This window comes from Dermacentor silvarum, chromosome 5, assembly GCF_013339745.2.
Source record: "Dermacentor silvarum isolate Dsil-2018 chromosome 5, BIME_Dsil_1.4, whole genome shotgun sequence".
NCBI lineage: Eukaryota > Metazoa > Arthropoda > Arachnida > Ixodida > Ixodidae > Dermacentor > Dermacentor silvarum.
The window spans coordinates 93335907-93407995 of record NC_051158.1 but is presented as its reverse complement, the minus strand read 5'-3'; the positions used below and the strand labels follow the sequence as shown (position 1 = coordinate 93407995).

The 72089-nt window shown below is 46.3% G+C and overlaps 2 long non-coding RNA genes across 2 annotated transcripts in view; both read left to right on the top strand.

The window, feature by feature from the left end:
* LOC119453616 (uncharacterized) overlaps positions 1–2229 on the top strand; it is an 8437-nt gene extending 6208 nt beyond the window's left edge. Inside the window, exon 3 of the long non-coding RNA XR_005192351.2 lies at positions 2043–2229. This is a non-coding gene — a long non-coding RNA (uncharacterized LOC119453616). The remainder of the gene's footprint in view (positions 1–2042) is intronic.
* An 11160-nt stretch (positions 2230–13389) lies between these two features.
* On the top strand, positions 13390–37865 carry LOC119453615 (uncharacterized). The gene is made up of 4 exons (XR_005192350.2): positions 13390–13464; positions 14553–14678; positions 18541–18577; positions 37659–37865. It is a non-coding gene; the product is annotated as an uncharacterized LOC119453615 (long non-coding RNA).
* The last annotated feature ends 34224 nt before the right edge of the window (positions 37866–72089 follow it).

Sequence of the window (72089 nt, the reverse complement as noted above, 5' to 3'; positions counted from 1 at the left end):
TTGTCATTCCCAATAGATGCCTTGCACTGACGTCATCGTAGCCGCCATGCTGGTGTACCGGCACGGTGATAAGCTAGGTCCGTGACGTCACATGAAAGCTATCAAGCGGATTACTTGCACTTACCTTAGTCATAGCCGCCATGCTGGTGCACCGGCACAGTGATAAGCTGGGTCTGTGACGTCACGTGAAAGCTATCAATAGCGACGTTCGAAAGTCAGATACAGGGGACCTAAGGCCGTACATTTGCAGCCGATAACTTCGACGCGATAAGAAGAAAAAGTAGCGGCAGGCGCTGAGCGCCCTCCACTGTTGGAAAATGAAAAGTGGTTGAAGGCGGCGGCTCGTACTCTCGGGACACCATTTACTATTTTGTTTGCTCATTTGTTTTGTTTATATCAAGTACGATGTATTGTATGAGCGATATGTTATATTGTACTCTAAGTTCATACCCCAATTGCACGCGTGCCTACGGGTGAAAATAAATTTTCCTGTCGGCAACTTGCCCGGATATTCTCGTTTGAGTGCTCGGATAACGGCTCCGGCTTTTGGCTCAAGGTCACTTGTATGTCGCCGACAGCGGGAGCTAAAAGAATTTCATGCTTAAAAACTAATCTCACCAGAACCGGAAACTAGCGTGTTAAGATAGTTATTGGCAGTTTCTCTGACGTGCTCGTGTCATGGCAGACACACATAAAAACTACATTAGGCAGAATATCTCGGATCTGCCGCGTCTTTCGTAAGCTATGTATCGACTTACCCAAAACCGTTAAATTCATTATTTGCAACACGTTTCTTTTTTCTCGCATAAATTGTTTATTCTGGTATGCATCAATTATATCATATATATATATATATGTACACCCCATACAGCAGAAGAAACGGCTGTTCATCTAACTGTATTCTCTTCTGTTCTCTCTTCTATTCTAGCTGTTCGAACAATATTCGAACAGTATTCTAACTGTTCTCTCTTCTGTCCCCTCCGGTGGCCTTGCGCTGTTAACCTACCTTGAATCAGTTTAGAAGTTAGACACTCTGACTGACTATGAAAAATTCATTATGCTTTCGTTCATTAGAAGCACATCTTATTTTCTTTCTGAAGAAAAGCTAAGCCCTACTTTAAATATGCACGAATTTATATATGGTCCTAAAATACGTACGACATACAGTCACATTGCCCGAATTTCGTACATAAAATTCGTACAATATGATTGTTTTCTCGTACGTGCTTTATGCGGGTATAAACTATAAGATTACAATCAAGACCAGCGATGGTCCAACAGAAGTCAAACTACGCAGTAGAGGTAGATGGCAGCGCATACCTTGTAACACCTCACCACTGTGGGTTGCAACACACATATTGCGCGTTGCAAGAATTCTTTTTTTTGCGACAGCAAATATATGGGCACTCCAGGTGCATTTACGTCGTCGGCGTCGCCGTGAGGTTCCGTATAAAGTCCAAGCGCGATGAAATCGTCGCCGCGCACCGTATGCTGAATGTGCGGGTGAAAGTGTGCGAGGGCGAGCCGGCGATCGTGGCTCTATCTCTCGCACTCAAGGGAGGAAAGCTTGAAGGAAGCGCGCCGTCTTCCGTCGTGGGCAAGGCTCCGGGGGAAGGGTAGGGAGGGGGGGGGGGGCGTTCTACTCCGGGCACAGCCGGCCGTGCGCCTCCGGGTATTTCGAAGGCCATCTGAGACGGGGGCACAGCCGGCCGTGCGCTGTGTTTTCGCGGCTTAGTTCGGGCTGATGCGAAGCGCAGCACGAAGGTCAATTCGCTCGCTGCTGCAGCCGCGCTTCCTCACTACAGCGTTTTGACAACAAGCTTCCGCGGTCATCGAGGGAGATCTGTTCATGTTTGCTTGTGCACGCGTGACACCATGTTTGTTAATTCAGTCATTATGCCGATGTTTACACGTTTTTACGGCTGATAAAACTACTATCCTTGCTTCGTATAGCTGCTCACTAATTTACTATCGCAATCGATGCTTCGCCTCGGGCGAAACTGCGGCTCTTTTACATTTCATTCTTTTCGTCCTTCTTGCAGTGTCGCTTTGCCTCGGATGGAAAAGTGTGGGGCTGCCCCAAAAGCTGCAAATGTGTCCGAGAGAGCAAAGGCATTGGCGAAAGCGGCATGGGCACGTGTCAGCGCGGCTAACCGCCAGGTGCTGCCAGCCACTACATTTATCGCCACCCTCTAACAACGAATAAAAGTGAATAAAAGAATGAATGAATGAATGTGTAATTTTTTATGAAGAAGGGATCTCACTGTGGCCTATGTTGAAGGGGGCATGTGTAAGACGATTTTGTATTCATTTCATGAGCGCTGCCATCTTGGGCTGTTACACAAACAATTTCTTAGATTTATTAGAAGTTAATTCACGTAACATGGTCATGAAACATTGAACGCATTTATACAACTGTTTTCATGCTTGCGAATCGACTGTAGTACAGTGAACTTCGTTGTTAAAGACAGAAAGCAGAGGCGTTATCAGCACAATATGGCGGCACCTAAACGCTTCCGTAAAATAGTCTATAGAGAAAAGGCGCAGAGGTGCCCCCACCGCTGCCGCTGATGACGAGACGCTTTGAAGAGCGTAAACGCCCCCGGACGTGACTAAAAGCTCCAAAACACCTCTGAAGACAAGGATCCGGCCAGGCATGCCAGGGCGAATTCTCACAAGGGCATAAGGACAGCCCCGGCCACCACCACGGCGGAAATGTCCACTGCTGCAGAGTTCTTCCAGTACCACGATGGCGGTTATGGGTGTATCTGCCAGAGAATATGACGTATAGTGGGTGGGTGTCTGCCTTTGAATGTCGAACAACCCGTCTGGCCCAGTACCGAGTCCTCACAAACCCTAAACCCCCCTCCCCCCCCCCCCTACTGAAAAAACCCCGTATTCTCCATAACTCCTATATCCAATAACATCATGTGACATATAGGAAAATTGATTTTTGTACAGGATCCTGTACGTTTCATATCGGATTACTGGATATATGAGCTATGGGGCATATGGATTTTTCAGTAGGGCAAGCCTTCTCAGCGCCCTTCCTGCAGAGGTATTTAAAGCGAAAGATTTACTAAGGACGTCGAGCCGAGTTTCGCCGTCACCAGCAATTTGACCTTCATTTGACCGCAGCTGTGCCGTAGCCTTGGCAACGCACCACGTGACTCGCCGCGCTCGCCTACAACTACAAAAGTCGCAGTTTCGCCCAAAAGGCGAAGCAAGGATTGCGATAGCAAAATAGTGGATAGGTATACTAAGTAAGGATAGCGGTTTTATCGGCCGTATAAACTTGTAAACATAAGCACGCTAATTGAATTAACAAACATGGTGTCACGCGCGCACATGTAAACATGAGCGCATCTCACTCGACGACCGTGGAAACTCGCTGTGAAAACGCTGGAGTGAGTCAGCACAGCAGCAGCAGCGAGCGAATTGAGCTTCGTGCCGGCGCTTGCATCAACGCGATCTTAGCCGCGAAAACTCAGGGAGGGCGGACTCTGCCCCGCCGCAGATGGCTTTCAAGTACTTTCAAGATGCAGCCGCGCGGGCGGGCGCTCGCGGCGCAGAACGCCCCCCCCCCTCCCCCCGAGCCTTCCATACCGGTGGGACCGCGCGGCCGCAGTGAAGTTTGGCCCCTCCACCTCCCTACAATCCCTCTGGAGCGTTGTGCATGACTGGAAAACTGAGCTCTTCCTTCCCGCTTCCTGCCCTTGTGCGCACAAGGCGCGATTGCTGGCTCACCGTCGCATGCTTTCATTCGCACATACAGCGTACGGCGCGCAGCGACGATTTTATCGCCCATGGACTTTATATGGAGCCTCACGGCGACGGCGACGGCGACGATGACGCCGACTGCAGAAATTCGCCTAGTGTCCATATAATTGCTATCGCAATAAAATCCGGGAGATCGCACACCCTGTGGGAATCGATGTTATGCGAAGCAGTGTGCCAAGTTGCACGTGGCGGCTCTTTCATGACCTACCATCACACGCATCTCATGACATTCACGTTATGAGTCCTCAGGAGTCCCTTTGGCTACACCTAAGAGACCTTGAGGCGAAAGCCTTGGTCATGCTTATGACTATGACTTCGACCAATCAACCTTTAGCCTTTCCCTTCACTTCGCACCACATCCGAACCCCTTCCATTGGTGTTTAGTGTTATTCTTTTTTCGCTGAGTCATTTTTATTTTTGCTGAGTCATGCTCATGACTGACTTCTACCATCATCCTTTAGTGTTTCCTTCACTTACTAGCCACGTCAGAACCCATTTCAGTGGTTTGTGAGTGTTAATCTTCTTTCGCTGTGTCTTGCTGATGACTATGACTTCTACCATCATGCTTTAGTGTTTCCTTCACATAGTGCCCATGTCAGAACCCATTCTAGTGGTTTTTTATTGTTAATATTTTTTCACTGAGTCAAGTCTTTGTCATGTTCGCTGTGTCATGCTGATGACTATGACTTCTACCATCATGCTTTAGTGTTTCCTTCACTTAGTGCCTTCACTTAGCAATCGCGCCTTCACTTAGTGCTTTAGTGTTTCCTTCACTTAGTGCCCGAACGCGACATTCTCCATAGTGTGTTAAACAAATTAGACAGGAGACCGTTTTTAGAGAAAAAGATTCTTGGACCGTGGCCCCACGCGTCGCAGGCTCACAAAGCGACGCGGGCATTGTTAAAATTCATGAAGTCGACTGGCCTCAGTGACCGACTGTGAAGTGTTGAACAATCGCACGTGTTCATACTGCGAGTACTTTCTTCCCTCTCTCTCCTTTCTTTTCATCCCTTTAATCCCCTTCCCCCGTGTAGGGTAGCAAACCGGACGTGCGTCTGGTTGACCTCCCTGCCTTTCCTTTCTTCTTTTTCCTCCTCCTCCTCCTCCTCACTTAGTGCCCACGTCCGAACCCATTAAAGTGGTTTTTGATTGTTCAGCTGTTTTCGCGGGGTAACTGTCATGACCTACATGAAGCCCGTTTCACATGGTGCGATTTTGTCTGCGAATTCGCACGTGCGAATTCGCAGCTGCGTAAAATAAGCCGCTGGACCCTTCGTGCGTGCGTTTTTTCGATGTTCGGCGTGCTGAACTTCTCTGCGAAAAACGCAGATGCGGTGGTAGCCACTGTAGCGGTGGAAACAGACGACCAATAGGAGACGGCTCGCTCATATGTCATCGCCAGTCAGAATGCTTAACGAGTATGCGAAAAACGCAGCTGCCGTAGATCCATGTGAAACGGGATTGCGAATTTCGCATCTGCGGAAATCGCAGCTGCGAAAAACGCACTGCAAATTCGCACCATGTGAAACGGGCTTGACACGCATTTTATGACATTCATCTCAAAACCTATCATTTATGTGCATCATAGACTCTTGTCATACTGTGCCAATTTTGGTACATACCAAGTTAACGAAACGACCATGAGAGCACAAAGACGTAGGCGGCTAGGTAGATATATATATATATATATATATATATATATATATATATATATATATAGATAGATAGATAGATAGATAAATAATGTCAAAGTGGCAAATATCCTGAATCAAATGCCTTTTCATAATCTATGAAAGTCATATAGAGAGGTTTATTGTACTCCGCAGATTTCTCGATTACCTGATTGATGACATGGATATGATCCATCGTAGAATATCCCTTCCTGAAGCCAGCCTGTTCTCTTGGTTGACTGAAGTGAAGTGTTGCCCTGATTTTATTGGAAATTATCTTGGTGAATAAGAAATACTAGATACTTAATGTTTCGTTAAATATACCCCTTTAGAACAAAGAACAAGTCTCGAGGGTCTCCATTGAAGCCTGTTAGGGGGCATAGATTTAATATATAAACTCTGGGGTATTACATGACAGGACCACAATCTGATCATGAGGCGCGCCTTAATGAGGAGCTCCCGAATAATTTTGGTCAGATGTGGTAATTTTGGTCAGATGGGGGAAGTGTGCCAGCGCTTTTCACTTCGCCTCTATCAAACGCACGACCTCAATCTCAGTAGCCTAGTCCCTTCAGTTACGGCGTACACATTTGTGTACGCGACTTACTTTTGCCCTTTTTGTGCAGTGGTGGCTAGTAATAGCCCATGGGGGACGTCAGGCTAAATAAACATTCTCAATACCGAAAGTACCCGCCTATTAGTTTCAGTGTACTGTATGGCTACAGACGACCGCTTTGGTGAAGGCAATAGCGTGTTTGACGAGACGTTTCACGTAGGGCGTTTCGGTACCAATTTCGAAAGATTTTTTTCATTTCTTATAATTCTTGCAGCCAATAATTGTTTATGTAATTCTAGTGGATAAACGTGGTGCGACGGATTGTACAATGAATATCTATTGAATTACTTAGTAATTATTATGACTCACTATAAAGTGCACTAAGTTTCATTCGACCACATTGACTTGCTTTCAATGGGGTCTCCAGCGGCTTGGCGTGCAATTATGGAAATTTCACGCATTTATCGACACTCGATCATAATTTGTGCCTGAAGGGGCTAGGCACTGGGCTACTGCGGGGAGTTGTGGCGCAGAGTGACACCTGTGTACTTCGGAAAGGTTATGTGGCGTGTGGTTTATAGCATGGCTGGTAGACAGGATAGGCAACGACTTATAAAAGCAGTTGTGAAGATCTTTTCTGCCTTTTCTATATTGATTGTAATGATAAAATCACTATTATTTCAGTGGAATTCCGTTGGATTGACTCCAACTGCCTTTCGTCGAGAAAAAGAAAAGGCCATGCCTGCGTCATATGCAGAGATATGCAAATCATAAAAAATATAATTGCGTTTGCTGCTGCTCTGTTCATGCTCAAAATTTCGCAGAAAGATAATCTTTTGCAACGGTTTCTTGCCTGGTCTTCGCAAGCAAAAATGCAAATTTGCCTTCGTCTGCGCCGTCTAAGCCTCCTGTAATGCCACATCTCTCCCCCCGCGAGCAGTGGAAGCCATTGTCGAAGGTGAAGGTTTGCCGAACAGTGTACGACTGAAGCGGCCACTTAACATCATAGCCACCATGTTTAGGACACTGATTACGATGAGTGGCCTATAGAGGAAGGCAATTAGGCGTCTTTTCTTTTTATTTAGAACAAGGTAGCTAACTGTGCCAAGTGTTATATTGAACGATCCGCAACATAAAACACAATCTTCCTCTGAAAGGTCAGCAAGAACAGAGCAGCTGTAAACGCTAAATATTTTTTTTCGTGGGTTGCTGGCCAAACTCCCGTCTCTGTTTGCACCAAAGGGGGTGTAGTCGCTCTTCACGGAAAAAAAAGAGAAATACGAAACAATGAATTAGGCTGCAGTCCTAAGCACTTCTTATATACGGACAAAATAAACATGAAAACGCAAGAACGAGAAAATCGCCGGAAGTAGTGCTCCAGCTAATACCGGATCATGTAAGTCCTTGTCAGGAATACTGAAACGAGACAGACCGGCACGGTCAGGAAAAGAAACGTCATAGCCTTGGACGCTAACACCATCGCGCCGCGTCAAGTAGAGCTCTGGACTTTTAACAAATGCCAGAGAATAATTTTATAGTTGTCTGACAACCGGCGGCACGTCAACCTTGAACGCCCCTCCGCACGTCACGGTACAATGGTTTCCAAAACACGCAGAACAGCGCCTGGACAAAGTAGTTATTGTTACAAATAGTGATTGTTAGAAAAACAACATGACTTACTAAAACAGGGAGGAGCTGACGATACAAAATGACATCATCGTTTCCTCTTCTAACGCCGTTGTGCAAGCGACACAGCAACTTGTCCAAAGCAAAGTCATATTTTAAGCACATTGACAAACACACACACACAAAAAAACAACAACTCTCTTTTATTCTGAGCGCGTGTTTTAAAGTTACCTTATATTTATTTGTCAGTGAATAACGAAAGAGCATTACGAGCTATGGAATGTAAATGAAATCTTTATCAAATCGAAGTTACAATAGTAAAGTATTTACTCGACTTTGCGTCAACGGGCTGTTTTGCACAAGACCCACAAAGAAATGACTTCAGAATGGGATGGCACACAGCCAAAGAACACGACCCTCTTTTTTCTGAAGTCATTCCTGCATTATTTTCGTGCATAACAACGCACTTACTCGAAGTGATGTACAAACAACTAGCCAAAATTGATTAATTGATTGAATTTTATTAATATTTATTGCATTACAGAAGAGGCATGAACTAAAGGCATTGATGCCTGATTGAGGTTTCTGCCCCATATTAAAGGTATGGCATGGTTTAACCGAGTAAATGAGCTCTTGGAAAAACGTTATCAGAGCATGACAATGTTGTTTTAACATAACTCTCCTAGTCTGGCATTCGCCTTGCATCGATGTTAAGATGAAAAAAAAAAAAAGGGAGCGGCCCGCTGCGCGCTGAGTCGCGTACCTCAGGACTTTCATTAAAGTTTTACATCCATCCATCCATGTGCATATTCTACAAACATACACAAAATTCATACCAATATCCACACATTTGTGCATCTCAAGTGGTGTTAATGCCAGCAGTTTGCTCAACAGAAAAATACGATTACATTAAAATCATATTGTATCATAAATAAATAGTTACATCACAAATTATGAGTTTGCAGATTTGAAGCTATAAGTAGAACAAAAACGCCAACAAACAAGTTTTAATGCAAAGCATGTATATTCTCTAAATAATAACTTTTATTTGTTCTTGTTCGATAAAATATTCTTCGTGCTATCGAGGAAGCGTAGCTTTACTGTTTACTCGAGTTTATCTTCATTAAACCGCGGCGGCTCAATAGCTGTTCTGCTACTCAGCACAAGGTAGCAGGTTCGTCTCCCAAAGGCACCGGATATGTTCCGATGGGTGCTGAATGCTAAAAGGAGTCGTCTATTAAGATTTAACTGAAGCTTAAGGAATAATAAGTACGCTGCAGGGACATCCCAATTGCAAACATTTGTATGGGTTAAAAAAAAGTTCAGCCGCAGGAAGCAGTACCGTTGAATAAGTGATGGTGACAAGGCTTGTAGAACATGCTGGCAGGTCATAACGACGGCAGACGAAAATCAGCAGCTCAAGCCCTGCACAAAACCCACGGGTCCAACTCTGAAGCAGCATCCATCGACGCTGCTCAATATTACTTGCCAAATAACACGTCCGCAATCAGCGTAATTACCTTTGCCAAGATAAATAACGGCAACAACCAATCTGCGCCCCGAGCAACACCAATAAGGGCGGCCGGTTCTGTCCGTTCCCTCAACTCGGTAGAGGCAGAAGAGGCGGCCATTTCCCTCGCTGCAGCGGCCGGATTTACCACCATAATCAGCGACTCAAAGACCGCCATATACAACTTTGCACGTGGAATCGTGGCCCCAGCCACGCTACGAGTACTGCATCCCCTACTCTCCCCTAAACACCAAGATAGTGAAGAAGAACCCACCCCAATTGAATTGATTTGGGTCCCGGCTCACGCAGGGAACCCGGGGAATGGGGCTGCCGGCCCATCAATGTGCTCGAGGATTCGTCAACCGAGCGGTGGGTCCCGTCTCTGACCCGGGGGACCTGGTCAGCGAGCCACTGACCCCATACCACGACATTGCACAACGCTACCGCTTCGCAAGACGGACAAAACCCCTACCTCATCCCAAACTCACCAAGGGGCAAGGAGTCGCCTGGCGCCGACTCCAAACGCACTCCTTTCCCAACCCACAAATATACACACACTGTTACCCTGACTTGATAGACCTATACACTGCTCATTATGCAGGTCTCTTTAGCCCCTTTAGACCATATTATCTGGGAGTGCAGGGAAGACCCCCCTCCCCGGCCCCCAGATCTCCTGGCCGCTCCCTCGGCTGAAGCGTGGGAAGCAATACTCAGGGACCCGAGCCTGGAGGTTGAACTTCGGGCCACCGAAAGAGCGGAGGACGTAGCTGTAAGACATCGCCTGGTAGCCACCCCTCACTAAGCCAAATTGACGAATTACACTTGTTTCCTCCTCCATGTAGGACGTGTTCCCGCATCTTCGTTTCATTTTGTTTTCTCAGTAATTATATACTCAAAACAAAAAGATTAAAAAAATAGTCAGCGTCGGTTTCAGCTGCTGTTTGCAGCTCGCCGCCTCTGGAGGCGCCGGCTTTTCCTTTCCAAAGTTCTTCCCGGTTTTTTTTTGGGGCGGTGCCGAGTAATTCTACAAAGCTACGATCACAATAGAGTCATAAAAGCCCCAGTGTCTAACTCAGCTCCGGTAGAACATGTGTTTCGACGACGGGCAGCACACACGTCTCGTCAAGTCACGCACCGACTTCTTTGGGTCCTGAAGCTTTATAGTTTCACGCGTCTGAGAGTGGCGCTGAGACAGTGCGAGCACACAGTCCCTAGGGCAGACACAATAAGAATAGTCCATGAACTGGGGTCTACACCGTGAGCAGCTTTTCAATGTTACTGCATTTGGTGTGCAATGTTTTCATTTATTTCCCAAACCTTGCAGAAAGAAATCCTCGGAAAGCCTCCTTTGTGCACTGCCGAGACACCGTAGCTGAATCTGTATGCCTTATTGTCTTTCCAATTGTGTAGAAACCCTAACCAGGTAAAAAAATAATTCAAACGAAGCGTTTGCTAAGCGCTGATATTTTGTTTGTCCAGTGTGGTCTTGTTCTATGGTATACATAACGGAAGGAGAAATCTAAACGTTGTTCTCTTGCCACCATTGTTTCGCAGTGTGTTCGGAAAAATGATAAACGAGAGTAACTGGATAAAATCATCATTATTAAAGCAGTTCCAGACAAGTTGCCAATACATTTCTGGCTCCACAGATGCCACAAGTATGCGTAAACTAAATGATAGTTTGATTCAAATATTTTGGTTTCCTATTGATACCAAAAGTAACTTCAAGCAGTTTTCTAGCTGCCCATCCACCGGCCTATGTTTTTTCATTCGGGCGCCAATAGGATGTTGTCAAGTTGGCAGTATTTTACATTTATTGGCAAGCTGGCAAGCATTGTTCTTATTAATACTATGTGCATTTCATCTGCGAGCACTGAGCAGAACAGAAGATATCGTGTACTTCAATTATTTACCTAATGTTTAGTGGGATTTATGATAACTCCATATTCTTCATTACAAAAAACAATCTTTTTTTGGCCCTAACTGTCAACCTCTATTAACTATACCTGAGTGAGCGACGCTGAGCTGATGGACAGAAAACACAGCGCTTCAAGACGGGACTTAAGGGAAGAACCACTCGCACAAACTGCGCTCCCGCGTGTGACCCTTGTGTCCACGCTCACTTGTGGCCCGTCTTGAAGCGCTGTTCTTTCTGTGATAATGAGCCAACTAGCCCGTCAGTCAATCCTTGCGAGCTGATGGAGCTGACTGTACTTGAGCGCTTCAGTCGTAGCACATTCTTCTCTCTCTTTACCCCCCTCTCCTTACCTCTCCAGACTGTCCAACGAAATAGACAGGGCGAGATCACTGCCATCCCGGGCACTGGCTTCTGCAGTCGCTCCCGAGAGTGCCTTACTATAGGTTTTCTAGCTGGGTTGGCGAAACGTTGCCACGTATATGACAGACGCAAACAGACGCACATAGAGAAGGGACAGATACCACGAGTGTCGCTACCAACCGTAGCGGCGATCATGTTGCCTGTCCTTTCTATATGTCTCTTTGCACGTATCCGTGTGACCCCGATCCGTTAGCCCCTTTGCTACGCACGCAAAGTGTACACCCGTGAGCAAAAGTACACGGACCAGGGATTGCGCGAAAAAGCTTATTTTTTCAACTGCCTGCGAATGAAACTTGAAATTAAGCACTGCAGTCCAAACTTGGCATTGCAAACTTTCTAATGTACTCGTCAATTTTAGTTTATGCGTGTTAATTACGAAGAAATTCAGTTTTCGGAGACCCTGTGGTCCGTATACTTTTGCTTAGGGATGAACATATGCGCAAGGTGCATGCGTCTGTTGTTCTGCATCAGCTTGTCGCAAGAGCTGGTTTCCGTCTTCATGCCCATCGCAAACATGCATGGAAGAAAACTTCCATGGTCTTCTACCACAAAAAATAAATGAATGAAAAAGATCCCACGCACTGGGGGAATCGATGTTCTGCTCAGCATTTTGCTTGCAGAACATTGCAGAACATCAATGCTTGCCAGCATTGTTTGGGATTAGGCAAAGTGTTAAAAGGGCAACCTACGGGTTTGTGTAAGAAGAACAGCAATGTGTCTGACGCTAGAGTGTGTGTGACGACAGCGACGGTGACGACGATCGTGTGACACTGACGGCATGCGTTCTACTCCGACCGTTCGACGCTTGCTGACGAGATGCTTATTTTTGGGTTCTACATAGGTGTAGAACCCAAAAGCCTGGTTGGAAGCCAACAAAACAACGTTTTCTCCGTTGGCATGTATTTAGATTGGATATTTCCAGGTAAAGTTTCTTCTTAAGTCTCTATTGCTGGTGTAGTCTTGAAGCGCAATAAAGATCATGAATATGGGGCAATACCAACGCTTCTGCAGAGGTCGGCTGCTTAAAATAGGCGCGGAGGTACCCCCTTTTTTTCATTTTTTGCTAATATCTGTTTTGTGTAGCACAACCTAGCTGACTTGCAACACATGCTCTGGCGTTGCCCCGCGTTACGCGACGGCGACGGCGTCACGTCGTCCGAATGGGAGGCTGCCCTAAGCAGCCCCGATCTTGAAGCCCAGCTATGGGCTGTCCATCGGGCTCGCGACGCAGCAGAGAGGCTCGGCTTTTCTGTACCGACGTGGGAGCGGCCCGCTACGTGCTGACGCGCGTTCCGAGGGACAATAATAAAGTTTTACCATACCATACCATACAAGAGAAAATGCAGGCGAACAAGCTGGCTGTACGTACATTGACATATATCACATATGCATTGGTGAGGCGTCATGCGGCACAGATTTTTTTTTTTTTTTTGACGTGCCATGCCTTTCAGTTAGGTCAGCATAGGGGGTTGCTCACTAAAATCGCATATAACGAAAACAAGTAAGACTATTATCGCTTATATATTGGCCACCATATTACTCACGCGTCTCATTTTGTCATCGTTCTCCAGCATTACTCGATTATGCGTGAGTCGCGTGCACAAATGACCCCATTGCCGCGTCACGCATAACGCAATCGGAGCTAAATTTAGCCTCTTGCTTGGTGTTAATAGATGCATTCCTCGGCAGTATGCTTTCTCATCTGAGCGGTAGTGGTCGCATTTCAGAGAGCTCACTCAGTCATAGTAGGTATAATCCATCAAACAATCCTGTGCTCAACACGAGTTTGCAAGTGTGCAATTTGTTGCAGAAATGAGGTGGATGCTTGGATATGGCTTCCTAAGCACCATATCATAACCCCATTTCAAAGTGGGAGCTCCCAAAGTCCACAAGTGGCTTCAAGAGACTCGATCAGCAAGACAGAGGTATGACGATTCAAGCCCACCGCGTTTGACCCCGGTGGGCTCACCACGAATTCAAGCACGTAAGCACCTTTCCAAGATTAGACCGTAGGGCCCCCCCATTGTAAGATTTGAAATGCGTGAATAAGTGTCACTGGTGCATTTGGTTACGTCATTTCCGTACCCTAGTGCCCATGAACCCTGATCACAAGATGGTTCACGTAACCCACTGCGGATGTCCCCGGTACAGCCTACGCAATATTTATTTTTTATCATTTTTTTGCAATAACCATGCAAAGTTTAAATTTCGGAGGACTGCCATAAGGCGCTTGACTGGTTCTAGGACACGTTGTACATGATAGCACGAACACAGTTTCTTCTTTTGAAGGGCACAAGAATGCAAAAATATGAAAAAAGAAAAACGAGGTAACTGAAACAACAACAACGACAAAGAGATGTGTCAGGATAGGCCCAACATACATGTGGTGTAATAATGTGGCAGTTCTCACTAAAAGCCAGAGAAAGATAGAGCTTTTTAAGCACATATCATTTCAACATGTCTTCTGAAAGAATATTATACACACAATAAAACACTGTCTCAAAATGAAGTGTCACTTGTACATGCATACAGACGATTTCGTGCAAATAACATACGCCTGGAGCTTCAACCTGGTACCTTGTACTCAGCAATACAACGCAATATCTAACGGGATCACCGTGTTGGTTGTGTGAATAAGAGTCGAGTGAATACTTGCTTATGACTCCGATTTGAGCAAGGATGTCTTATACATACCGTGTGTAGCTCGTATGTGCACTTTATTTCAAGGACAAGTCTATTTAAGGTAACTCCGGAAAGCATTCTACAAATGACAAAGAGACTTTAGCGTCAACAAGCTAAAATGTCGGTATTCTATGGGAGAGACCCTGTGTGTGTGTCGAAAAGCTTCCTCAGAAGCGGAAACGCTCATGCCAATAGGTATCTTCAGCTTTTCCGTGCTGTCGTATATCCTCTTTTTTTCTTGTTGTTGTTGTTTTCGTTATTGTTGTCGTAGTTGTCGACCGCTATTCAAAACAATACCAACTTCGGTCAGGCGCTCTCTTACGTTTTGTTGGAACCATTGTGCCGTCAGACGTGGAAGTGGCGTTCAAGGTGGACGTGCCGCTGTTGCAGGAAAACTTTAAAGCTGCCCTGTGGCCTCAGTTTAAACGCCCGGAGCTGCACTTCGCACTACGTGACGACGATGTCGGCGTCGAAGGCTCTGACGATTGTTTTGCTGACGATGACTATCTTCCTCATGTAAGTAGCCCTGAAGATCATTTCTCAATACAGGATGGTTGCAAATCGGTAATAACTTTCTCTCGATCGTGATCCTTGCGATTGGCCGACGCCTTCGCTAATACCATATCCAGCGTCGGGATTGGCTGAAAATCTCATCTGAAAAATAATTATAGCTTAAGAGCTTTTTGCGAGCTTGGGCTATAATGCGTTGCTGGCGCATGCCTACAGTATGCTTTGTTCGTTCAGGCGTGTCCATTCTTATTTAGCCACTGCGTACGAGAAAGCAACCAGTGTAGGTATTGGCGCAAGTCATCATCTGAATGATTCGTATATTTTCGAAGGGTGGTTACGGGGAATTTGGTGCCTTCATGAAGCTGATAGTACGACTAGAAGCTCCTGAAAACGCTTTAAGCGCTTTCCTGGTGTCCTAGGAGAACAAGATGATGTGCTAAGTTCACATTTGAAGATCACATGGGAAAAATTTTCTCGCGGTAAATGGGCAAAACTTTAATTTTGCGATATAGTGGCTGAAAAGAAATTGCTAAACACTCGTTTCCTACCTGTTTAGACATATTATAGATGAAACGCGTAGCAACTTACCCCAGCGCCTGCAAAACCAAAATTTCGCAGCAATTATATTGCTATAAATAGTGGGTAGGATTTTATGGGTATTGTAAACCTAAACGTTATTATCTGTAGGTTAATGATTACCAAATATTTCGTCCCTTTTAAAGGCGTTATACGAAGCGCAGCCCGGTAGCCCAAGAGAATTCTAACTAAACATGGCAGCCCTACTCAAATTGCATGGGAATTATGGGTGATGTATGAACGACGTTCGAGCTATCTAGGCTAATAGGAGTCTTCGTAGAAAAATTGCTAATGCAAGCGTTCGTTATAACTGTGCAGCTGTTATAAGCAATATTTCTGAGGATCCCGAGAGAAGCAAATTTGCAGTTGTCAAAAATAGAGAACATGTTAGAGGCAACGTGCGACGCAAGTATGAAGTTTATACTTCAAACTTGTTATTACGGACTTTTTTACAGAATTACCGAATGCTTATTTTAACCTATATTCAGGCGTTATACTGAGAGCGGAGAAGCGGGCGCTAAGTTATATCACAACCGTCACGGTAGCCTAATGGCTATGGCTTTGCACTGCTGAGCTCGAGGTCGCGGGCTTGAACCCTTCGTGACGGTTGCATTTCGATAAGGTGGAACTGCAAATACGCTCGTATACTTAGAATTATATGCATAGTAAGAAAACCGAAAGGACCAAATTAAACCGCAGTTGCCAACTACGAAATGCCTCATAATCAGACCGTGCTCGTGCCATTTTTTTTTTAAATTTAAAAATAAGTTTACATTTTGTGAAAAAGGTGAGGACATACATGATGTGGAGGCAAAGTTTAAGTGCATCGGCTAATTAGAGTACTTGAAGTGCATTACCTGTTCAAGTACTTAAGAACGTTCTAAGTGTACTTTACGAAGCACCTCGCGTGTTGTCCTGCTGTCCTGCGAGAACTATAACTAGCCCCAATTTCAGATCTGCAGAAGAAAAACATTATACGTGAAAATTAGGTAGGATAATTACGCCTTTTGCAGCTGTGTTCAATCTCTCGAAGGCATTATGAAAGCGTCATACACGCATGTTTTCGCTGTGTGAAATGGGACACTGATTTTATAGCAGGATTAACTGTCGGGCTAATTGGTTAACGATTAGATCAAAACAGCGCTACCTGACAGGACGAAACAAGAAGGGTCAACGCACACGGCACTCACCAACCACTGCCGTGTATCTATTGACACGTCTTGCCATTTAAACACCTATAAGAATCAAGACCAACAATGTATATAAGAGGGAAACAAAATTAAAAAAAAAAAGCGCACGCGGCATTTTCATCACGCATTCATTTGATATACGCGCATCTCGCAGACACGGCAACCAACTGAATTCATTTATACCTGAAATTAAGGGAGGTTCTGCTGACTCAATTACTTTTTTGAGCAATCAATTTGAATTTGAACAATCAATCAATTTTTCTTTTAGTTATTCCTTGGGGCCAATACAGCACATTACACTGGAAAAACACAGGGTTTGATTTGTACTGTGGACAATCTGATTGCCACTGTCTTGTGCCGTTGATTTCTTTTCTGCAGCTTTTTAGTGTATGCAGCCATAGCGAAAGATGTACATGGATTGTACAGCCGCGTATCCCCACTTGTTCGTTTAGCTTATTTTAATGCCTCAGAAAATGTCACTGATTCCTGCTTGTAATGGGCCATGTTGCTTTGCCGTGTTCAAATGTTGCAGTCACTCGCATCGTTGTATTTTAGGTTGTGCTCTTTCAGCACAAACAACGCCATCTTGCTCATGAAGCCTGCGAAATGGTGCAGATGCCCTCTCCTGATAATTCACCCCCGTGGGCGGTTCGCCTTTGGAACCCTAGTTTCCGCCGCCCAAAAGAACGAATAACGAAGAAGATCAGATAACATCACTTATATTTGATTTTTCAAGATCTACTTACATTAAGATAGACCAATCGGTATATATAAGCTAGTTTGTTCCTGCGCGTGAGCTTCCGGCATCCAGGAACAGTAACAGCAGCAGCAGCCAGTGTCGGCAAAGTATATAGGAGGGATTGACAAGAAAGCTCCGCTTCAATATAACGAAAAAGGGTTATTTCATTTTAAACAAGCTAGGTGACCAATATGCTGACGCTGGTCAGTGCTACAGGGTCAGTTTAGAAACCCCCAAGAGGCTGCACACTGGATGCGTCTCTTGAGGCGCAGCCTATGAATCTATCCGTCAAGATCTTTGCCGTCGACGCCGCATTTGCTCACGACAAATCGACAGCGGGTCGTCGCAAACCAAGTGCCGTCCTGTTTTTTGAAACCATAATTCGAATCTATAGAACATATACGATTGATTGCCTCGAGGGCTTTACGAGTTCGGAATATATAAGAGCGCTCTGACGCGTTGGCTCATTTGTGAGCGCCGGTAGGCATTTTTACTGCCTAGGGATCTGTTGAAGTCCTTGAAGTAGCACGTGTCGATACGAGGCAGAAGCTTAAAAAAAAAAAGCCTCCGCAATAGCAATTTTCAAACAGCAGCTACAAAACAGCAGTAACGTAGCTACAAGATCGTGTGCACCGACAGCTCCGACAAGTACGCAGGCCGAGCGGGGTTTGCTACCACAGCTCTAGTTTCACGATGAGACGACCATGACCTGCTGGTCAGCACCAAGCGAGTATACAGATACAGAGAAAAGATACGCTGTATACGCCTGCAATAAACAAGCTGAATACCACGTATATCTGGCAGATTTAGTGCCTGATACTCTTCCTGGTGGAATATGTGCAAAGAGATATCTGATCATAAATTTCTCGATCGGGTCGTAATATCTCAAACAAAATTTATCAGAATAGTGCAGTGGTAGCAGTAAACAGCGCATGAATAGAAATATTTTTTTTCGACTTTTAAAAATATTGAAATGTTCTTATCGTAATTTCGAAACCATATGCTGACTCAGTCATGTACAACGTTGAAATGCCTTTATTAGAGCAAGAAGGTCTCTATTATTCCAATTCATTAAAAAAACGCAGCTGAATACCGTTGAATTCTGCTGGAACACATGGTTCAGGGAGTCATTCTTCCCACGCAAAGGATATCTTTCCGTTTCATCATTTGATTGATAATGGCAAATGTATCACTTTACATGCACCATTTGGTTGATAGTCGTACGTGTTTCACTTGTAAGAGGTAATGATTGCAAGTGATATAGCAATCACTGTGGAATAGAGCGTATATATGGGACAAGTGTTAACTGGCCAGATTAGCGCACTGTCGGCAGAGTCTTAACACATCTGTTCTTTATTTTCAGAATTGAAATATCCGCCATGTCATCTTGCGGCAGCCCGGTAAGATATTCTATACTCATGTTCTCTACATTGTTGAGCCCCTTCCTGCCACTGCACGGCGCTGTCGCGGAAAATCTCTCGTTATTATCATAACATGCATATCGACAGAAAGGCACTCTGATGCTTCCTGTACCACTACGGCCGGGGGAATTTTCAGCAGCTGATATGGGCAAGCGGAGAACCACAGCACAAAAAGCAATTCTTACCCCCATATTCGGAAACGCGCCTAAACTGGAATACCACGCTTTATTGGGACAAAATAACGCCTGACGTGAACGCGTTCATCGAAGGAGACGCAATGAGCGTCTTCGGCAGGTTCACGTCCAGAGTCATTCCGGGGATAATCGCTCTCTTGGGGGTGGCGATGGATACCGACCCCGTTGTACGTATAGTCCCGACATGGCATTGCCTTCGACGTCGGCCTCAAGGAAGCGGAATAGCCGAGATGATGACACCACCAGTGACAACACTAAACTGTATACGGCGACGGCGAGTAGCGATGACTGCTAGGACGGCTTCGTCACTATGGCAAAGCGCAAGGCGAAGAGAAGGATCCTCGGTAGGTCTTCGCCGGAAAGTACGTCAACCGTGAAGCGCTCCGGTGGTCCGCGCGCCACACTATACTGTTTGTTCCCGTTGATTCTTCGGCCAGCCTGAGGAGCATGCATAGGCAAGTCATCTCGGCGCTTCTTGAAGCTCTCGTGCCGAATCAGATAAACGACATTTGACTTAATCCCCGTAAGAACGTCCTGGCCATAGACGTTGAGCAACCGGCCGCTTTGCATACATTGCGAACTGTCACGGAGCTTGGTGACATCAGAGTCTGTGCTTACATCCCGCAGGACAGAGGCACGACAACAGGCGTCATATATGATGTTGATATCTCTATACCGAATGGTGACCTTCCTGTCCTCGTCAAGCCAGCTGTTGGCACTACGGACATACTGCAAGTTAGCCGAATGGGCAACTCCCGTTGCGTCAAGGTGATCTTCAAAGGCGACTGTCTTCCTTCACCTTTGAAGGTTGGTATTTTTTGTCATGTCGTTCGAGCATATATTCCGAGGCATCTTCAATGCCACAAGTGCAAGAATGGGCCACTTGAGTGGCGTGTGTAACAACAAGCCAACTGGCCCGCGTCGCGCCGAACCCCACACAGCAGAGTCTTGCAAAGCGACTACCCGGTTATGCAGAAACTGCAGTGAAGATCATGATGCCTCATCAAACAACTGCCCACTAATCAAGAAAGAGATGAGAATCTTGAGACAAATGGTGAAGCACGGCTCGTGACGAAAGGAAGCGATAACGACTGTTAAAAGACAACGTTCCCGTCGACGGCGTGCTTACAAAAAAAAAAGAAAGTACTATTTTGCCCCCAGAGCGCTCTTTGACGCCGCCGCCACCGCTGCCAAGCACCCTACACCTACATGGTCAGAAGAATACCGAGGTTCAGAAAAAAATGTGGTTGATCCCTCTTATATAGGAATCGGTATAGAACACGAAAGTGAAACGTGTCTTCACAGAAGTAGTGTAATGTTTATTGCACATTGATATATAATGTCTATTGGTGTTTTGTGGCTAAAGCGCCCTTAGGCGTTGATGCACCCACGCTGACGCCTGGTGGCACGTCTCCTCCATCACGACTACCAACGTCGATGACCATGAGCAACCGTCGTGCATATGGAAGCTGCACTACGCTGCACACGCTAGCACAACGCGAAAGACGAAGCACGTAATTGACACACTAATACAACGCGCAAGACAAAGCACGTAACTGAATCGTCACCGAGTCAAATCAGCGCGTACAGCGCGTCGTAATTGCAGCCTCCGCGATCAACTTCAGAAACATTTTCAGAGCTAATTGCGGAGGCCACGCTCCGCTGTGCTGAGTACGGTGAACGCCACCTAGGTGGCGTTGGTAGTGCTTCTTGATGCCAGCGTCCCTTCGAATGCTGGCATCGAGGCGTCGTAGTGCTGAGACCACCGAAGCGTTCACTGTCGGTGCGCGTTAGTGTCATAATGCCGTACTTCTCTTTTCTGCTCGTAGGCGGCGGCACCGCCCCGAGCAAGAGCGCGGGTACACGGAGGAGTGTTAGATATATAAGGCGCGTCTGTGTAGCTCTCTGCAAATGCGTTTGTGGCGCAATGGGTTAAACGCTCGGCGATCTATCGTCGCGGACCGAGAGGTCGTGGGTTCGATTTCCAAATTTTGCATGTTTGTGGAACTTTTTCTTCTGGTTTCTTTCTTTGTATTATGTTCGTGTACATTGTAAGAACGTCATTCCGTATTTCCGTATGACGTATTTCCGTGACGGAAATACATCAAGGAAGTCTTGGTGGACCCCGGCATAAAACACTTTCGTGTTAAAATCTGACGCTGCTTGGCCTGCTCTACCCCAGGCACACTTCTCCGAGGAGCGACAGCATCGACTACCACCGAGCGCTAATTCCGCAACAGATAATTAAGCTGCCCAAAATGTCGCGATCATTGCTGTACTAAGGTCACTGGTGAGGGTTATCCGCTCACTCCTGAATAATATTGTTACGGGGAGTATTTAATTAACAGTAAACGGCTAGCGCTTGTCTAGTCAAGACTGCACAGAGCGCACAGGTTCCAGCAGGTTTCAGTCCGACAAGAGAGTCTCTGACCCAGCCCCACTACGTCTTTGTCTTTGCCATTGCTCGTGACATTATCCCCGGCCGATGAAGCACCGTCCCGGTGCTTGTTGGGGTTAAAATGGATTATCACAGTTGTAAAGTTTGAGGCGGGAAACATGTACGATGTCACTTCGTGGTGCGGCAGTCGATTAGGTGGATGCCATGGGAGATATCTCATAGGTGACAGGAGTCACCTGGTGCAGAACGCGGTAGGGCCCGACGTACCGCGACATTAACTTTTCATAGAGGCCGACATGACGAGATGGGAGCCAAAGAAGGACGAGAGAGCCCGGTGGAAAATCAGTATCCCGGTGTCGACGATCGTAGATGGCCTTTTGTGCGGTCTGCGATAATGAGAGCCGAGCGCGGGCTACTGTGCGCGCGACGAGCGCACGCGTGATGGCATCTTGCGCATAGGAAGTCGTGGACGTGAAGGCCGGATCAGAAGGGATCAAGGTGTTAAAAGGTAGTAAGGAATGGCGCCCAAAGAGAAGATAGAAGGGTGAGTAGCCGGCAGTTTCATGAAGCGATGAGTCGTATGCAAATGTGACGAACGGGAGCGCAACGTGCCAATCGTAGTGGTCATCGGAAACGTACATGGAAAGCATGTCGGTCAGTGTACGGTTTAGGCGTTCGGTGAGTCCATTGGTTTGAGAGTGAAATGAGGTCGTGAAGTTGTGATGAGTAGCACATGATCGAAGTAGATCGTCAACCACACGAGACATTAAGCAGCGACCGCGATCTGTGAGTAGGTGACGTGGAGCACCATGTTGGAGGATGACGTCGTACAATATGCAAACACCATCCGCTAAATACGCACTGCAAGTCCTGTACTCCCTTGAATCAGTATTTGCGGGTCTACAGTAACAAGATGGCTTGCCATTCACAACCACTGCGACCTTTCCGGGAAGAAGTCAAGTGCGCTTCCATACTTCAATGGAATGCCAGAGGTCAGCAGTCAAGGATGTCAGAATTTAGGCACTATGTTTTTGAGAACAAGTTCCCGATTATCATCATTTGTGAACCTCATTATCAAATACTATTCGACTGTCGGGTTCCGAATCCTTTGTTCCTCAATCATGCATTGAACTAAGTGGTGTATATCCAAGAGGAGCTCACGTATGTTCACCAAGCAGTGCAGCCTCACGACGAGAGAGAGAGAGAGAGACAGAAGAAAGGGGAAAGGCAGGGAGGTTAACCAGATGGGAAGATTCGGTTTGCTACCCTGCGCTGGGGAGAGAGGGTAGGGGGAGGTAAAGTTACAGGAAAGTAGAGATAGACAAAGAAAGGAGCACAGATACACAATCACAATCGGTCACAGGTGGCACAGCACAGTTGCACTTGCATCACTATAAACACATCTGTCCAGGCTACAGCCGCTTCTTCCGTGACAGGGGCTTGCCGTCCAACGTATACTCCCTGCTGCAAACTTTCCTGGAAGACCGCTCGTTCGCGAGTGAGGTAGAAGCAAGCCCGTCGCTCGGAAGACCCCAAGGTTCGCCGCTGTCGCCGCTTTTGTGGAATGTCGTCATACACGACTTGCTATGCCTCGCCATGCCACCCGGCGTGACAATCCAAGCATACGCGGACGACACTTTCATCCTCATCGCCGCGAAATCCAGGGACGAGCTGGGCGCAGTGGGCCCAGCTGACGACGGGAATCAACACGTGTGCCTCCGTGGTAAAAAGAAGAACGTTTCATTTACACTGATAGGCGCCTACATATCCCCATAACGTCGACTTGATCGACAGAGACTAAACGACATGCTCACAAACACTCCAGGCCCTGGATAATCATCGGTGATTTTAGCGCCCACTATCCACTCTGGGGAAGCTTCAGGACAAATCAACGAGGCACGAGTCTAGTGGATCTCGCTGCCGAGCACGGACTGGGAGTTTTGAACGATGGCAGCCCGACCTATCTCCGAGGAGTGACTTACAGCAGCTGTTTGGAATTGACATTAGTGTCGCATAGATCAATTAGTTCTAAAGTTCAATTGTGCACAGACATTGAAACTCACGGCAGTGATCGTATGCCTATGTACATTACTGTCAGAGGTTCTCTTTCGCCTGTGCGCTCAAGACAGATTGACTGGCAAGCGCACCGACTTTGGATCGAGGACAAGTGCAGACATGAACATCCCGAGCCCCTTGAAGACATTATCATACAAGCGCTGCAGCTTTCTACGTGGACGTATACAACATCGACAAGACGAACAGCTTTCATGATCATACAAGCGCTGCAGCTTTCGACATGGACGTATACAACATCGACAAGACGTCCATTTATCACCAAGAACTGGAGAGGCTTCGTGCGATCCGCCGGTCGGCCGAGAGATTATGCAGGCGTACTAAGTCCATTTATGACGCATTCAGAAGAAAGTTCAGCGTAAGATGAACAAACTTCAGGACACACGGCGGAAGAGCTTCTGTGATTCCCTGTACCCTCGCAAGCCGTTAACCCCCGTGTAGAGAACTATTATCAGCCTTCGATCCCTTCCACAACAACATTTTCCCTTCACAGCACTCTACATCAAAGTCGACAAGAGCTTGAAGTCGCTGGTGATTTTTGTGCAAAGGTTACTGGTGGCGTCGTTCTACTGATGGACATCTCGCTACATGACGTCCCTGTCGCGAGAGATCAGACTATGGAAGTGCCCTTTACTATATATGGTAGAAATGCAAGCGATTCTGTCTACGTGCAGGCGGTCGTCATCACCCGGTCCCGATGGGGTGACCTACGCTGCCTTAAGTCACCTAGGTTTAACAGCGCAGTGCTGTCTGCTTGATATCTTCAATAAATCTTGTCCTGACGGCATAGTCCCCGCCGAGTGGAAGTGTAGCCGACTGGTGCCTCTACTGAAGCCTGGAAAGCCTCCACTGGACCTTACATCGTACCGACCGGTGTACTTGCGAGTTGCATCGGCAAGGTCATGGAAAGGATGTTGCTGACACGTATGGAATGGTACCTTGAATACTGTAACATCTACCCTATGCTATGGCTGATTTTCGACGTGGACGGTCTTAACTGACACCGTCATTGATCTTGTGACCTCCGTGCAGCAACAAAAAGCTATAAAGCGCCTCTATGTGGCACTCTTCTTAGACGTAAAAGGTGCCTACGCAACGTAAACAACGAAATCATTCTCCAAGCTCTTCAGGCTGCTGAGCTTGGAGGCCACGTCATTAGACGGATTAGGAGCTATCTCAAAACTAGATCGGTGTTTGTTCTTACAGAAGATCGCCCGACAAATAGATATATTTCCAGCCGTGGTGTCCCACAAGGCGGAGTGTTGAGTCTGACTCTTTTTAACCTCGTTCTAGTGGGGCTCACCGAAATGCTACCACCGACAGCAGATGTCTCGCTCTACGCCGATGATATTTGCATCCGGGCGTCCGGCGTGACACGGTCAAAAGTTCGCGCCAGTATAAAGAAAGCGGCAACCCTCACAGCGGCATATCTTCGCCGACAAGGTATGACATTATCTACGGAAAAAAATGTGGTTGATCCCTCTTATATAGGAATCGGTATAGAACACGAAAGTGAAACGTGTCTTCACAGAAGTAATGTAATGTTTATTGCACATTGATATATAATGTCTATTGGTGTTTTGTGGCTAAAGCGCCCTTAGGCGTTGATGCACCCACGCTGACGCCTGGTGGCACGTCTCCTCCATCACGACTACCAACATCGATGACCATGAGCAACCGTCGTGCATATGGAAGCTGCACTACGCTGCACACGCTAGCACAACGCGAAAGACGAAGCACGTAACTGACACACTAATACAACGCGCAAGACAAAGCACGTAACTGAATCGTCACCGAGTCAAATCAGCGCGTACAGCGCGTCGTAATTGCAGCCTCCGCGATCAACTTCAGAAACATTTTCAGAGCTAATTGCGGAGGCCACGCTCCGCTGTGCTGAGTACGGTGAACGCCACCTAGGTGGCGTTGGTAGTGCTTCTTGATGCCAGCGTCCCTTCGAATGCTGGCATCGAGGCGTCGTAGTGCTGAGACCACCGAAGCGTTCACTGTCGGTGCGCGTTAGTGTCATAATGCCGTACTTCTCTTTTCTGCTCGTAGGCGGCGGCACCGCCCCGAGCAAGAGCGCGGGTACACGGAGGAGCGTTAGATATATAAGGCGCGTCTGTGTAGCTCTCTGCAAATGCGTTTGTGGCGCAATGGGTTAAACGCTCGGCGATCTATCGTCGCGGACCGAGAGGTCGTGGGTTCGATTTCCAAATTTTGCATGTATGTGGAACTTTTTCTTCTGGTTTCTTTCTTTGTATTATGTTCGTGTACATTGTAAGAACGTCATTCCGTATTTCGCAACTTGTCGGAACGTATATTTCCGTATGACATATTTCCGTGACGGAAATACGTCATACGTCATCACTGACGTCAGGAAATACGTCATCACTGACGTATTTCCGTGACGGAAATACGTCAGTGAAGTATTGGTGGACCCCGGCATAAAACACTTTCGTGTTAAAATGTTCACTAGTGGCACTTACACCAAAACCGATGTCTTTCTACCCGGTGTGCATCGAGGGCCAGTCAACTGCATATATGAAAACTCACAGGGTCTTAGGCGTTATTGTGGATCGTAACCTCACCTGAAGTCCCCATATCTCCTACATGAAGGAAAAAATTCATTTGTATTGAGAATATGTTTAAGTTCATAGCTGGAAAATCATGGGGACCATCCGTGCGCTCTATGTTGCAGCTATACACGGCACTCTTTCTCGGATTTCTTCGATACAGTCTTCCAGTCTTGTCCAACACATGCAAGACTAATCTCCTTGCACTACAGAGCGTACAAGCCCAAGCACTTCGGACAGCTGCGGCGATTGTCATTGTATAGGAACATCCGATCACCACCCATATCGTCGTTGAGTCGCTAAAAGCGCCACACTCGACACCTTTCACGGCTACGATCCCATCAGTTAGCCGGTTTTCCAGCGCGACGACCGCATGCTACATTCTGTAATATTGTGACGAGGCAACATGAGTCGGTACCATCTGGCTTCAAGCTGGCAAAACGCCCAACATCGGCATTGTGGTGTCTCCGGCAAATTGACGTGTGCCTCTCAGTTCCTGGGATTGCTAAAGAAGTTGTCGCAGTTTCACCTGAAAGGCGAAGCATCAATTGCGATAGCAAATTTGTAGAGAGCTATACGGAGTAATGATATTAGCTTTATCAGCTGTATAAACTTGGACATGCAGCAGCACCGGCAACACGCAGAACTGTTGTCCACGCCGTCGGCGTTTTGCCCGCGTTCGCTCAAAATGCGTGCGGCGTTTGTGACTGTTGCCGGAGCCTCTGATAAAAATAGGCACTTGGTGCCGCAGATAAACGTCGCCTCCCTTCCCCCCTCCCCCCCTCCCCCACGGCCTCTCGCGCGTCGGAAGAAGGCGCGTTTGCTCTACATATATGGTGATTGTAAAGGAGGAAAGAGACGCCTACTTCTGCAGCCCTTAAGCGAGCACGCCGCAGAACGCGCGTTTGTTCTCCGCCGTGCGTTCACTCCCCGTGAAAGCGCGCGCCCCTCGCGCCCTCTCACTCGCACATACAGCGTTCGGCGCGCGGCGACGATTTCATCTCCATTGACGTCATATGGAACCTCACGGCGACGGCGACGGCGACGCCGACGGCAGAAATCTGCTGTTGAGTGTCCATATAATTGCTATCGCAATAAAAGTCATACTTGTCACCGTTAGCCCTGAAGCAGTTGTCTCTGCTTCTCCTACACGAGTCTTATTTTGACCGAATACATATTATTGCGATAGCAATTATATGGGCACCCCAAAGCAGATTTCTGCCGTCGGCGTCGCCGTCGTCGTTGCCGTCGCCGTCGCCGTGAGGTTCCGTATGACGTCAATGGAGATGAAATCGTCGCCGCGCGCCGCCGAACGCTGTATGTGCGAGTGAAAGGGCGCGAGGGGCGCGAGCTTTCACGGGGAGTGAACGCACGCCGGAGAACAAACGCGCGTTCTGCGCCGTGCACCTTAAGGGCTGCAGAAGTAGGCGTATCTTTCCTCCTTTACAATCACCATATATGTAGAGCAAACGCGCCTTCTTCCGACGCGCGAAAGGCCGTGGGGGGAGGGAAGGGAGGTGACGTTTAGCTGCGGCACCAAGTGCCTATTTATATTAGAGGCTCCGGCAACAGTCACTAACGCCGCGCGCATTTTGTGCGAACGCGGGCAAAACGCCGACGGCATCGACAACAGTTCTGAGTGTTGCCGGTGTTGCTGCATGTCCAAGTTTATACAGCTGATAAAGCTACTGTCATTACTCCGTATAGCTCTCTACAAATTTGCTATCGCAATTGATGCTTCGCCTTTCAGGTGAAACTGCGACAACTTTTTACACAGACGGTTCCACCAATTTCACCAGCTCTACCGCAGCAGTGGTTGTTCCATCGGATGCCGTCTCTTTGCAATTTAAATACTCTAACAACACCACGTCGACAGCAACAGAACTTGCAGCTCTTCAAGGTACACTCAATTACGTGCTCCAGCAGCCACCAAATTGTTGGGCCATTTTCTGCGATTCGAAAGCAGCGCTACAAGCTGTGCAGTTTTCCCCACGTCATGGGTTACACGAGCAGCTAGTGTACGAAATAAGTCAAGCTCATCACCTCGCACTCGAGAAAGGACACGACATTGTATTTCAGTGGTTGCTGAGCCACTGCGGAATTGTCGGCAACGACAGCGCAGATAAAGCTGCTCGCTCGGCTCATCAAAGACTTCAACGGCTGCCTATACCGCTCTCAAGAACGGATGCTGCGCAGCAACTTCGATTCCTTGCTCGCCCCATCACACTTGTACGATGGAATTCACCGGGTTTCATCAACTCACGCTTGCACTCTCTCGACCCTAACTTGCGACTTCGCCTGCCACCTGGACTCTCCCGTCGCGGAACAACTTTACTGTGTCGCGTGTGGTTGGGCGTCGCATTTACCAATTCCTATTCATTGCTAATAGGAATGGGTAACAGTGCGGCGTGCAAATTGTGCGGGTGCGATGAGACTCTAGAGGACCTCCTGTGTCATTCGGCGTTCTTGTTGCCTTTGTTTATTACGCTTTATCTGCCGTCATTGTCCAATATTTCAGAACAATCTACGCTTTTCCAAGTGCCGAAGATTCTGCGAACGCACACGATCGCTACTAATTACAGCGGTCTGTCTAGGTGGCCAAGTCGAAACGCTCTAAGCGTCTCCACGCGCTGGGCCAAACCGCGAGAAATTCTTAGGGCCATTCTATGCCGCTGGTCGACGCATGCGTCCGTGGCGTATAGATTTCAATATCGCGTCTCTGTTCTTAGAGATCCTGTGTTCGAATCCTGCCGGCGGAAGAATTTTAATAACGCTTACCTAATTATCTATTGCATGGTAATTTGTTGAAATTGACAAGTTTACAAAGTCACGAAGCCGTTTGAAGCCACACGGCTGGCTGAACCATCCAGCTTGCAACTTCCGTAGACACTATCGCCAGAATTCCCTCTATAGTAATTACTGTATGAAACTCCATGGCCCCATTTTCTGCTTACGATGCTATCGCCGGCTGAAGCGGTATATCGTGGTTACGCGTTTTTGTTTTTTTAAATGCGAATGCATTTCTTAGTCGGGGCATGTCAGGCGTCTGTCGGTGTCCGCGCGCCGGCAGGTGTTATCTCTCCGCTCTCACTCCCTCTCCCATAGCAACAGCTGCGGGCGCGCGCGCTTATCCTCGCCCCTAGCAACCGGAGCAGGTGCTGCGGGCGGAGTAGCGGAGAGTGAGTGGAGAGGAGGAGCGCGCTCTGGCGTGTGAGGGCGCTCGCATCGCGGGAACTCGGCGGAGCTCCCGCGTGTGTGGCCCAGGCAGGTACCTACCCCAACCTCCACCTCCTCAGCAAAATCCACCCCACGGCATACCCTTCACGCTGCCCGTGGTGTTCCGAGAAAGCCACTCTATTCCACATTACATGGGCGTGTCGTGCAATTACTGCCTTACCCCCCATCCAACACCCGAGCGCGGAGCGGTGGGAGTCGCTGTTGGCCAGCGAGGCCTTGGACGATCAGCTTAGCCTGATTGACAGGGCACGCCGGGCGGCGACGGCGAGCGGAGCCCTGGACTGAGGGCCCCCCCACCGCGAGACCAAGAGCCTCCGATCTTCGAAGACTCACCGCGAATCTTACCATCGCTCAATAAAAGTTTCTATCCATCCATCCGCGTGTGTGGAGAGAAGGTAGGAGAGGGTAGGTGCAGTGCTTCGCCGCTCCTTCTCTCGCCGTTCGCTCTCTCTCCTCCCTGCGCCCCACTCTCCCGTTCGCTCGCTCGCACGGACATATAAATGGAGTGAAGCGCGCGCCTCACTCTCGACCGTTCGCTGGCTGGGCGCCTCTCAAGGCGATGGCAGAAGTCTGTGAAGGCGAATGTCTGACGGCAACGGTACCCCTAGCAAGAAGTGTAATACTATCCAACCCGAGCATTACACCTCTCGCTGGAGGTGACGTCACTGCAGTAGCTTCAACGTCATCATCAACCGGAGGAGAAGAAGCGGAAGACAAGGCTGCGAAGCGAAGAGCGCGTGATGCCGAACGCAAGCGAGCCAAGCGAGCTGCCGATACCGAACTCCGTGCTCGGGAAGCCGCTGCGAAACGCCAACGCCGAGCCGAAGATCCGGAAATGTGTGCTCGATACGCCGCTGTGAGACGTCAACGGCGAGCCGAGAACGCTGAAGTTCGTGTTCGAGACGCGGCGGAGAAACGTCAACGCTACCATTCACGGAAGTTGCATTGATCTCGCCTTTACCCAAAACTGTGACGTGCGCATGCTTCTCAAAGGCCCTTTGACTGTACACTTTAGCGACCACAAGGCTGTGATTATGGCCGTCAGGTACAATGACAACACAAACAGGCGCTGATGAATGTGTAAATAAATGGTTACGGTACAAATCCTCGTCTCGTCATTAATTTACGCCATTAAAATTACTACGCCGTGTACTCTCGGCGCAAGAAAAGATTCGCATTTCCTCACGATTCCCTTCGGGGAGGTGGGGGCAATTTTTTTTTCTTTTTGCGACTGAAAACACAAGAAATACGCTCAACCTATTTCCGAGAGTCAAAAAGCCTTGAGTCGCCGTAGTTGACGTTGTCAGTTGTACTAGCGGAGATAAGTGCGATAACATCGCGTCGTTTGAGCGGAGCAGCAGCGGCATATTGTCTTGTAATGGTGCTTGCGGGCCTAAGCTAATCTATAATTAGATAGCAATGTGAAATGCTTTGTGCGTGGGTACCAGTCAGCTACAATATTCGCGACCATCACTTGAATAAAACTGCAGGTGTCTTTTAAGCAGGATTCCGGCATAAAAGAAGGTGTGCTGATGTTTCTAGAGGCCTACGGTGTACCCTTACTAATTTGTGGCCCTGCAGTCACTAGTAGTCGAATTAAGTGGCGCACTGTGTGGTGGGCACACCTGAAACCTTTAATTGTAGCTGAACGTGTTAGCCAGGTCGCAGGACGCATATGATGCATAGCATGCCGACTGAACCATGCGCCGACACAGGCCGTAACAGGCCGTAAATTAGGTTCATGAACACAGACAAGATATGAAAACACGCGCAGAGGTAAGCGAAGCTATACATCACATTTCCTCTCACTGATATTCTGAATACCGACATATTTGAGGCAGTCTACAGCTTTTCCTTTCAGTTTATTATTAACAAATGAACATCAGTAAAAAGCACCGCCCAAGCACTTCGTACAGATGGTTAACCAGCGAAGCTGAAACGTACGGCCCCGGTGTTCAGCAGTTGGTTAATCTCGCCGCTGTATTGAAGCATTTCTCAATTATTGGTTACATGTTTGTGTTTCTAGTGGAACACAAGCGCCAATGGGGGGCGGATGCTGCTAACCACGACGCCGAACTAACTCGAGATATGGAACGTATTCGACAACGGCGAGCCGAGGAGCCGGCGTTGCGGGCAGAGCAGCGTCAACGTGGCAATGGCGGGAACGCGTTCACCGGGGCCAACGCCCGCTTTCGGCGAGAGTTTCTCGAGCGGCTTAGGCTGCGACGAAACGTCCACGTGGAAATCGCGAAGTGGAACGCAAGCACCAACGACGCCCAGCTAACTCGAGATATCGAACGCACGCGACAACGGCAATCCGAGGAGACGGCGTAGCGGGCGTAGTGTCAACGTGGCAATTGTTGAAACGCCTGTTTCAAGTATAGTGGTAGCGTCGTCTGCTACACGGTGCGGCGTATAGAAGCCGACGAGAAAGAGGTTTGAAGGAGGGCGCGTGGCACGCTGAGAGAGAGAGAAACCACTTTATTTAAATTAAGAACGTGCTTGGTCACTGTGGGTGGAGCCCCTCTTCTAGGGCCCCACTGGCTATTGCGGCGCGCCGGGCCTGGTCGAGGGTCGCCAATTGGCTTCCCAAGTCCAGTTCGGAGAGTCGAGCCTCCCACGACCAATTGGCACGCTGAATTGCGTGCATCCATGCACAGGAAAAAGGAAAAGAAATGAAACCCTGAAGACGAGCTGACGTATTGTCTCTTTATATCAAGGCTTGTCCGTCCCCGACAACGAACCCTGCTCTTTCCTTCGAAAAGGCTTTCGCCTTTACATTTGGTGCCGAAACCCGGGAGCAGGACTTCGACTTGGATGGGCAATGGAGCGCTTGAAGATGCGTGCAGGTCGAAGAGCTCAGCAGACGCGACTTGTGAAAGAGATCAGTGACCTCATTGAAGTCTACGATTTCAACCTGGCAACGCTCCGGACTATCCTTCAGCGTCTCGAGAAGAGCACGAATGCGCTCACGAAGATCAACGGTGAGCTTCATGCCGAGATGTCCGACGATGAGGTCGTAGCTGACTAAGATTCTGTACTGGAATATGAAGACCAAGCCGCAGGCGCCCTGGGACTGCTGCGACACCATATTTTGGAGCTGTCTAATCCTCCGACCACCGGTACAGGTGTTCGTGTAGAGCCGCCGCCCATACAACCTACCAGCGCGATGCCTTCTGGCGAGAACGGTCCCCAAGTGAGTGCCCCTGCCGCACTTGGACCAAGACTGCCCAAATTGCACCTCCTGAGATTCGATGGATCAACGATGAAGTGGCAGTCGTTTTGGGACGTGTTCCACCACAACGTGCATGAGAACTCCCGTCTCAGTGACATCGTGAAGTTCCAGTATCTCCGCTCTCTTCTGGATGGCCCGACAGCCAAGGCTAGCGCAGGGATCCTTACTACCGAGAACAGTTACGCCGATGCCATTTAGATTCTCAAAGAACGTTTCGGGAACGCCAAGATCATCGAGGCAAAGTACCTTGAGAACCTGCGTACCCTCACTCCGGGGAGCTTTTCGACCCATGTCACGGGATTGCGGAACCTGTACGATTTAGTACAGGGGAATATTAGAGGACTGAGAGGTCTCGGAGTTCCGGCGTCGTCGTATGCAGCAGTGCTCGGCGAAGTTTTAACGAAAGTCATCCCTCAAGACGTCATGGTAAATTACCATAGACACAGAAGCCTTAAGGTAAATGACGATCGGAACTTAAGGCCAACAGCAGAGGAAGACCTTGAAGATCTCCTGCAGTATTTTCGCGTCGAGGTTGACTGCAGGGCGAGAACAGCTCACGGTCCATTAGAGGGATCCAGCAGACAGTACCTGCTACCCGGATCAGGTCGCCGACAGCACCAGCGTCATTGGCAGCAGTGCTTAAGAACAGTGCTACTGGAACGTGCGTCTTTTGCGAGAAGCGTCATGCAACATCAGAGTGTGACTCATCCTTGGACCACAACTAGAAAAGGCGTCTGCTCACGGCAAGGGGCAGCTGTTTCCGGTGAACTACCAAGGGGCATCGGGCCCAAGATTGCCGCCGCAAGGTTAGTTGCACCCACTGCGCCGGCAGACATGCCTCATCTATGTGTCATAAGAACAGATCACAGGCGGTTACACCTGAACCAAAGCAGTCTCTCAGCAGCGCGTCGATGCATGCCACACAAGTAGGCAGCAAGAACCATTGCAAATTTGACACTGCTATTCTACTTCAGACGTTTAGAGCATGGAAGCGGGGCCGCAATCTTTGTTGCTATGTACGACGCATTCTTGACAGCGGCAGCCAACGTACTTTTGTTAGCCAAGAACTATCGCGCAAACTGAAGCTCGAAGTCATAGATGAAGTCGACTTATGCATACGCGTCTTTGGCCATCAACGTCCCAGCCGCACTGCACGACGAAAGATAGTTAAACTTGCACTGCAGAGTCAGTTTGACGGGACCCTTGTGGAAATTGAGGCTATTGAAATCCCGCACATTTGCGAGGACATTGTGGAGATTCCGCATGACAACGACTTTGTCAAGAAAATAGAGATTCGTTGTAGTCTCCTGGCTAACATGGTTGCTTACCCTGGAACGCTACAGGAACCAGGAATTAGCTTGCTAATCGGGGCAGATCAGCTTTGGAAAATATTAAGAGACGAAGTAACATGGGATGAGGCCCACAAAGAACTGGTTTCTAGAAGCTCGGCACTTGGATGGGTATTGCAAGGCCCAATTAGCAACGACAGATGTCTCAATCGACGGACGCAGACGAATGTGTGTGTGCTTCGTACTTCGTGTTGCATGTTCGACGGTCTATCAACATCACTGCAGAAATCCTGGCAGTTTGAGAGTTTGGGTATAACTGATCGACTGAAGATGATAGTACTATTTGGAAAGAATTTAACAACAATGTTAAGCTGTGCGACCATCACTACGAAGTAAGCCTCCCTTGGAAGGCGCTTGATGCCGAACTTAAAGACAACCGGATGGTAGCGATGAAAAGGTTACAGTGCCTCCTCCACCGACTGTCCAAGAGCGAAGACCTTCTACTTCACTACCATACGGCGGTCACGCAGTATCTCCAAGATGGTCATGCAGAACCCGTGCCTTCGCTCGACACAGTCCAAAACAAGACGTATTACATGCGACATCACGAAGTCATTAAGGAGTCTTCCACGACGACTAATCTACGGATCGTTTTTGATGCGTCATCGCATGCAGCCGGAGCGACATCCTTGAACGATCATCTGGAGAAAGGCCCAAACCTCAACAATGACCTGTTGAAAATGTTATCTTTTCGCATGCATAAGATTGGGATCACCGCAGACGTTCAGAAGGCGTTTCTGCAGTTTTCAATCAAGTGCGCCGACAGGGATTCTCTGAGATTCTTGTGGTTTGAGAACACGCCGACGGGTGTAGAAGACCTAAGTCGAGTCAAAGAGCGTCGAATGATTCGTGTTCCTTTCGGTACTACATCCAGTCCGTTTCTACTCAGCGCGACTCTACAGTACCATTTCCAGCACGGCTGCGAACCTTACAAGACTACTGCGCTAAAGTTGTTAAAATGCCTTTATGTAGACGACATGCTGACTGGAGTGGAGAACAACAAGGCAGCTCGCCAGCTGTATGAGGATGCCACACATATATTTGCTGGCGCAAGCATGAAACTGCAAGAGTGGGCAACCAACAGCGCTGAAATGCGTGGCTACATTGAGAAGAAAGAACAGTCCAGTACTCCTGACAAGACAAAAATACCGGGCCTTATGTGGCACACTAAAGAGGACACGCTAAGCGTGAATGTACAACCGGTATTGGACTGGTTGAAGAACGAGGAGCCCACAAAACGATTCATATTGCAGACATCGGCTGTAAGTTGGATCAAAGGATCCGTCACGAAGTGGAAGCCGTTCATCCGTAATCGAGTCGCCGAAATACAAGAACTAACAGACCGTTCACGATGGAACCACTGCTCTGGAAGGGTCAACCCTGCAGACTTGATTTCCAGGGGAACGTCAGCGCATTCACTCTGTACCAACGACCTCTGGTGGAGAGGGCCAACTTGGCTAGCGACGCGGACCGAATGGCCTCCGACAACAACTGTCGAGACTTGCCCACAACATGTGATAGAAGAATGTGCGCCCGGTACCGTCGTGCTACATGCGTCAACAGAGCCCCACCCAGCACTCTTCGACTTGAGCAGATATAGCTCATGGACTCGCATCCTTAGAGTGACCGCCTGGATCCTAAGGTTTGCCGATGGTTCCAGACGACTAAGACGTCAGAAGGAAAATGTGCTGATGACTGAAGAAATTGCCAGAGCGGAAGTTTACTGCTATTTCTACACCCAAACCCAAGCTTTCTCAACAGAAATAGCATCACTGAAAGCTGGGTGCGCCATCGAAACATCATCGCGGATAAAAGATCTCCACCCATTTCTTCGGGAGGATGATGGACTTCTACACATAAGAATACGACTACAGAACGCAGTTACTCAGCCTAGCGTCAAGAACCCTCGACTGCTTCCTGTCGATCACCGAGTGACGCAGCTGAACGCCCACAGTGCCCACAAGCGTCTTTTCCACGCTGGAATAGCAGTTGCAGTGGCAGAGCTACGGGAGAGATTCTGGATTCTGACCGCCAGGCAGTGCGTGAAAAAAGTGATCGCGAAGTGCTTATGGTGTGCTCGTTTCCGCGCGAAACCCGCCTGTGTCCCAATGGCAGCACTGCCTGTAGAACGCGTGCAAATGGCTCAGCCTTTTGACACAATAGGAGTGGATTTTTCGGGGCCGATATATGTGAAAGGTGAAGCTGTTGCGAAAGTCCATGTTGTCATCTTTACGTGTGCCGTAGTACGAGCCATTCATCTACAGCTTGTAACACGTGTTAACACTTGTAACACGTGTTCTAGAAGTTTTTCGCCTTTTCACCTCTCGCCACGGATAACCCCGTGTTGTTATCGCAACCAGTGCAGCGTTTGTATCCTTTAGAAATGTGCCCCTAGCACATCTCGCGCCGGGAGTGTTGAAACGCCTGTTTCAAGTATAGTGGTAGCGTCGTCTGCTACACGGGGCGGCGCATAGAAGCCGACGAGAAAGAGTTTTGATGGAGGGCACGTGGCACGCTGAATTGCGTGCATGGACAGGAAAAAGGAAAAGAAGAAATGGAACCCTGAAGACGAGCTGACGTATTGTCTCTTTGTATCAAGGCTTGTCCGTCCCCGACGACGAAGCCTGCTCTTTCCTTCGAAAAGGCTTTCGCCTTTACAGCAATGGCGGGAACGTGTTCTCTAACGACGTCACTAACGGCGCTGCCAATGGCGCGCGCTTGGGCGCGACGTAGAGAACGACGTAACGGACGGCACAGTCAATGGAGGCATTTATCGAAACATCTGGTGAACGGTTTTTCGTTTCGCCTAGCCATATACAGCTTTCGCTGTAAAACATACCAACGTCCAAAATCGGATTGTTTGTCACAGCCCCTACGATGACACTGACACTTACAGTAGTAAATGTCCGTGGAATTAAAAGAGTCAGAATATCCCGCCAACTTCGACAGGCGACAAACGGTCCTCGCTAGCACACACGCAGATACGGCGCCACGCGGGCGACGGCGAGAACGTGCGCATAGTACCGCGCACCATATCTTGTAAGCGATCTCCACACGGCTCTTATGTATGCGCTGTGTTTTCGCCGATCAGTTTCCGCACGAACCTTCGCTCGCTGCTGCGGCCGCGCTTGCTCACGCGAGCGTTTTGACAGCGGTTGTCTGCGGTCATCGAGTGTGATCTATTCATGTTTGCTTGTGCGCGCTGACACCGTGCTTGCTAATTCAGTTAGTAAGCGAATATGTCCAAGTTTCTGCAGGCGATAAAACTACTATCCTTACTCCGTATAGCTATCTACTAATTTGATATCACAATTGATACGGCGCCTTTCGGGCGCAACTGCGATTTTCTTGTGCGCTTCCGCAGAAAATTGAGTTCGTTATACTTTCTTTTGAAAACTTGTTTAAAAAACTACAAAAAAGTGTGGAGGCATAGTCTCGAACGCAAAATTAATCGTGCAATTGCGAGAGCCGCATTTTTCCCCTCAGCTCAGAAGTAATTGTTTTTATTTAAACGAAGACGTGCGCTAAATACGTAAGCCTGGTTCCGATGTGTGGACGGATTTCGCTGTGCCAGTAAATATCTCGGCAAAGTTAAAATATAGTCGGCACCCTATCTCTTACTGTCGATTCTTATCTGAGCACACGCACAATCGACGCCACCAACGGTGCAACAGGAGCTGGGCTAATCAATTTGGAGGCAGGAATTTACATATTTATTTGCCATTGTGTGTTGGGAGCGTTCTCTTTTCACATCACTTGCTTTTAGTCCCCGTCGTGATGACGTACTGGAGTCGGCGTGTCGCTCCCAAGCCCGCGGATGTGGGATCAAATCCCGGCCGCGGCGACCGCATTTCGATGGGGGCGAAATGCAAGAAGGCCCGTGTACCGTGCATTAACTCGGGGTCCACCAATACAGCGTGCCTCGTAATCACATCCTGGTATTGGGGCGTGAAACCCCAAATTAATTTTTTTTCGTTTTCTGCTTTTCGTTTTTCTTGTAGTGTATCCTGTACCAAGATGGAAGAGTGACAAGCTGTCCCAAGGGTTGCAAATGCGTTCTCTCATTCAAAGACGCCTTCGGAAGCGGTATGGGGACGTGCGAACGTGCTACCTAACTGGCTGTTTCAATCGGGTGCTGCAATTTTCTTCCACCGTGCCAATGAACAAAGAAATAAAACATAATTAAGCTAATAATACACATTAATAAACACATACGTCAACCTCTTAACTGCAGGTTGTTGTGTTATCATGAACTAGACAAAGCATTCGTTGTGCTTGCAGGATACGGACACAAAAGTTGGCAGGTGGTTTTTTGCGTCTGAACAAAAGTTGAACTGTTGAAAATGACGGTTACAACAAGCTGCTTTGAAAAAAAGAACGAGAAACATCTTGTTTTTGCGATTTTCTGTTGCACCGTGCCCCCAAGCGGCCGCCGGCAGAAGCTGAAATTTGACGTCATAACACCCACCCGCGGCCAAGGTCGGCCATAGCTGTCGCAGTGTTTCCAGGGTTGTCGGTCAATTTCAGCGTTTGTTTAACCCCTTTCGGCTATCTTCGCACGTGGTCCGTCTGAAACACTATCCCCTTCGGAGCTCCACGCATGTGGTGCATCTTACATGAAGCTTCCTGCGGTCGTCGTTCGGTATGGACGCGTTCGTCGCGGCGGAAGGAAATGCCCAGGCATTGCTGTTATAACAGCATCGTCGGTCGTGACACGCCGTCGCACACGTTTCCCAGAGACGAGAGGGCGCGTAAATTTTGGATACCTGCCTATTAGAGAGCGTTAGCTTGTCCGGTAATCGGGTAAACGCGGGTGTTGGGGCATTCGGGCGGAGCCATAAACGTGAGCGGCATGTATGGGGCTGCCACCTGGTGGCGCAGAGCTCAAAGAGAGACAAACAACTGATATTGCAGTGACCAAGTGTATTCTACTTGGCTGCTGGTGTAAATCCTTGGCAGCAACACGATTACGCCACTGCCGAAAATTTACACCAGGAAATGACCAATAATTCTTGCATAAGTGTCTGGTGCAGAGCGAAATCTTCGCGCTACGGTTCGCGAAAACCTGACCGGCACTTCCACGGCCACCTGCTATTCTTCGTCGCTTGACGCGGAAGGCTCGTAACCGTAAGCGGTAATATTTCTTGCCAAGTTGGAGTGGTCCTCGTCTTCAGACGTGTACTCATCGCTGGTAGAGGCACCACAACTCGAATCCATGCTCGCGATGGCGGCGTCGGCGCGCTTCGAATGACCGCGGCCGGCCGGCTGGCTATCCGACGAGGGTGTCGTGACGTCACGCCTTCCAACTCCCGCGGGTCGGGCGGTGAGGCGGGCGCTCAGAAAAGCGCCAAAAAAAAAAAAAGCCATCGGCTCAAAAAATGAGCTAAGTGACTACTTCTTTTCGGTGTAATCACACACTGAGGATTTATTTTCAGCATCTTCGTAAAATTTTCAGATTTTGTGTTCGTGTATGCCTTTAAAAGCTGCTCATAAATGACATCAACCCGTAACACGTGCCAAATGCGTGACACCAACAGCCCTTCGTTACTTAACAGCGAAGGTGATAGTGCGAATACACGCAGTGGCGAACGTTCGGTCCAACCATCCGCTCAAGTCGTCAGCGGTTTTTATAATCCATGGTGCAGATTCAAAGTTCTTTGTGCGTAAGAACGAATGCCGAGCGCGTACCTCTCGCTCTTACGTGTTACGAAAGTGTAAGGAACAAAAAAGTGATGATCATGGTGGCAAGAAATGGAAATCTAGCAGTGCAGTTGTAGCTTTGACATGAGAAAACACAACGTAACAAATGATGTGATCAATGTTAAGGCAAAGTCCGGACTTTCGCTAACTGCGACGCCGAGAGCCATTAACTAAAATATTCAGAGCCCTTCCCCTGTGGAGAAAAGGGGGGCAAGCGAAGTCTGGTGGCAAGACGACAATGTCGCAGGCGTTACGCTTCGTTTGCCCTAAACTCAGGCTCGGCGGCTCTTCGCCGATGTTTCGCCTGGGCTTCGGAAGCTCTCAGGCTAGGATCGGCACGTCGACGATGAGCCGCCCATGCACCTCGTACACATGCATGGTAAACCAGCGGAGCTGGAATGTGTGGCCCCAGTATGAGCCAGACGTGATTTTATTATTGTTAATCGTGACTTAACTGACGAGCGTGTGATGTTATTGATGTCATGACCTATCATTCATGTTAACCGTGCATTCGTACCCTTCCATGCCAATTTAGATATATTCCAAGTGAACGAGACGCGAGTTTTCGACAGGTTTTCGATAGGGTTTAAGCGTGACACCACCACCACCGCCGACACAAATAAAGCTTGTGGAAGAAATCAGTTATAGGCCTCTAAGGGGTTACTTACCTGGAGCTCTCAAAGGGCCAAAGCGCACAATTATCGACCAATACAGAAGCAGCCAGCATACAATGGGATTTGTCAATCCAAAGAGCCGCAAAAGACGGGAGAGATACGCAATTTTCGTCGCGTACGAGTAATCAAGTAATCAAGAAGAGATTACAGAGGCACTGTAGGACTGAACTTAATTGTTGCAGCTTCAACAGCAGTAGATGATGCAATGGTTATGACTTTCTGTTTGCGCATAAAAAAATGGGCGGCATTTTGTAGGCATAGAGATTGGCTGCAATATCTCCGCCATAGCCAGGATATCAAAATTATAAATATGAAAGAAAATCGTATTCATGGATAACGTAATCCTACTGACACGTTGCAGTTAGTTACCTATTTGTTAGAAAAATTACCTTCGCAATACAATTGACCTTTTCCCCATTAAGGTCCTGTAATATTGTTTTTTTTTTTTACTTTCAGCCTCACATGCATTCATGTAGAAGAAACCTCCCATTACTCAGTATACCTACGGAAATTGTCGTTCGTTCAAGAACCACGACTGAACTCTGTTGCCAGCAATGATTTCATAGCACTAATAATACATATATACAGCGCGTGTGCTGTATGCCGTGTAGTAAATTATTTTAGGCTATGCGTCAAAACATGACAGCAATGTTTCGCAGCAAAGTAAACAATAAGATAGTAAAATTTGTTACAAGGCGAGTTGGTTGAACGTTAAGGAATACATTTCATTGTTACAAGGAAAGAAATAGTGAGAAAGGAGGAAAAGGAATTTGATCATTGGAGCAACTGCGTCATGCAGCGATCACTTTTCGAAGTCTCAAAGCGACACCGCTGGTTCGAGGTTCGACTGCCCACCAAATGGAACCGGCATCGGTGGACTGATGGCCACCAGCAGCGATTTCACCGTCCTTAGTGGCCCACCGTGGCGATGCCCTGGCCAAGATGTTTGCGTGCCGCGTGCCATGTCTCCTGGGGTTCACGTACTTGTCGCTCGCGCTATGACCTCACTGCTTCAGCGCATGTAGCACGTTTTGTGGAACCGCACCTTCCACTATGACAGGATCACTAAAGTCTAGAGGAGATACGTTATATCATCTGATATATTTCGCTATACGCTGACAGATTGCGGGGAATAGCGGGTGAGTGGGCGTGCAAACGTCAGTCGGTGCCCAGCCAACTGGTGGCTCAGAGCTCGACCAGACAAACGCAGGGCTATTACTGCAGTTACCAAGTGTATTCTACTTCGCTGATGGGGTACATTTTCGGCAGCGGTGTAATCGTGAACATGATGACGCCGCTGCTGGAAATTTACACCAGCAGCGAAGTAGAGCACACTTCCAGTTATCATTTCGCCATTTATCGCGCTGTCGACACTCTCTTACTTATGCCAAACTTGGGGAAAACAAGGGGAATGCTGGAGATGGAAATTCAAGACGATGAGTAACACGAGAACAAGGTGAGATCAGGAGCCAACGTTTCGACAAGTGGACTTGTCTTTTTCAAGGCCACATATGCTGTCGCGTTGATATTCTCGTGCTACTCATCGTCTTATACCAAACTTCTAGCTCAGAAATTCATTATATCATATCATCACTAAAAACTACAAGACCATGATTATATTTCATTCATACTTCAGGAATGAAACTGGTAAACGATGATATATATTCAATTCTTGCTGAGATTATCAATGAAATGTTTCAGAGTGGCCCGTTCCAAAGTTAACTAAAACAGAAAGATAATAACTCCCGTTATCAAAAAAGGTGACCGCGAATGGTTTATTAATTGCTGTCTGATTTCTATTCTTCAATACTTTAGTAAAGTAGAAAACTTCTCCACATGCGCCTAATCTCTATTTGAAAAAAAAAACTGACTTACTATCTCCACAACAATTTGGCTCTCGACCAGGGTTGACAACAGAACTAGCACTTATTAGTTTCACTGACAAGATTAAACAAGCCACAGATAACGGTTCTATAGCTTGTTCAGTTTTCGTTGACGTTGACAGTAAGAATTAACTAATAATAACTTTTGACACTAATAATCATTCCATTATTCTTATTAAGCTCATGTCTTACGGAGTACGAGGTCAAGCTTCGAGTCTTATTCTAAGTTAAATAGAATCGACGTCGAAAATTGTCGAGATGGATGGTAACACTTCGAATGTCAATAGTACTAAATAAGGAGTACCTCAAGGGTCTATTTTAGGTCCTTTGCTTCTTTTTCTTATATATTCTTACGGATAAAGAATGGATTTATTTACAGTGAAAAGCGGACACAAGACATGGGATCGTCCGAAACAACCGATCAACCCAAAAACCTCGCGCCGCTTCTACCTGGCCCTGTACGTTTCCGACGATCACCGCGACTGGGACGTCGCTTTACCGTACATCACTTTCGCATACAACTCGTCCTGTCAGGATACTGCCGGATTCTCCCCATTTTACGTTTTGTATGGCCGCGACCCCACCTTTCCCTTCGACACGTTGCTACCTTCCACAGTACAATCACCCAGCACTGGTTACGCTCGCGATGCTATTGCCTTAGCCGTCCAGGCCCGACAGGTCGCCCGTCATCGCCTCACAGACTCGCAAGCTTCTCAAAAACGACGCTACGACCTTCGGCACCGAGACTACCATTTTTCACCTGGTTCCCTTGTCCTTCCTCTGGACGCCTTCACGTCACGTCGGCTTGTCGGAAAAACTACTTTCCCGTTATTCTGGTCCATACCAGATCTTACGACAACTGTCCGACGTGACATATCAGATCGCCCCAGTCGGTCAGCCTTCAGTGCCTCCCAACGTCACCAGCTAGGTTGTTCACGTCGCCAGGCTCAAGCCCTATGTCTCCCTATTAAACGACGCTCCATAACCTGCACCGGTACGGAGCTAACCCCACCGGGAGGGTGATGTTATGGTGAAGGGAAAGAAGGTGACGCGAACGAGAGGAAGACGCAGTCTCTGGCCGTTGCCTGAACGCCATATACTTCGCTTGTAAATATACATTCTTCTACACTCGTGGGCCTGCTTTCTTCCTGCAACAATATTTTTATGTTTATTTACTACAAAACGTTTTTTCTGATATTCATGTAATCATTCAAACTCTTAATTATTTTCAGACACGCTTGCTGTTACTACTATTATATTTATAGTCACCTTTCGTATTGCGTATCGTCCTAGGTAAACACTTATAACACTCACCTAGATGGCCTCCAGCGCCTTCAAGATCAAGCGCTCCCACTAGTGACTTTTAAGCAGTTTTACTCGCTCTCAGCCACTGTTGTACCAAAGCTTCAATATCCTGCCTCTATCGGACATGTTTAAGTAGAGGTGCGAGAGTGTGCTGAACTAAGCCGGTTGCTGCATTCTTAGAACGTAGTGGAACAGCGCTGCAGACAGGACGGAGTAAAGACGACAGACACTTTCAGCGCTGTGTCTGTCGTCTTTACATGGTCCTGTTTGGGTGGGCAAATACTCGAACATAATGTTAGGGGTGGGCGAATGCTCGAACTTTCGCATACGAATTGAAAATTGCACACTGACTATTCGTACTGGTATGCTAAAATTAACTCTTCGGTATTTCTCAAATAATCGAAATTAACCAACCATTTCGCCACAACCATCTGGCTACAGTTTTCGCTCTGCTAAAGAAGGCATCGTGAGTTTTCGGAGGTGAAAGAACGACAATAGTTTTCGAAGCAGTGCAGAAAAAAAAATGGGTAATACAAGCTTTGTTTGGGTTTCGCGGCGGAAGTTTATATGGCAACCTGTGATTTTTGCCTGTAGTCTGTCATGTAGTGTTTTTAGCAGTCTGCTCATGTGTCAGTCATTCATGTATCTTTCACGCTACAACCAGCGTTGTTTTTCTTGCAAACAGCCCTCTAACATGTGCCTACGGCACATAAGTCCTCAAGCAACATTTTTTACCACAACTTCTGATCTTTATCGGCAACCATTTATCGGAAAGATACTCATACAGAAGCCATTCATTCTTGGAAAGTTTGTTAACCAGCAGGCTCTAAAATGTCGAGACTAATCGTACAGTTCTTTTAAATAACGGTGTGTGAGCTTGCGTTTGAAACTGGTCCTTTGTCCCTTTTTGTGCTACTCAGTACAGGTGGTGTACCTAATTATACTGAAATAAATATATGCGTTTGCGTTTTGCTATTCGATGCTGGATTCGTATTCTAAAAAGTTGATGTTCGCCGACCTCTGTATGTATGTATGTATGTATGTATGTATGTATGTATGTATGTATGTATGTATGTATGTATGTATGTATGTATGTATGTATGTATGTATGTATGTATGTATGTATGTATGTATGTATGTATGTATGTATGTATGTATGTATGTATGTATGTATGTATGTATGTATGTATGTATGTATGTATGTATGTATGTATGTATGAATGAATGTATGTATGTATGAATGAATGAATGAATGAATGAATGAATGAATGAATGAATGAATGATCTGTGGCCCGATCACCGATAAACGGAAAACTTCCCGCGACGACTTGCCGTCCACCGCCGCGCCTGCCTTGGGTGTTAGGCCTAACCGGCATTTCGCCGGGTGTTGGCCACCGAAGTTGTGGCTTAGTTCCGTGCGTCGACGCAGATCTATTCACAGTGGCCGTATCTCTGGAAGCCGTACGGCCGCTGCGAATAATATGAGTAACCGAGCAGGTGCACAAATCAGTAGTCCACTGTAAGCAAGTTTGTTTGTATTTGCCTTTTCTTGGCTGCGAACTAGGCGATGCGACTTGCTCATTAAAAGCCGAATCTATCGATAATAGCTGTTTTGAAGTTTGCCATATTTACGCGCGTATTACACGCATCGAAAAAAAGAAGACAATACACTTCAACGATTCATTCGGCTCGGAACTCACTGCGACAGCCACATCCTGCCACAGTGAAGGTAGGTAGGTAGGTAAAAACTTTATTTTTGTCCGGCAAGTTAATAGGGTGGGCTTTACCCTGCCTAGGCGTCTGCCACGAGCCCTTGGGCTCTGACGTCGTCGTCGGCCTGCTGGACCGCCCACAGTTGATCTTCTGGGGCTGAGCTGAGCAGCACAGCACACCAACGTGCTGCTCATAGAACTGCTTTATAGAACCTTTTATTCGCGGTTGTTTATGCTAATCACGTGTTATATATTTTTTGTTCGTGGCGGATAGATATTTTACAATTTAAATATGTTTCATTCAGGTAATCTCGGTGCATCATGTTTATGTAAGTTTGTTCTCGATAAAATACTCATATTTCTTTGTTTCCATCATACAGTAGGACACAGTCTAAGCACCTACATTTCCGACGTGACTGCAGCGTGAAATTTGAGAACACCTTCAAATTTGAAGTCTCCTTACATCATTTGATTTAAATTCAGCTTTGGTTAACTCAATATTTCAGGCTCCAGTGAGGAAGCAGTTGCTGTCTTCAAGCCTGGATGCTTTAAAGACTCTGTGACTCGTATTGCAGGTCCCGAACCAGGTTTAAATTAAGCTCTGAGGCCAAAACTGGTACTACAACTCATGCCACGAGCGAAATCTCGCAGTGCTATCTACGAGATTACGCTATCTACTATACAGGGCACTTCACTTAACTCGGGCCGAACGTTAAAAATATGCAAATGCCACGCATACACATAGTTGTGCAGAACCAAGGTAATGTTGTTTGACGTTGCTTGGAGATACTCAGATAATTTTTGCATTCCGACTAATTAGGTAATTAGTCCTAACTAATTAATCAACTTCTGAAATACTATAGTTAGATTAAAAGTGTCTATGCGAAAATTGTAAAGCAACATGAGAAATTCCCGATACTGCTTTCTGTTGCTCAATACGTGCTACATATAAGTGTTTTTTTCGAGCGTGAAAGAAGTCCGCGATTACACGCAAAATTACCGCGCGACAGGCCGCTCGAGGCACTTTGCGTGTATTCGAAGGCATCTTTCGCGCTCAGAAATACATTTTTATGTAGTCCATATTGAGCAACAGAAAGCTGTATCGGGAGTTTTTCATGTTACTCTACAATTTTCGCATGCACAGTTGTCATCCTATTATAATAATTGAGAAGTTGAATAATTAAATAAGACGAATTATCTAATTAGGAGGCACGCAAAAAATAATCTGATAATTTGAGTATCTCCAAGCGACGGCCAACAACCTTACCTTTGTTCTGCCGAGCTACGTGGCCATTTGCTTACTTTTAAAGTTTGGCTCAAGTTAAGTGAAACGCCCTGTATAGGGTACTTCGAGTCGGTGAGTACTGTGAGCTACTGTGTAAACTACGCGGCGTTGTTACTGCGATGTTGCTGTTCACATTGAAGTTGCCGATGCTGTCGACGCTGTTTTCCACACAAAATTTTATTCGGGGCGAATCCTCTATTGTACAGGCGCTCCCAGAATAATTCGGAACGCCACATACGCGGCCGATCGCTGGCGGAGCGCGACCGTGGAAAAAGTAGTACCATGGCCTGCGCGTGCGCGGTCTCCCTAGCGAGAAAGCGTGGCTCCCTAGTGCATCTAGTTTGCTTTGCGTTGCTCCAAAACGGTAGCCCTAGGTGCCCCTTAACGTTTTGTCAAGTGGGGCTGGGCTGGGGGTGTCCGTGACAAGCTGTGTCTGCGCATGCACGCGCGTTGGAGCATAAGCGCTCTTGTGTGCATGTTCGTGTGCTTGGACGTCTTTTTTCATTTTTCATGTGGGTCGTGTTTATCATTTTCTCAGATTCCGATTTATTTATTTATCATTGCTCAGATTCCATATTCCGTGATTAATTGGCGCACAATATATGCCAACCACGTAACGTGGTGCGCAAATAAATGACTGGAGTCGTGAAGAGTTTATTAGAGTGCCCTTTGCATGAAGTCACTTCCTGTGCGTGAAATTGGCCTTGAAGAACCTACGGCCTTATTTCATTTTGTAAACTGTTTTATTGCCACTATGGCAGACACACCTGTTAAGGGAGCGGTCTCGTAATAGTTGAAATTGTCTTCGTATTACGAAGCTAGTAGTAACACGGATCGGCAGATAATTTAACAAGAACTAATACTTCGCAGGACAGGCTAACACGGATGAAAATAAGTCAGCGATGCCGTTGTAGCCAAGCCACCTCTTTCGCACGTAATCACGCGAAGCATTGCTTTCTCCCAGACGGGATGCTGATCATGGCGAGAATACGCTGCAAGGAGTCCACAAGCCTTTATTTATGGATTACGGTGCATACTGTGCTACAGACATTCATCCGCCCAGCGCCCATTGCACAGTGCTAAAGAGCACCTAGCGCTACCCTTTTGAAGCAATACAACGCCAATCTGGATGCACTAGGGAGCGAAACTTGCTCTCTAGGGAGACCGCGCATGCGCACATATTGCCTGTCTTTATTCGCCGGCGTGCTACGCCGACGAGCAGTTGCGTGTCCGGCGTTCCGAATTATTCTGGGAGCACCTGTACGTATGTGCCATATTTGAGGCTTATCATTATCATTTGCGCCTTCTTTGAGCCACCGGCATTGTTTTCACGAGCATGGAAACCAAGAATTGCCTGACACCGCCATCTTGTCAAGAACAATCTCTATGCAGTGCACATGTAATGTGATACTCGACCACTACAGTATTGTTCGTTCTGGCCTCCGAAATACATGCACAGGTGCCACTGCTGTCAGAGTCTGTGTGGAACGCGAAACCTTGCATTAAACGAACCGCCCTATTGTCGCCCGGTAGCTCACTGGTCATGTTGAGATACGCTTGTCGACGGTGTCATGTTAGGAGCCGCGTTCAGAATTATGAGTATAGTGGCCTATCAGGAGTTGAGTAGGAGACGTAGACGCGCGGTTCTACGAATTTTTAAGGCTCCTTGCGACCACATTATCAACCACGCACTGTTTGCTTGCTGTTGGTATTATGTGCGAACTAACGGGGTTAAAACCCCGTGCGCCCCTTGCGAACGCAGGAAACCGCATGTTTTAATTACCAGACGAGCGAGGACAGAAGCAACATCGACAGGTGCACCCTCGTAATTTTCTACACCTCAATTCTGCTAATTAATCATGCACCAACTGCCTCAGCAACGCGTTTTAGTCAAACCGTACGTTTCATTGGTTCGAAACGCCGATCTAAAAGCCAGCGGTATCGCCATGTTTTTGACGAAAGAAAATAAAATGGAATGAATGAATGAATGAATGTTTTTATATATGACATCGTTATTGTATAACAAGCACCGTCTTGTGAACACTTGGTATCAGCCCGACGATGTTTGCAAATTCAGTCTATTCTGCTGTCACAGCTCACTCATAAGGGACATTAGGACAAATTTACGCCCGACGATGTTGACGTCACTCTGCCTAAGGTGCGGCTAGAAGATCAATTTTTATATACCACAATTTTGACGTTGTCTCAAAATAACTGAATAAATCTGCTACTGTGGCATTTTTGTGACAATAATGCCACAGCGACGCTGTGGCATTACTAGTGATAGTTGGGCATGTGAAGCAGTATATTATAACTCTACCACGCCTTATCAATTATCAATCGGTCTGTGTAGAAAGCCGGACTGGTAGTCCCCGCTAGGCGGTGCATATTCTTACGGTTTCCAAACTAAATTTGAGTGGCGTGCCTTATTTCCTACGCTACATCCTGTCACGGACTACTACGAACCTATGAAGGTGTAAGTTAACTTTTTAGGGGGCCTATGCATCTGTGTCATAACACGAACGTACGCTTCCCTTATCGCACATTTACCCGACCTATAGTTCCTCATCTACATAGCTTCAACAAGAGGTCTCTGGTGTTCTCATGGGTATGACCCCATTGCGCCTTACCCAACCATTACCCGTTTCCTTTGGAGAGGCAGTTCTCCACCGCTCTGATTGAGTGGTTATGCCATCAAGGCTATGTAAACATTGTCCGTTCTAGCGAAGTAAAAAAAAAGATTGAGAAAGGCAGAACAGAAGCTGAATAATCTTGCGGAATATGTTTATATCTTCAGCACTGATCCTTATCAATCATTACTCGGTCTATTAGCTTGAAATTATCCTTGTAGATGTGCGCTGCGTCCACTCCAAGACAAGATTTCTTGTTCCAATTGATGACAGGGGGGCTGGCTCCGTGTAAAAACAGGTACAAAACTTCTCTTCCGGTGACAGATTATTACAGCCAGTACTTAATTCACGAACCTACAAAGAGAACAGAAAAAAAACATGTTAATTTATTTCACCATATGCATTTTTCATAATTTATACGTGTTATAGTGGCTGCCGGCTCATTGCGGTATGTCCTGTTACAACCTCGTCGTGGAAGTTGCTAGAAAAGCATGTAAAGGGAACAACCTTGTTTATATACCTTTTTCGATAACTGACACCGGCCAGCACCTAAGCACGCTAGCGTTTCGCATGACATTGCAGAAATGGCACACACCTAACCTCGGTCACCATCGATTGCATTCTCTGGATCCTTCCGTGCAACTGCGTCTACTACCTGGTCTTCCCCGAAGTGCGGAAACATTGCTTTGTCGCTTACGCCTGGGCGTTGCATTGTCCAGTGGGCACTGATTCTTAATTGGAATGGTCCACAGCGCCGAGTGCAATGCCAGTGGTGTCAAGGAGGCTACAGAACACCTCCTGGTGCCACTGCCCGTCCTTTAAAAATGAAATACTGGACATGCGCACAGCTTAAACCTGCTAGATGGAAGACTTTTCTCATTGGACAAGATCTTGTGGCCATGGCATTGCAAATCGCAGCTGCAATACGCCATAATAGCGCTGCTGCGATTTCTAAAGTAAAGGCGATTCGACTGAGCAACAGTCTGTGATATGCAGCAGCGAATTTTCACAACGTCGGCGACATAAGCAGTGCACTTTCTCTTCTCGTAACCTTCTCCTTCCCCTTTTCCCTTCCCTCAGTACAGGGTAGCCAACCGGTCTGAGTCCTGGTTAATCTTCCTGCGTTTTCTTTATCCTTTTTTATCCTTCTCCTCCCTCTCCCACCTCTTAGGGTTTCATAAAGAACCATCGGTACAAGGCAAGTGGAATCTTGTGCAGGCGTGAAATTATACTAATGAAAAAAATTTTAATTACTCTGCAGAGGCGTCCACAAATAATAGGTAAAAATCTACGGTTTTACATCAGGGGAAAGCATCGAGCAGTTCAAAGATATGACATCTCCTTTCAAAAAGAAAGAGCAACAATAGCTTCAGGTAGTCTTAGAAATGCATATTTGCAAAAGCACGAAAAAGTGCAGATGCATGCACTTTTTTTAGTTTTATTAGTGACATGGCGACTTTAAAGTCAAAATACATTTTTTTTTCTGGCTATGCGACTGGCTGTAGAGCTACCTTTCCAAGTTGCGGCATTTTCACGTCCACGAGCTCCCTCTAAAGAAAATCGCAAGTCGAAGCAAACGCCTCAATAACAAAACGTGATCGCCACAAGTAGTATGCACGGCGAGTGACTTCAGTTGCAATCTTGCAACTCCTTGCAGGGCACCAAACTGATGCTCAACCAGATATGTTGTCATCAGGACACGTCATACCTTATGTAAGGCGCATACGATGATGAATGTCGTGTTTTGTGGCGCAAGGGCCAAGTATGGCCAAAGAGCGCCAGGCCAGAAGGCGCATATATATGTGTGTACTTTTTTTACGCTATACATACTTTCTTTTATAAAACGGCTATGAGAGCGATCGCAGCGTTGTTGCAGAGAAGTTATAATGTGAGGGGCGACAGACATTACGGCCTGTCGGAATATTCGGAATATTACGGAATATTTGGGATGTCCAGTTGATGCAAACGCTAGCAGGCTGGGCTGAACCAGCGTCGAGTTGGGCTGAGTCAGCCCGATTGCATGGGATATAGGTTGACCCAGGCCAATATGTTGGCAGCTCGCACGTAAACGCGATTGGGTCGGGCCAATCAGCGCTGAGACTTGCGCGGCACCTCTGCGATGTCGCGATTTATTCTTTCTGTCATGAACAGGCTGTATGTCTGCATCCACTAAATAACGCATAGGAATAAGAAAAACCTTAGAATGATTGAAGCCCCTTATTTAGCACATATATATGTACTAACCGCTCGCTACAACGAAATAGTTTTGATCAAGATATCGCTTTATTTCATTTTTTATGTATTGCACGCATTTTAAACGGTATTACTAGTAGAGTCCAAGTGGGTATGTACTCTTCTTACTACGAAGTGGGAAACAAGGTATCCACATGGGACCCCTCGGTACGCATTAAGTCCCTAGATTTTCTGCCAGAAAATATCTAGGGACTTTAGGGGCGCAATACGCGGTGGCGCTTGGCACTTCACATCAACCTGGAGAGGCAAAGAGCGCTGTGAAATTTACTTCGCCACGTGGTGACCGCTTACAGGAACTAACTGAATCGCGTGACAATAAATGCAGGCTACTCGCAGACGTAAAAAAAAAATGGCATTCTCACGCTCCCAATATCGAGCAGGGCTTTGTTTAGACATAAACTTCACGTGCTTCCACGATGCTGGTGTGTCCGTCCCGTGCTATATACTACGCCCTTTCAGAGCCTCTCCGCGTTTAACGAAATGTCCCTTATCATCATTATCAACCTCATTTTGTGTCCACAGCAGGACAAAGGCCTGTACTGGCGATCTTCAATTACCCCAATCTTGCGCTAGCTGTTTCCAAGTTGATCCTGCAAATTTTCTGATTTCTTCACACCGCCTATTTCTTCCTCTGCCGTCCTCGACTGCGCTTCCCTTCTCTGGCATCCATTCTATGACTCTAATAGACTACCGGTTACCCGCCCTACGCATTAGTGATATCGGCTTCCCCTATGCATTAGCTCCCTAACCCACACCGTCATCTCCCAGTCTCCGAAAGCTATGTCGAACATTTTTCCTTCCATCGCTCGTTGCGTGGTTCTTAACCTCTTCTCAACATTTGTTAACCTCCAATGTCGCCTATATCCTCCTAGGGTCTGGACCGTAGTTTGTGTCACGGATTTGTTTCATATCTACCAAATATGCAATTTTGACTTCCAGAAAACCATAAAACCACGCTTTATAGTGTTTTGAATATATGCAAATGAACATGGCAATGTCCAATATATTGGGCATTGCTTATATTACAAGGACACCATTGCACTCATAACGCAGAAATAAGCGATATAAGATGTGGCTTCAGGAGGATACACGAGTCTATTTGCGATTCCAGTCAAATTGTTCTAGCACGGGTCTACTGCAACACGTTTGCTCTGAAGTAAGAAAGACCAAACGAGCGATAGGGACAGGGTCGGCAGCTCACACTGTATCGACGCCTCGATGGTGGTGGTGAGGGCGCCCAAGGCGAGCTTCAGCGCAATGTTGGCGCTCGCAGCGGCGCCAGTCACTAGTTCCAGCAGGGCGCAGGCGAGACCCTCGACGATGCCGCTGGAAGCAGACTCCAACAGGGTGCTCAAGAGGCACTGCGGGGTTGCGCGCGGTGTCCACAATTAGAGGTACATTCGTTCGCTTCCGGTTTCAGCAGTACGCAGCACAGATTTTAAATTAAGGCAGGTCGGATAACGACAACAAGATTCAAAGATCACCTGTAAGTGTCCTGCCCATCCTCTCATACTTATTCACGCATTAATCGTCGTAACAGCGCATAGGCAATGTTCTGTAAGCGGGCTTTCAAACACGGCCAACTTGCCCTTACCAAGATGGCCGCTTTCCAGCTAGTCGCACTGTTAAACCTGTGACGCGCGTTTTTAAAGCTTGGATGGTGCGAGGGTGGGAAAGTAGCAGGAATGGTGTCAGCAGCCCGCACGTTGACTCCTAAACTGCGATTTTAACCCGAGGTCCGCCATCGTGGTTAGGTCCAACAAGGTGTGTGGGAAAGCCTACTTACGGAATTTCGCATATTCCCTATAGGGTCGGCATTAGCACACGTCACACGATGGCCTGATTTTATTTATTAATTAATTTATTTAGTTATTTATTTATGTTATTACAGGGCCCCTTTATGGGGACTGTGTAAAGGGGTTTCGTACAAGTTACGCAAATACAAGTAATAAAAATATAACACAAAATGTGCATAGAAATAAGCGATAATTAAGCGCGTCGGAACAATTTAGAAGCAACGCCAGCAGGAAAATACAACATATAGATTATGTACACGTGTCACGTCCAGGCAACCAAAGAAAATCAGAACGAACATGCAAAATACAATTCAACAAACATATACATAAGATAAGGTGGGAAAAAGAGAAAAAGAAATAACTTTACCACGCACATTATCACTATAATATTTTAAATAATAATTTTAGTTATCGGTTTTACAAACTGGGGAACTGTAATAGCCTTTCCAGATCCATCAACTTTATCTGAGCTGTTGTTCATTTTCGCGCAATAGTAAGTGATATGCTACAGCCAAAACGTTTTTCTTATTATCGTATACATATAACCCGCACCGCCCCGCGTTGTAATACACTCGGGCCTCGGCGGTACCCATCAATGAAATGAAATAACATCGCGGCATCGGAGCCGTGGACCCATTTTGTGTTTCATATTTTGACTGGAAGTACAAGCAGCCGGAAAAAAAGAAATACGGCTGGCTATGCCGCCTTGAAGTTCCTGCTGCAGTTGCCCCGACGTCATCGATTATAACGGGGTCCGCTAGGGCCTAGTTAATTCTTTATTGGCTAAAATGGACTACATCGTGTTCCAAAATAGCCAACAACTGAACATGGCAAGTTTCGGGAACTATAATGAGCCAAGGTGGTCCAAATACGAAAAAAAAAAATAAGACTATGTTGAAATTCTTGACGTCACAGTGATGTACCAGCGTTGGGGATTTTGACGCGAAATTAAGAAAACAAGACGGAAACGTGGCCGTCCATTTTCTATTCTAGTATTCAGGCCTATTATCGCGAAAATAACAAACGTAGAGATTTCAAGTGTTACTTTATCAGTCTATACACCGATTTTGTATTTTGCTTTAGGGTCCCTTCGACCACTGCAAATTAGCTTCTATATAAGTGATATCTTACCGCTATGGCTTCCACGAGCTTCAGCAGAACAGTGTCCTGAAACGAAGAAAGTAACAATGATTTGGGGCAAATAAGCATCTAAAAGAGTCAAAGACGGTGCCGACCTAAATTAAGACAATATATTTGTCGAAACAGCGTGCATAAGCCAAATTTCCTGGCCAAAATTAGTCGAGTGTAAGAACACTGCATTTCAATGACTGGGACGATGTCCTCACCGAGGGTGCTTTACTCACATTCAATCCATAGTAGCAAGGTTACCCACAATATGACCGATCTGCTAGAATGTTTTTACTCTGAAATCAAAGACTTAATTCTAAGCTTCTTTAGGGTTGGAATATATAACTCCCGTATATATGTCAGCTATAAATTCCTAAATAATCTCTCAAAGGTGTCCCAAAGTCATGCGTGATGGTCCACACAATATTAGAAGAAATTTCGACAGCACAAAACAACAGAAAACATTTGGTGTGATGTCACCAGTTATTTGAAGGGGTTTTAATTAACTGGATTATAAATGCAGCCTCCGAGCGATAAAACTTCCTTTACTTGCGATTTTGCAGACAAGTAGATTTTCTCTTAGTTTAACCAGTTCGTGGTTCGTTAGCAAAATGTGGTGTAATGAACTAGAGGTCAAAGTTCTCATGCCTAGCACGTGCGGAAATGCACGTAAGTTTTAAGACGCCTGTTACGGCTGACTAGTGAGACTTTCTTTCAATATGAGTGAAGGATGAACCCGCTATTTCACGAAACACGTGAATACCCTATTTTTTGTTCGCTTATTTCCAACTTCATCGCCGGTGTTATATCCAAGCTTCTTCCAGGCTCACCTAAATGAAAAGCACGGAACCGCGCGGACACTTCTCGTGTTGTCGGCACCTCAAGGCCCGGATCTACGCAGCATCCTCGTATTCGATTGGACTCGAAAATGTTGCTATTCCAGCACCCCTCTAAACTTGTACTGTTTTCCCCGTACTCCGTACAGATGACAATAAAGGGAGACAGAAAAAAAAAAGAGACGACGTGTCGAGGTATCACAGTGCGTACCGCACACTCTTCCGGCGATGCTGCCTAAGATGACCGCGTTCTTCCCTTTCCCCTTCCTATTACACATAATAGGCCTTCGAACCATCCCTCACTAAATACATTTTATAATCATCGTGTGTAGGGCTGTAGCTGTACATTAGAGTCTCTTTATATTCACGTAACAAGAAAATTTCGCCAGAGACACCTAAGACCGCTTACGTGTAGGAATGCGATAGCATTAGGGTACCTTTGGTGAAATGTTTCTTTCCGCGCGTTCCTTGTCCGCGCAAGCTCTCGCCTGCATTCTAACGGCACCTCGGTAAGGGTAAATCAAGATGCGCCAAGTGTCTCAACGCGCTCGCTTGCCGCGAGGTATTCATAACTCGAAGGACTGCTCAGAGGCATTCAATTGCACATTAATAGTTAACTAATTTAATAATTCATGAGTTCACTCACCGTGACAGGCTCGCCGGCTTCGCACAGAATCAGGGTGTCAGTCAGACACTGCAAATGCAATAGATATTAAAGCCCATTTACATGTAGTTAGCCGCTTAGATGGTAGCGTCAGGTATAATTAATTCTTGCTACAGCGTAAAAGACTTCTTAAGCAATATTCAAACCATCTACAACCATACCTGCTGCGCTTGTATTCCATGAAGCTACTAAAACCACCCTCTCGGGTTCTATTTAGGAACCTGGAGATGACAATAAGGACTCTTGAGACTTCCATTTGGACGAGGTGGTTCGTATCCAACTGCTGAGAATGCAGCGCGAAATGATAGGGACGTAGGACGCACCGTACACCGCTGCGAACGATCGCTGGTCTATGTATTCTTTGTCGCTCGCCCTTTACCGCTGCGTTTACAACAGAAGGCCTCCGGCATACATCTCATGTGGCACCAATTATTCATTCGCGGAGCAGAGGCAGTAGACGAGAGCGACGACGCAAATATTGTAAGCGTCGAAGTTAGTGGCGAAAAGGCTAGAATTATTTTTTTCCTTCTTTCTTTCTTTCCTAACCTTCTACGCCACTAACTTTGACAGCCATGCACCAATCAGCCCAGCATCGTACCTTGCTAAAGCTCTGAGTAAAGTTGAATACTGCGAATGTCGGCGCCTTAACAGAGAATTTGTCGATTATCTTTATGTAGAAATCCGTGCGGCGTTTGTAGAACAAGATAACCATATGCATTTAACTCGAGAGCTAACTCGTTCTGTTACATTGCTTTCATACAACGCAAACACAGCCCATCATTTGACATTGCGCGTATGAATAGCGCATGCCACGCACCTAACTACTAAGGCAAGTCCTGGTGACCATTGCGAGCGGACTGCCCAAACAAAAACAAAAACATTCATAATATGACGCACAACTTGCTATAGGCTTGACGTTGAAAAAAAAAGAACGAACTAAACCACCACGGTGTTCTAAAAAATTAAGGAGAAACTACTTGGAGAAGGGAAGCAAAGCAATTGAAGTCTGGGCCGCGTCTAGTGTCTCTAGCAGAAACTGCACAGTTTCGGTACAGGTGTACTGAAAATGATCAGCCATTGCTAAAACACGTTCTTCGAATGATTCTGTTGCCGGAGGCATTGTCGCTGCGCTCTGGCACTCATAAATCACATCGAGTAGCGAGACCCTGTAACGGGGTCTATAAGACCCTATAACGTTAAACTAATCCAATATGTTTTTATTCCGATCTCCTGAAGTCAAATTTACGTTACCGCCGACGCAAGTATCGGACGGTGACCAGCAGCGTTGCTTGGAAAGCCCGATCAAACGCTCCCCTCGTTAATGGCAGGTCAGTTTTGTTTGTTTTTTGGTTTTCCTTATCTAATTGACTGACAAGAGGCGAGGAGCACGCAAAACTGGCGAGGACTCAGATGGGGCCGAGCTAGCGCTGTGGAAGTACATAAACGGAAGAGGAGGGCGGTGCCGGCGTTTGCGATTGGTCCGCTTCCCTTGCTTGGCTTGCTGTGGCTGGTCGAAAATCGCGGCGGCGGGCAATGAAATGTTAAAATTGCAGCTGAAACGGACCCTCAACGATTGTGAGTTGGCATAGCTATGTCGTGTAAGTGGCCGAAAGGGCTCGTCAACGTTGTATTGCAAGCGAATTTTTTTTAACTTCTACGCAAATATATATCATTCTCCCCGGCAGCTCCGAGTAGCCAGTGCCAGAGCGATATGCAGGCAGCCATCTTTTATTCCTTTCGGCACGGGGCAGTCTCCTGCTATTCCGAAAAAAATTCAGTTTTGTTCGGCATCATAATACATCTTTAATGCTTGCACGTTGCTTTGACGTACGTGGTGAGCGTTCAAGGATTGGTGACGTCGCGTGGCATACAGGCGAAGTGGGCGCAGGCCGAAAACATTTTGGCCAATGGCGATGGGCTAACGGCGAAAAATTCGTAGAATTGGCAATAATTATTTTTATATGACGTGTACACACAATCAGTGTGTACACGTCATATCAGCTGGGGAGCTTTCGCGGTTTTTGTGATATCGTGTGACAGACAGGCAAAGTAGGAGTGGCCCGAAAAGTGTTTGACCAATCATGGAGGGCTGATTGCAGAAATGAAATAGAAACAGTTTGTGATATAGTTACAGCGCCCCTAGCAGACCGCTCTTGGTTTAACAATGCCTCGTTTTCAGGCCACCTGGGAACTTTTTATTTCAATTTCTATGAAACACATGTTTGTGCATTGTTGCTATTTTTGCAGACTCTCTGGTAAACCGAGCGGATTTTGTGATTTCATGAAAAAGCTGAGAAATAACCGTATGGTCGCGAGCAGCTCGTAGCCCAAGAAAATCGTTTGACAGCCTGTTTTTTCAGTTTCCTAGTGGCTTTATGACCGCCATTTTCTGATCGCGAACACTTTGGGGGTCATCATTTTTAGATCGAGATTCACTGAATGTGTAGTCGTCTATTTGCGTGTGAGTGTTCTGCTAACTGTGCTTTCTTCAATGCTATCACTGTCAACTGCTCGCGCGATTTAGAATTGTTTTCACTTGGCTATAGTTTACGAAGCGCCTATAGAAGCCCTGATTTTGAATTCAGAAACGGTTACATCTAGCTGTTGAGGGATAGAAATATTGTCTGTTTACGGCAGGAAACCTACGTGAAAATCCTTGAAAACGATTTTGCACAACTGAAAAAAAAATACCGTACGTGTTATAGGTTTGTCGCTAGAAGCGGCCAGTTTTTAATAACCACAGCCATCATCATGACTATATGGTATGCCCATTCTAGACCTTTCTCACGAGAACATACCGTACATGTATATGGGGCTCGCATATACAGTGACTCTAACGTGGGTGGCACTAAAGCGCCCTCTGGACTATTGTGAGCTTAATTTATCACCTCCTCGAAAACACTAATAACGGTGACAACAGACACGCTTCGTGCGTTGTCACAAAAGTCCAAAAAAAGAACGTGCTACCGCGCCCGCAGATGAAAAAGTGAAAAAAAAAATGAACCAATCCAAAGCGTCGTTACATCCGCAACTATTACTGACTACTACTGCGTTTTTTTTTTCTTTTATTGGCGCCCATTCTTTAAACACTCCCTGTTATCCGGTCTACGCGTTATACGGCCTACCCAACTCGCTTTGTTCGTCCTAATCTCGACGGTAACATCAACTGCCCGCACTCTCAACATCCGTATTCTACTGGGAAATATTTCCATTACTGAGCACCCTTAAATGCTCGAGGACAACGCTTACCTCTCCGAGGTTGAGGTCGCCCGGAAGAGAAATATTGATGGGTGCCGTGCAGACATCATCTCCGGAAAGCAGCGTAATGCATCCTTTCACGTTGCTCGCCGCACACAACGGTGTGAGGAGTTTCGTGATCGAGTCAAGATCTGCGGAGGGAAATCAGCCGTGACACTCGCAGTGCACTTCAAGGTGCTTTTCCCCTGCAACCATGGTCTGAGCTTCGCCTCAACGCGTTCATCTCAAGCCGAATGTTTACTTCTTGACCATCGCAGCCGAACACGTGGTTTAACCGAACAACCTGTTTTTATCTCAGACATGTAAGAGAAATAACAAATATCTAAATCTTCTAAATAAATTTGAGGCATCTAGTTATAACATTCAAGTCGGCAATTGAATGAGCGCATAATGAATTTGTATAAACCTGTCAACTGCCTCTAACATAGCGGTGTTGGGAAGATGTCCTCTAGCGGTTTTGGTTATATTGTTATATTGGTGTGGTGAGCTTGAAATGTGTCTCAAAAACAAAATGGGAAAATACAAAAGAAAAAAAAAACGTGTATGGCTAGGAAATTAATGTATACTGTACTTTACACTACCTCAAACATATATTTTTTTAATTTATAAAAACCTCACAGGCCTACGAAGAGGCATAGGGTGAGGGGGGTATGTTAGAAAACAATAAAATCGGTTAAAAGATATCGATGCTAAAAGCAATCGAACATTGGCAGAAAACGAAGAAATTTGCATATAACAAAAACCACACAGATCTTCAGAAAGAAGAAAAAGAAATGAAAAGATAAGCATTGCATAAAAACAGCAAGAATTGAAAAAGAAAAAGTTACATTATACGTTACATAATTCCAAAGTACTTTTTATGCATTGCATAATATTTAAAAAGCGAAAAAGAAAAAAAAGTGAATAAAAATTAAAAAAATAACACAGGCACAATGCGTGACAATGCATTGAAAACGTAATCGGATTGATAAGTAACCATGTAATAACTAACTGCAATCAGTCTGAAGAAAAACGTTTAGTCAAATTACAGCAAAAAGCGTCATGGTTTGTGAGTGAGGCAATGCTATCTGGAAGGCTGTTCCAGAGACGCATAGCGCGAGGCAGTGGTGAAAAGTTAAATGCTTGCGCCACGCCATATACTCGGGCATAGCTGAAATTATTGCGTAATGTGCGCGATGTGAAGACGTGGTATTTCAAGCATGGTAGGGATATTCCGTCAAAGTGAATGAATTTATGGAATAATGACAGCAAATGCAATATCACGGCGAGTACTCAACGACTGCAACAATATTTCGGCTTTGATCTGCGTTATGCTAGACTGAGAACTGTAATTATGAGTAATGAAACGACTTGGGCCCTATTCTGAATTATTTTCAACGCGTCAATTAGGTATTTCTGATGTGGTGACCAAATGGGAGACGCGTACTCAAGCTGGGGTCGCACGAACGTACGTCTCATTTTTACAGATATCATGCTAAAAATTACTTTTATCGGTGAGTTTATCAGATGCTCTTGAGTTTCTTGAAAACGTATGAAGGCGTTTAATAATTTTATTAAACGCAATAATTTTATAAATTATAAGACGCCTTTTTAAAATTAGAGTAGTTGTGTTTCTCTTTCGGGTGATGAGGAGGACCTTAGCTGAATCTTCTTATTCATAAAAAATTATGTATGGAGCGTACGCCTAACCTTGACAGCGTTACCGGTAACAGGTAGTCGGGGTAGCCTCCTTGAAAAATACTCATTTAATTGATCCACGATCACAGCGAACAGCCGCCACTATGGCCGTTCACTGCGATTGTGCGATTCAGCCTTCGTTCAATATGATTGTGCGATAGTGCACTTCATCCTTCGTTTCAGAGAATATAAATTCTAGAGAGAAGATAAACAGGTTATTGTTGTTGCTGCAAAAACAAGTTATTCGGTTAATTCTTAACGCTGCATGTCTTTCTCACACACGGCCATTGTTTGAAAAAATTCGCATAGTTAACGTGCTTGTCGCTCTACGGATTTAAACTTAGTCATTTTTATAAATTAAGCGCGAGTTACAGTGATAACACAATGGCAAAGTTAGCACACTTAGGAGAATATATAACACTATACAACACTCGCCGTCCTGAACAGTGACTTATCAGTCGTTGCCGTACTAATTAATTATGGGAAATAAATGCTCCGGTTTTAATTACCCACACTCTATATTTAATACTTTATGCCATTGAGCGAACTTTCAAAATAAAAAAAAATTGCCCAGACTGCTAAATGAGCTTCTGTGTAATCATGACATAGACCTTTCCTTATTTCCTTGGAAAACGTACGTGACATATTTCTACAACAGTCTGTTTAATGATTCCCAGTGACCACTTTTTCTCTACACATTTTATTGCATGTAAAGAACTGTGGTTTGTCTACATAGTTTACCCTTACGTGCGCGCAATTTGCTTCCTTGGAACAACGTTTGCGCCGCCTGTAAGCCTGTAACGTATAATAGCTGAGCATAGATTGCCCCCCCCCCAATATATATATATATATATATATATATATATATATATATATATATACATAAAAAATAAAAAAGAAACTCACTTGCGCCGAATACGTCGAGAACCACAGAAATGACATCAACCAACGCTGCAAGCGCGCCCAGTGCGTTAATGGTTGCCAGCGTTTCGACGAGGCACTGCAGCAAGAACGAAGGGAAACTGCATCAATACTCTACGGTACGTCCTCCAAAATAACTTTATAAAGATTTTTTTCAAGTGAAGCTAACATGTAAAACGAATTGAAAAAAAAAATTTACAATCGAGAACTATTAAGCTTGCGTGGTTCTGCAGCCACTTTAGGCGAAGAATGAAAGAGGGTCCCCCAAATATTTTGGCCTCCACCTAAAGTGAATGGCATCTAACTGACTTGCGTCAACTTCGGTATTGATTCCAACAGCGACGCTGCAAGCATCACAGTTGTAGCCTCATCGTTGTATCTCAGGCGCCAAGAACAACCCACTTAAGAAGGGAGTGGACAACGGCGCTATCCTGAATTCGCTCGACGAAACTAAAGCAACAAGCCCAAATTTCAGTTGTGCGATTTCAGTAGACTTTGTCTGGTTGGTTAATCTGCGATCATAAAAGTAAAGCTTAACCAACTATGCACTGGTTGAAGCCTGAACGTTTCGGTTGAATTCGTTAAAATATAAAGGATACCGTGTCAATCGCCTTGTTTATCTGATCATTTAATTACTCTGAAGTTTGAAGATCTAATAACCATTCAGTAATACTGATGCCACCGTTGGTAGAAAATGTGACCGTGATAGAAAATTTGAACCTCGAATTAGGAAGCCTTGTGTCAATAATACTTCAGTGTCCACTACGTTAGATTTGTTTGAAAAACGATGAAGTACAGAATTTGTACCGCACTTGAAGCACTACTTACAATATGTAAGTATAATACATGCGTCCATTTAGGATACTGTTCTTTGAACGACATCGTAGACCAGCTAAAAATGTCCAAAAAGAAAGAATCTCTCAACATCACGAGTCATGCTTTTTGCTTTAGGCATGTGGATTATATATATTAGCTTGTACATTCTCACACACTGCATTGGATGACTTCCCGTACCACATCGTGCGCTAAGACTACGAAGCCTTCTAGTCGCTGGCGTGACTCATATGTAAACGTAACAAATAGAAAATAATCGAGAAAAAAATGTTAAAGATATCTTTTTCGCGTAATGAGTTTATTAATTTCCCAATTGAATATCCGAGCACTTGCTGATATTGTGTGTGCGCGATCACTTGCGTTTCTAAGCATTCCTCTCCTTGAAATGCCCAATTGATAAAATAGGTCATGTTCCGGATTTTCTTTTCTTTTTGGGGATGAAGTGTTTTTCACTTGTTGTGAGGTTCGTTTAAACTAATTCATCGAAAATAAAGTAATGTAATAATTTTTCGTGCAATAATTCTGGCCGCTTAAGCACTTATCGGATTCGACATAGCGAGTTGAGGATAGCTCACGTGAACATGTCGGGAACACGTGGGTTAAAAAGAGGAAGGGAAGCCCGTGCAATAAAAGGCACAACATTAGCTTGACCATTAACCTCTCCTGTACACTTGTTCTGTTTATTGCTTCCCCGTGGCAAAGTCTTTTGAACAATAATTCTACTGTTTTTCATCCTTTCTTCTGGGGAATTCTTCTGGGGATTCTGGGGAATCTACTCACCTGAACCACTTGCACCACGGCTGTCCCGACCTCATCCTGTAGGAATTGAAAGAAGAAGAAAAAAGCACGTTTTCGCTCCAGTTTTTTAAAAGACGTGCTGCGTTAAAAGCAACAGAGTTCTCACGAGTTCATATTACGAGAACGCTGTGACGCCGATGTCATTTAAACAGAAGGTTGTTTGTTGAGACAGTATAGGCGCTGTAAGTAACAGTAACCAGACTATTTCGCATATCAGAGGAGTAACTGCCAAACCGCCCTCAATGGTTTCGGCACGGAGATCCCCTCCGTTTGGCTTCGGTCAGACGAAAGAGTAAACATTTCCGTTGTCTTATGCTTGCGCTTACTAAGAGCATCCGAGACTTTTGGGTTAGGGTCCAGATAATACGCTATCCGCTTATGAATTCCTCAACGTATATTTATTGCATTACGCAATGCACCCTTTACGTTTCCACTTATAAAGCGCCATTTCAACAACACAACCGCCCTTATACCTGAGTCTCCCTAAACAGCTATATTCCTTTTGAAAAAAAAGCTGTTAGCGGCTTAGCCTTGTGATGGCCAATATATCATTTTTGCTACGCTGAATTTTCAGATTCAAAATTTGCATTGGACAGTTGGAATCTTAACGCATAACATATAGTACTGCTTCTTATAGTAGCTAGTTTTCCCTAGTTCAATCTGCAGTAAACCAAATACAAAACAATTATTGATATATTAATGAGGTTGCTACTCCGATACTGTATCATTTTTTTTTGTGGTAACTGCATGGCCTTCCGATCTCTGTGCGTCTCGCACAACGAAGGCACATTTAGCCTTTTTAAGAACACCCATATCAATGCGATACATTAAAAGAACAACAACTGATTGGGCGAATTGGTGTTCCACTGTCACTTTTAATAAAAAACAGCACTACCGACATAGGACACAGAAAAGAGAGTGGACACACACGACGCTCTCTCTCTCTTCTCTGTGTCCCGTGTTGGTAGCGCTGTTTTTTTTTCCTTTTTTTAAAATTTAACTAACATGACACACCTTAGTTCGCGGCATGTTGTAGTCTGTTTTGTGTATACAGTGTATATATATTGTGAACTGTGCACATAATTTCATTTTTCATGATACCCATCTGGTGTAGCGTGCTTGCGGGCCACCAGGCAAACCTCTTCAGGATTATTAACGAGCCTTAGGTCACTTAAAGAGACTACGTACGTCACATACGCGTGGCGGGCGGCCGAGGCATAGAGGTAAATGAGCATAACATTGATACGTTCTAAACAATTTATGAGTTGGTGCTTACCACAGTTGCACTGCAGAGATCCAGAGAGCTTCCAAGGCACTGAAATGAGGAGCAATTCAGGTGCTTGTTGTGTTTTTTCAGTTGCTTCTTTCGATAAACTTAGAGCAATGACATCTTCGGTTTCTCATTCGAAGATACGTACAAGTACTTTTCACTAGTTATTGCGCGCGCATTTCCTTTTTTTTAATATTTTAACCTCATCATTGGATCATCATTATTTGATCAACATCATCTGATATCATAATTTTGGCATTTTAGCATCATCTTTGTTTGCGCTGCTAGAATTCTTTCGATGTGAAATACGCCAAGTATTCGTGCTTCTAAAAACTACATTGGAAAGAGTTTATATTTTTCTCGAAAATGTTCAGAGTTACGCTGTAAATGGAAATTTACAGATTCACTCTACGTGCAGTGACACAGAAAATTTTCGGTATAACTGGGAAAGCTTGAACCATTAAAGTATCAAGCACGCGCGATCTGAGAGATTACTTTCGTCATTAGTCAAAAACATCATGGGCCGTGCGAGCCGATGGCAGGACACATAAAGATATCAAACCTTTGTTACTTTTCGTAAAGCGTATATAATTAGCAGACGGCACAGGTCAAGAATCTCTGATCAAGATTCAGTAGCGGCCGGCTGCTCTTTGTCAAAAGAAGTGAACTGTAGTGGAACGGAAACGCATTAGTTTTTTTTTTGCCATTTGCTGTTGGCGTGCTATAGTTTCGATGCACCTTCGCAGAATTCTGAATAGAGATTTTACCATATGAAAAGTGAGGCTTTTCATACGGTAACATTTGAACCAGAAACTTACAAATAATTTGCTTGAGGGAGAACCCAACTTACGGGTTAATTTTGACCACCTGGGGTTCTTTAACGTGCACCCGATGCAAACATGCACGTTTAACTTGCACTGGGCGCACGTTAAAGAACCCCAGGTGGACAAAATTAACCCGTGGTCGCCTACTACGGTGTGCCTCATAATTACATGTATATTTAGGTTCTGGCTCGTGCAACTCTTGAATTAAATTTTAAACACTACTTCACCTAACTGCTAACTGGTACTGAACATTCAGTTCTCCTAATATATGTGCATTCATCTGCTTAAAGGTATTTCGATGATGCCCCCCCCCCCCCTTTACAAATTTTGACAAATACAAATACAGAGGAGGCTATATCAGGTCTTAGTGGATGCTTTAAAGCGTACGAAGATGCAGTAAGTTCCTGGTCAGTATTCGCAAAGATTCTTTTACGGTCAATCAGGTAGCGAGAACAGGCGCACGACTGTTGTAATCGATGGCGGCTGGTAAGAAAAATGCTTATGCACAAAACATTTTCCGAAGTGGGAGTAAATGTCATAAAATGTATTGGCGTCTGCATACCGTTCCAAGGTCCAGAATGCCAGGCAAGCTTGCAGTGAGACAGTCCGCTGGAGGTATAAAGAAAGTTTAAGGAATAAGTTGATGAACGATCTAAAGATGTGTGCAAAAAGTGGAAACCACACTGGTGATAAGATTCGTTATTTGTCGCTGTTTTAGAAATCATAGCCTTCGCAACTTATTGAGAAAAGGCTATGAAAAAAAAAACGGTCAAAATCGTCTTTTCACAGCTTATCAGTAGCTTAACGATGCTTTTTTTTTTGGAAAAATAAACATAAAGGTAGTACGGAAAGTTGTCCGAGTGTTTTCCACAGGATAAGAGTCTAGCGCTTCATTAAAACGACGGACATATATTGAATGCCGAACGTCTCTTTATTAGATTAGCACACAATGAAAGCGATGAGCTGCCATGAAAAAGTGCCAGCATCACATCAAAATTAAAATCAGATTGCGCGGTGGCCATGGTAAAGGCAAGGTAAAAAAATTAGGGCAGAAACTCCGCACTGGCAAATTCTCATATAGTGCGCAGCATTCTTTGTGATCATTACTTCTTGAATTGAATTCTAGGGTTTTACGTGCCAGAACCACAATTTGATTATGAGGCACGCAGTAGTGGGGGACTCCGGATTAATTTTGACCACCTGGGGACCATTAACGTGGCCCCAATGTACGGTAACCATTACTTACTGAAGCCTACGCCCCACTCTTGAAAACAAGACTGTCGTATTTTAAGAGATAAGGAAATCGAAAGAATACCACGCTCAGTATAACGATCTCCCCACTAAACTCGTTTTTACCACCAATCTTGTGTTTGGTAAGTGAAAGAATCTCGCGTTAGAGCTTCGTGCGCCCAAGTGTAGGTGGCGGTAAGCGTACAGGAGTTTCCGTATTCACAGAAGTTTACCTATTCAAGCTTAGATGGCGGTGCAGGTTTTTTTTTTTCTTGGGGGGGGGGGGGGGGACACGAAATGGAAGTGCGAACAGAACATAGCAGAAAATGACTCCTGGCATCACCTAGGCAAAGAATGCTACGGATTAAAACGTTTACGGAATACGGGATATGAAGGAAAAAAAAGCAGAGGCGGAATTCACAAGGCTTTTTGTTCGTATAAGTGCACTTTCCCGCTAGCCGCCGAGCATCGCTAATTAATATGCCCACAGTGTCAGGATTGGCTGGCATTTCATCTAGCAAACAATTTTTGCGTAAGAGCTTTCTTGTGAATACGGACCCAGAATATTTCCTCAGCCTGAGCACGCAGCCTGGAATTAAAGATGTTTGACGAGTACCCGTGGACGTATTTCGCATCTCATAATCTTTTGATCCTGCGTTGTACATTCTGAGTGGCAGAGCTGCAGCTTTGATTGCTGAGTTGGGTTCCTATAGGCTGCTGCATTGATTAGCACTGAGACCCTTCTTGCATACAAGATATGCTGCGCCTTTTCTCGTTTTTCCGCACCGTAGAAAACAGTTAAGGGAACAGATTGAACCCGCGGTCAATAAGGAACATCTCACAGCTGGCTGACGCCATGGCGACGGGCATGAGCAGAGCAAGAACGAAGGTTGCGTATGCCATGGCAGATGATGTGCTGAACAGAAGGCCTCAGGCTGCTAAAGTGTCTTTTGGTGGGGCTGTCACTGCGTATTTATCGCCTCGATATGCTCATTCATTTCTTTCTGTTTAGGACACGAGCGTTCGCGACCCAACACGTGGTTAAAAATATCTTGCGAAGGTCAGATAAACACATCCTGCGATCTTGCGACATTGCTCTTGTTTTGTTCCAAACGTTCATAAACACAGTCAGCGCAATTACGCCCACGATGCTGCGTAGCACGAGAGCTCGGTATTGGGCCGCATTCGCAGATGTTCTCCTTCAGTCCCACCTGGATGCCACCCTTATTACCGAGTTCCTTGACGTTCCACGCACAGGGTCTAACAATGGGGAAACGCAGTTTCTACGGTTCCCGATACACGCCCACTTCCTGAAACACGATGAAGCTGTACGTTTTACGCATGCACGTGTCTCGGAGCTTTCCCGGTCCGCTCTTGCTTTCAACAAGTCGAGGACGAAAACGGTGGCATTTTAGTCACATCGGCATTCCTGACATTTGTTGATTCCAGAATTATCTGGGGCCCAACCTTGATGTCTACTGCTCGGTAGCGCTTGGCAGTGCCAGCTGCAGTGTGCCAATTATCGCTGCTGCCTGGAAAGGGAAGCGCCTGCTGTGTCCTCCAGCGGGGACCGGAAATAGTTTTCTTTGTCATATAAAATTACTGCACGGGATTTTTAAGTGGGATATTTTGTTGTTTTTGTTGACGTCATTGTTGTTGTTTTGTGTTTTAAATATCATGGTCAACAACGACAGCTGCAGCACGAGGGCGAACCGTAGACGTCCGGCCAGCCACACTGGCCAGTTTGAAATTTTGTAACTCAGTAAGAAAACTTTGACGCTTGTTACCTGCGTAGCAAATTATCTTTTAAGCCAAATTTTCGTACACCTGAAGCAATGTATAAACGTATCGTTGGTTTCCCGTGGACCCAATAAACAAAATTCTCAGTTTTATCCAAAGGCGAAGCGTTGAAAGCCGTTCGGCCCAGACCAGTGTATGCACCACGGTGTGGTATGCACGCAACCACTCAGTGACAACTCTAATGTGTGAGCAAACAGCGGTCATGCAAGGAGTGAAAGCCGGAACGCTGCCCTCGCTCCGGCAGAACCGACTGAGCGAATGGTGACGATGCCTCCACTTTGCTGCGTCGCTTTTGCAGCCAAAAGCACTGCGCGTCTTTCTAGACCTTTTAATTCTCCATTTGGGGGGCCAGTCATGCGTCGTCAATAGCAGGACAGCTTGACGGTGACGGCGCAAATGACCAATAAATGCAGATAAGCCACACTTCCGCAACCGGAACTGAAGCCTGCTACTCGGCTCAGCCAAAGGCCAGGCCGGAACACATGACTTGGGCGAGGTGGCTCTGCTGGCTACCCAAGGAACAAGTGTTCTTTTCGTGGAGATGAGCAGCTACGCCGGTGTCCGCGACGGCGTGGAAACGTGTATGACTGACATGGCAGAAACAATAATTCAGATGCTCCTCGTTGGTAATTGGGTGAGGACACAGTCCGAGGCCGGGATAACGTAATAACGCGTTTGCGTTTGGCAATGCTAACTATTATTATCTTGTCTTTTGTGCATATAAAGGTAAGATGTGATATTTGTTCGCTATGGAACAATTATCTTTATCCTAGACTAAAATTGCTTTACTTCGCAGAGATATTCTCTAAATCAAATTATGTGTGTAATCCTGGAGGAATACTCCTATACGACACCAAGGTCATATAATTATCACTGCGCTAAGGGTGTGACGAGTGTAATCATTCATAAACTCATCCCCGAAAGACTGTTTGACTTCCACCGAACTTTAAAATGCCCTCAAGTATTGTCCAAGCTGTACTTTACGAAAATATTTGCGGATCGGATAATTACTGCCTCTGATATTTCAAGATTCATTATCGTTGCCTTCTTTTTTTGTGTGTGTGATATACGCCCACACTCCCACAGCAAACACAATGGGTTCGGTGCCCTGGTCAGTAACGACCATGTCTCCTCCGTCACACAGGTGCTCAAAGAAGCACGCTTTCATTATAAATTAATTGCACGCTTGCAGGCAGCTAGCGCACCCAAATAGCCGTACAGAACAGTGTAGATGAGTGCGGTGTATATAACGTCTCGTAGCATTGTACGCAAGGCCTCGCGTTACTTTAAACGTATTCTGTGTTCTGTAAGCATACGGGCATGATTCGGTGGTGGGTCATGCTAGCAGTTGTGCTAACTTTATTAATAGAGTGTGGTGGCTACGAAGAACGGCTTAAATGGTGCGGCAAACGGCTCAGTAAGTATGCAGGCTGCTTTTGCCAAGCATTACGCTAGCTTTATTATGATATAGGTATTGTTGCTGTAGGTCCTCGAAAAATGGGGTGTTTTCTTTGTTCGATAGTGAAAGTCATCGCAGCCTAGAGAAAATCGAAATTGACAATTAGTCAAACCAACTTCACCGAATGCCGATCTGCATATGTGCCTATAATACTCACTGTAACACAGAGCTCTGTAAGACTCGCCGTGATTGCTTAGTCGCTATGACGTCATGTTTCTGGGTACACGATGGTGGTTTCGAGCCCCAGCCGTGGAGGCCCCATTCTAACTTGGGTGGAATGCAAAAAAGAAAGAAACGCATGTTTCACGTGCTTTAGGAGCGTACTAAGGAATCACAGGTGGTCAAAATTAATCGGCAGGTCTCTACTATACAACGTCCACCATAGCCCAATTTGCAGCTACGGAACATAAAACGCCATAATTTAATTCTTTAGAGCTCCATATGACAAACAGCAGCGTTTTTGGACTACAATGTAAATGCCCTGCGCATGACTTTTCCTGGACAATTTCTGTGCTCATTTGACTTTGTTCAGATCCTAGAGACTTCGCTCGTGCTATGCGGGCAGCAACGGATATGATGCTGTCGTGCAAGGACTACATCATGAAGCTAAACCTAAGCCCATTAATCCTCAAGGTAAGCACACCAGTAGTCCTTGGGAACTTTACCTAGTTTGCGGTATGCCTATGTGACCGTTCGTATCTAACCTATTTCACTCCAACTTGGGTCGCTGGGTAGTCCACGGTCGAATGGGGAGCGGATCGGGCTGCTGTGCTCAGGGAACCGGATGCGAAACCAAACACCTGGCCAATTTGGATCACTGGGTATGAGACACGCGATGTGTGCCTCTCATCGATGAACCTCTTGGACACCAACTAGGGTCATTGGCTAAGAGCCAACGTAGCGCTTTGTGTCGCTTTTCAATGACAAAAAAAAAAGATCCTTTGAAATTCCTGCGGTGCAGGGCGGATTCGAACGCGCGTCATATGTATTCATAAACCCGCCCGCACGGAATTCACGGCGGGGCCGCTAGATGACGTTGCGCGTCTTGTGGGAAGCGTGAGAGAAGAGCCCAGCTACTGTACACACCTCATACATGACGCATTTCGGCAGCGGTAATAAGGTGTTCCGCTGCATTGCTTCAATGCGAATCGCATTAACGCGAACAGTCATCATGGGGTGGTTTCTGCCGGAATTTTGTACTCGCTACCCTATGCTTCCTGACGTCAGCGTCTACAAGCAGACGACGGCGACCAAGGTGCGGCCGCTTGCTAAGCAGTCGTTATGCGCAAGCGCTCACTGTCGCATGGAACCAAACTTCGACCTGTGGGCACAGTATTAATGCATGCAGACCTTTTTGGTTAGAATAGTGCCCAGTATTAAACGGTTTCGTTGGTTTTGTTAAATTACTTACATTTAAACTTCATGGAAGTTTTCGCATTCCGCCAGTCTAAACTACCATGGGGACTTGATGGGTACAGGCTCCCAAGGGTAGCCTTTCACGAAGAGTATAGGCTCCGACGTCATCACACGGAGCTGCTCTCCAACCTAAGCAGTTCAGTTTTGATTTCGATACTTCGTTTCTTGATTATTGTACATGAGCAAATTCACACGGCCACACATGAAGATATAAGCAACTTGGAAAAAACAACTTATTCCAGCACGTTAAAAAGAATGCCGGAGTTGTGCTTTAACGCTGCACGAGCAGGCGCGCGAGCGTTGGGCTCTGCCAAGCTTTGCAGCCACAGGACCGCTGAGCGAGGTCGCCAACCGCCCGTAAATAGTGCTAGCAGAGCGGCGTGAAACAGTAGCGTCGATGTGCCGCCATATTAGTCACTGCGGGAAAGACGACGAAGGGTCTGGGCTCCTGGCGCAAGCGAGAGCCTGCCTTACGGTCTGGCTCCAGTGCAAATACAGTGTAAGTAGTCTCTTCTGTCTGTGTATTTCTACACGTAACGTTTTGTTGGAGGTGTGGTGTATGTAACGTTCGCCACATAAAGTTCGCCAAGAGAGAGAAACAACTTTTATTGAAAACGGCAACTGTAAGAGGAGTTTATCTCCCCTCCCTCAGATGGCGGCCAGGAGCCCTTGGGTCCTAGCGGCATCTTCGGCTTGCCTGATGACTTTCAGTTGGTGCTCGCTGTCTGAGCTGAGCAGCGCGGTCTCCCACTGCTCCGCGTTCGTATATGTGTTGTTTGGCCCCTCCACTATGTTGGGGCAAGCCAAGATTATGTGTCTGAGGTCCGCCCGCTGATTGCAGTCTTTGCATTTATCTGAGTAGACCTTTGGATAGCAATGATTAAAAGCGATCGGGTTTGGGAAGGTGTTTGTTTGTAGTAGGCGCCATGCTGTTGCCTGCTGTTTATTTAATGAGTAGTGTGGTGGAGGGTAATGCTGCCTCCCTAATCTGTAGCGTTTGGTGATTTCATTGTAAGTGACCATGGGGTCTCTCTCCGCACTCGGGCCCCGCGTTGTTTCTGCTCCTGCTCGGCTCGCTA